This window comes from Choristoneura fumiferana, chromosome 9, assembly GCF_025370935.1.
Source record: "Choristoneura fumiferana chromosome 9, NRCan_CFum_1, whole genome shotgun sequence".
Lineage (NCBI taxonomy): Eukaryota > Metazoa > Arthropoda > Insecta > Lepidoptera > Tortricidae > Choristoneura > Choristoneura fumiferana.
In genome coordinates this window covers 4,945,190-5,017,278 of record NC_133480.1, presented here as the reverse complement: position 1 = coordinate 5,017,278, position 72,089 = coordinate 4,945,190, and the positions used below count along the sequence as shown (strand labels likewise).

At 37.2% G+C, this 72,089-nt stretch overlaps 1 protein-coding gene and 2 pseudogenes across 1 annotated transcript; 2 read left to right on the top strand and 1 right to left on the bottom strand.

Annotated features, from left to right (window-relative positions):
- Window positions 1-1,663: 1,663 nt before the first annotated feature.
- LOC141431477 (myosin light chain kinase, smooth muscle-like) lies at window positions 1,664-8,874 on the bottom strand. Its single transcript, XM_074092666.1, is given in 7 exon segments — window positions 1,664-4,237; window positions 5,527-5,743; window positions 5,746-5,820; window positions 5,823-5,957; window positions 6,545-6,673; window positions 8,128-8,284; window positions 8,845-8,874. Coding segments are annotated over 6 exon segments (729 nt in total). The 3' UTR covers window positions 1,664-4,237; window positions 5,527-5,540.
- Window positions 8,875-8,890: 16 nt separating this feature from the next.
- On the top strand, window positions 8,891-12,250 carry LOC141430787 (uncharacterized; annotated as a pseudogene).
- Window positions 12,251-15,609: 3,359 nt separating this feature from the next.
- Window positions 15,610-28,478, top strand: LOC141431034 (fructose-bisphosphate aldolase-like; annotated as a pseudogene).
- The last annotated feature ends 43,611 nt before the right edge of the window (window positions 28,479-72,089 follow it).

The window sequence follows — 72,089 nt, the reverse complement described above, 5'->3', positions numbered from 1 at the left end:
AAAAATCTATATACCTGTCTCTTTCTCGAACGCTTATCTCTATGCAGCAAATATGGCGGTACTGGCGTGTGACGTCACATGCCAGTATGTCTTTCTCTGTCTAATCTTGAATTTCAAACCCTCATAACTTTGTTATTTGTAAAGGTAGCATAAAAATTGTTTTTCTATTCGATAACAGGCATTGTGTAGTGTTAATTTATAAAACATATACAAAATAGTCAAATACCGTATTTGATATTTTTTGTCAATATATACACCGTGGGTTTTAATAACCCGAAATATTTTAACAGCGTATCCCTGACGATAATACGAGTAAATAATGTTATATCAACATGGTTTCAATAATGTGTTTTAATTAAACTACTATTTCAGTACAAAATAAATCAAATTAATTGACCGCTTCTTTGTGAACAAACCTTTACATATATTGTGTACATGTATTGTGTAAATAAATACTTATCTTTAGGCTACGACGAAGTTATAACTCGCTACCAATTTTATTTAGGTACTTTAATTTTCGATTACACTTCGAAAATAACTGAATATTATTGACCTTTACATGTCAAGAAGCTTTAGCAGTGAACAGGTTAACAGCAGATGCCGAAGCGTTGAAGTGTTAACCGAATAAACAATGATGTTACGAGCATAAATTAATTGTTAACTCAATTGAAAATTATATTTTGACATATTTATCCACTTACTAGCCGTTGCCCGCGACTTCGTCTGTGTAGAATTCGTTTATCGCTATCCTGCGGGAACTGTAGTTATACGAGATAAAAAAAACCGGCTAAGAGCGTGTTGGACACGTCCAAAATAGGATGTATGTCCAACTTTTTGATCTCCGTTTAGATTAGAGCCATATTTAAAAAGTTTGAATTAATTTTAAATGCTTTGAACACTGAATAGCACTTTATATTGGTTATGATGATTGAGTCGGAAAATGTAAAACGGCCATTTACATTCGCATGAAAAATCCCTGCCACATTAACGAAATCACATAAAAAATAAAACCACAATTAACTCTTATCATATTTATTTTACAATACCCCTGGGCTCGGAACTTCTAACGTAGGCAACACTTTATATATCTATATCGATAAAATTGATATACATAACATAATTAATCTAGACAAAGCTGGCTCCTTTTAAATACCTACTACTGATAAAAAAACGAATAAATTCGAAAAACTTTTTTGTCACAAAAATATTAAACGTGCTTATTAACATTTATTAATCAGTAACAACTTGCTTGGTTAACGACAAGAAAATACTATAATAGAGACCCTATTTAGGATACAATTTCATTGCTGTCGGTTTTGAGACCCTAGATCCATGGGGACCAGAGGCGTGCACAAGATACTCAATTAAAGAAGTGCTCCTGGTCAACTAAAGACCAAAGGGCTAGCAGCTGTCGCAGCCAACGAATGAGGGTTACTTGACAAGCGTGACAAGTTAGTATCATAGATATAGATTACACTAGTTTGCGCAAATGCAACTACTATATAGCCAATATATAGCCAAGGGATAGCCCTCATTGCAAGCAACACCATAACGTCCAACGGACTTCACGACACTAACGCCATCTCACCATATTTCATCAGAGTCTTTGTATGGGGATACAAAGACTGACCGCTAACTGACTAATCATGACTACTGACTGAGTCGAGCCCCACGGCGCGGCGGGCGGCGCATTTGAATAGATTTTGCGCGGACATCGGGGAATTCACATCGCTAATTCGCTCTTGAGACGTCACAGTAGATATAAAAAAGTGTTGATTTCATACAGATTGAGGTGTTTGAGTTATCTAGTGTTATCTATATCTGTGGTTAGTAAAGTGAGGTCTGTTTGATGTACGGTCTTGCTTGCAACTGGCTTATTTAGTTATTTAAATAAATGAGCGCTCACCAGTTGGCGCCACTGTAGACGAAGGTCCTCTTAAGTATAGTGGTTAATTTGTTATTACGGGCGTGAAAACAAAATTTACATTTAAATCATGTTTAATACCTTAAAATCGTACCATAAAATATCGAGCACAGTGTTGCGTTGCCCCGTTTTGTTCGGAAAAAAGGGAGGACAAAGGTTTCCGAAAGATAGAACTATCTCAAAACACATACATTAATTGCCCCGTAACGCATATTTGCCTTAATAAATTCCAGGTATTGCAAAATATTTACAAAATTATTTTAATTATAAAATAAATAAACCGCGCAGCTCACCCAAGAACAATGAGATTTGACATTTCGGAGAACTCTCGCTACACTAGCGCCTCTAGCGGCGAATTCATACGCGATAGCCAAGGGATAGCCCCGATAGCCCTCATTGCAAGCAACACCATAACGTCCAACGGACTTCACGACACTAACGCCATCTCACCATATTTCACCTGTCATCAACCTGTCAAGTAGATAGAAAAAAACTTTGGTTGGGCATATGCGCTTCCGCAAAGCCACGCTTGAACAAATGAGTTGTTTCTGTTTAGACTATAATAGTGATATTGTCTAAAGCCGATTCTAGACTTGCATGAAAAATCGTGCAAGTTGCATTACATTGCGGCGCTCGATTGACCACAACGAACTCGTTGGCTTTACGGCCTCGCAAAACAAATATAAATCAAAGAAGAAGAAAAGAAGTCTAAATTCGGCATAACAGCCATAAGTAACCAGCTTTGTGTATATCAAACCAATTCATAAAACGCTATAACAAGCAAATATCAGAGTCAAGTCACTTCACGCATAGAGTCGTTGTTGAAAATTAAAAAAGCGTATTAATACTCGCAGGGCTAATAATAAGAATAGAAATGTTGCGAGTAACGCAAGGCGTCTATCTGGCCGAAAAGCCATGGTTCTTGCAGTTATTGCAGTCCAGCAGGGCTACTACGAAATTCGAAAATCGAAGTTCGTGTCGTTCTGTCTCTCTGACACTTATACTATTTAATTCGAGAGCGAGAGGGACGGTACGATGCTAACTTCGATTTTCTAACTTCGGAGGCCCTCTGAGGTCTTATTATCTAAAACTTGGAATCACGATCATTTTCACCACTTGTTTTTGTCACATGGAGTAGGATGGTGGTAGGGGGGCGTTAGCAATACAGCCACTGATCAAATAGTAGATTGTACAACGAGAGCATAAAACGAGCCATTTTACCCGAGACGTTCATATAATCGGTACGGTGAGGGTGGATAGACGCGTCGAGGGGAAAATGGGTTTAATGCTTGAGTTCTAAACTCTTGTTTTTCACTTCGATTGTGAGGAGATGAAATAACAACAGAGGAAACATTGTTTACTTACAAGGTACCTTTTATTTTTCATCATTGCTAATATAATTATAAATTTTTAGTTTTATTAACTTATTTTGATTTATTTGATTGATTTTTAGTTTAATATAAATTAAAAATTATTGAAAAAAATACATAGAAACTTTTTTGTTAATGGCTTTAACATCTGATTGCCTTCGTCTTAGACGAAGGTTTTACTTAATACACTAGTGCATAAAAAGTCAGTTTATGTCGCCTAGATCCAGCATAAACAAGAACTTTACGAGCAAGAGAAGTGAAAAATATATTAACACTTTCGTACCTTGTCATTGTATGCCTTCTGACAGTTTTATATAAAACTTTAAACAATAAGTACTTAACAGCGAAACGACTCTTTTGGTGTAAGTAAATAAGACTCAGAAATATAGCCATCGAATCACTGATATAGATACACACATCCTACTTTTTAAACAAATAACATTAATATTCAGATAACTGATCATCTTAACTAGTAAAGTTCATGAATCGTTTGCATGTCATAAAACAATAATGCCAAATGACGTGTCTGTCAATTTGAAATTTCGACTTTAGCGACATATTCATTTGATAGGAACTTGTTTAACCTTTTCGCCGCCACGTCAAATACAAAAGACATCATCCATACGCCAGACTTCCATATTGCAATGCCTAAAATTGAACCTTAACACAATTGAACGAAGGTTGCTTTTGCATTGAAGTAATAGACGTATTGGGTCGTTGGCGTCGAAAAGGTTAAAAATAGATAGACCACTTATTTGGCTGATGCCTACAGCACGACTGAATGCGTGAAGCGACGTAAATAAAAACCTAACAAGGAACAAAAACTTAACATTGATAACACTAGGTACTGCGACTTGACATCTAGAGACATCACGTCACATTAAAAAAAATGCACAGATATAATGAAATCAAAACTGTTTTCACCCGCTGGTCCGATCACAACCTGGAAATAAGATTCGCATTGAAAAAGCAAAATAAATCATTGCAAACGGGCTTTATACGCAAAGTTCAAAATTCGTATCGTTTCCTCCCGCTCACGCTTATAGCATTGATTAGGCGAGTGAGGGATGGTATGATTCTAACAAGGAATTTCAAAGTAGCCCCTAGGAACGTCACTTGCTATTTTTTATATATTATATATTTTTTTATTTGACTGGATGGCAAACGAGCAAGTGAATCTCCTGATGGTAAGAGATCACCACCGCCCATAAACATCTGCAACACCAGGGGTATTGCAGATGCGTTGCCAACGTAGAGGCCTAAGATGGGATACCTCAAGTGACAGTTATTTCACCGGCTGTCTTACTCTCCACGCCGAAACACAACAGTGCAAGCGCTGCTGCTTCACGGCAGGATTAGCGAGCAAGATGGTGGTAGCAATCCGGGCGGACCTTGCACAAGGTCCTACCACTGTATGCTCACGAGTGAACATATCTATATGCATGGACTAATACGAGTATCTGCATTGCTTGTGGAAAATCTATCTTTGACTTTTATACGTTATTCTTTTTTTTAATTTATTGGGGGAAAAAAACAGATACAGACACAATTAATAGCAATAGTACATTAAAGTAATGCGATAAGTATAGCCTACATCCTAAAACAATTCCCACTAACAATAACAATGTTAAAGAGACGATTTTGCCCTGGCCGGGGAGAATTTCAGCATTTCCCTTCATAGATACATATGTTTTTTAAATTATCATTGCCTGGTGAATCAAAGCATCTTGGTCTGTAACTTTTTTTTCCAGACTATTTTTTAAACATTTACTCTCTGTTAAATTTATGTTATCTTATGTGACAGATATCCATAAATAAATATCTGCCACATAAAATAACAGGAACTTAACCTCAGCGTGTTTTTAAATTTCTAAATCCAACGGAACAGTAGAGACTACGAGGCTTTCTTTACAGGAAAAATATCGTTAGATGGCGTTGTATCGTGAGAACCGTTTGATCACAGTCTGCTTGTGATTGGCTCACTTAGGTGTTTAATCTACACAAAGTGTCACAAATATCAACGCAGTCAAACGGACCTGACGATAGTATCTCCAAAGCCTGTCACAGAAATCCTAATTAAACATCAATCAAAGTGGTTATAAAAGCGCAGCTTTTGACATGTCGAAAACAAACATCAGAAATGAGGAAAGAGAGCATGACACATCAAATTCGCAACAGCAGATCGCAGAAAAAAAAATTGGGTACCCAATATCGCTTCGCAACAAAACTTACACAACTTCGGTCGTTCAGTCTTTGGAGTTCGACGGGCAGCGTCTTCTGTATGGCGCCGACCTTCTAGGAGACGCACTATACGCTCTAACACCAGCATAGAACTTCCCCTTCTGCGTGATAACTTCCAATCTGGCAGAACCTTCCGCTCTTCCGTAGTCGTTCTCCACGCTTATCCTGTACAATCCCACATCTTCGATAGTCACATGTTCTATCTCAGAATCCGTATCTCTTCTTTCTCTTTCAGCGTGATTCTAGACGAAGGTGTGACTATGATGCCGTCTTTGTCCCACGTGGCCACGGTGAGGGTAGACCTTTGACGGCGCATTGGAAGACTACAGTTTCTCCCTCTTCAACGACCTTGTTGAATGGGTAAGTGTAGAAAGATGGCGGCATTTGACGCCCTGGACTACTGAGGCGCTTCAGTTCGGGGCCTGAAGAATATTAAACAAGTTTTTTAACTCGCGCTGCTCAGCAAAACGTAACCCTACAATCAGTGGCGTAGCTATAGATAGGCCTCACGAGGCCTCTTTTAATGCGATGCGACCATAAAAAAGGGGCCTCGCTGATACAACTTCACCCACGTCTACATTAGTCCACGCTACGCCACTGCCTACGATACAGTCTACTCGTGATCACGACCACTGCATTATTGTGGCCGGAACGTCGAGTTCATTTTGATGATGTTGGCAAGCTTCCACTAGATGGACAGACGACATCGTGAGAGCTATGGGCTATTTGTGGATGCAAGTGGCAAGTTGTTCATTGAGGCATTCTAAGGGGGAGGGAAGGGGAAGGCCGTCGTTCAGCAGTGGACATCTCCCGGCTGATGATGATGATGAGTTTCAGCAATAAATAGTTCGTGATTAAGTCCCGATAAATAATAGTTATAAGACTATTGGGAAGTAAATGGCGATCGAAGAAGAGGCGATCGCGGACATTGTTAATTATCAGGTCCTTCGAATAAAGGTAGGTCGCAAAGTTAGCAATATTTTGTACGATGTCATTCGTACGGACATACCTGGCGTTCTTGTTCTAGACACGGAGCGGGCGGGGGTGCTCCGCGGGGTTGAGCGGGGCGTGGACGCCGCGGAGAGGAGCGCCGGCGGCCGGCGCAGACGCTGACACAGCGTGTTAGGCTCACCCGGCGCTGTGGGGACAACAATTGGTGTAAGTAAACAAACAGATCGATAAAGAGACTTAATAATATTATATTACGATCATTGACATCTATGTACCTTACGGCACTAGACTGGCTGTTTGGAACTAAACGCGCGCCGCATCAATCATCTATATTAACTTGAAAGTGGCTTCTAGTGTTGAAAATGATCGAATGAAACAAAATGTTTTTTTTTTGCTTTCAACCGATTTAAGGAAAAAACCATTTTGTTTCATTCGGTTATTTTTAACACTAGAAACCACTTGATAAAAATATTTTGTTAAATAAAAATAAAAAAAGTTGTAAATGTTTTTTTTTCCAATCGGCGTCGTTCATGTCCCTAATGTTTCGCTCCAGCCTTGCTCCAGCACAGCAGCGAGCGGTTAAACGCGGTTACTGTCGAGACTACACGGCCTTAGACTTAAGTCGCAATCACATTTATTTGTCGTGTTGTGTTGTGATGCTCTCTCTCTCTCTCTCTCTCTCTCTCTCTCTCTCTCTCTCTCTCTCTCTCTATTCGCTGGGTGCGAAGTTCTAGGTGGGGGTAATGAAAATGAAATAATATCGCAGCGCTCATAGTGGCCAAAAGTAAAAATAATGTAGGCTATGCAACACGTCATTAACAAAGCAATTTGTTTAGACTTAACTACCTAATTTTAGTAATAGATGTGTGTTATGATGCGACCTTGAATTATTGAACACTGTCCCTGATTTGTTCTTAATTCCTCGACATCCCGGACATGTCCAGCAGATACCAACAATTTTCCTTTTGAAACCGTTTGTGCTTGAAATTTTATATTGGAGTGATACTCACAAACCCGGTCTTCAAAATGGTACCCATTTCGATTTGAAAACCATATTTAATTTATTACTAGCGATACAAGAACAATTATATATGTTTAGTATTAATTAAAGAAACCGTTAAAGTAGCTTTATCTTTTTGTTTTACAGTAAAAGTACAACTAAACATGAAGTAAACAAACCTTGACATAACCAAAATAAAACACACTTTTTGAATATTTTTTACTTACCTCATTTAAATTTAATGACAAAAAATTAAATCACAACCCTTTGTCCACCCAAATCACTGTATCACAGTAATTTTGTATTATAAATTAAACGTGATATTTTTGATTTATGTCACAAAGTTGCGATGAAATTTCAATGCGTCACAGCCTTGCTTGCGGAAGCTAGGTGGCGCTAATGTCGTGCTCAATGAATGTGAACGCAACCATATAAAATGTATGAAACCGATACCGTTTGATGCGTTATAACCTTGTCTTGTCACGACACAACACGACAGATAATAATGTGAATACGACCTTAGGTACTTGGTTCTTTCCGAGATACCAACACGAAATTAAGCTAAAAAACAATTCACCCAGTCACTCGTCTACAAGGACATGCTCTTCATCATCACCTATTTGATCAAAACAAGTACTCACGGTAGACCACCAGGCAGGCGCTGCTGGAAGCCTTGCCCAGGCTGTTCGAGGCCTCACAGGTGTAGGTCCCCTCGTCATCAGCGGTCACTTGCTTGATCTTCAGACGGGCAGCGCCGTCTTCGAAGGTGCACTCCAGGTATGGGCAGTCACGGATCAGCTGGATAAATAGAGTGACAAGTAGTTAATAGTATTTTCCAAAAGTTTTCCCGTCATGAAATTATCAAGATATCAGTCTGTCAATAAATTATAACACTAAGGACGAATCATAGAACATAAACTGCATAAAACATCTAAAATTTCTTGACATCAGGAAACTGTCACGAAATCGTTATTTTGATAACTACATCGAAACTATCTATTGGATGCAACAACATAGATTATCTGACTTTTTATCAACTTTACCACAAGGTTTTGTATATATTTATTTAAACACACTATTACTTGCTTTACTGACGCATATAGACCTAACTACTAACTTTTGCCCGCGGCTTCGCCGCGTTGAATTCGGTGTCGCGCGCTGTTCCCCGGGAACTGTGCATTTTTCGGGATAAAAAGTAGCCTATGTCACTCCATGCCAAAAATCACGTTGATCCGTCGCTCCGTTCCGACGTGAAAGACGGACAAACATACACACAAACACACACTTTCGCATTTATAATATTAAGTAGTATGGATTTACTTATATTTCGTCGCTTAATTCTTCAGATATAAATTAACCAGGTAGTCCTTTAAACTACAAGACAGCATTGCACGTTTCTTTATAGAAAAAATAAAAAGTAAAACACCGATTCATATCCTTGCCTTGCTCTATTGCTTAGTCTGTGGTTCATTCTTTTTCCGTGCAAGACAGCGAAGCGGGCGCATAATAGGCGCTCCGTACGTTTTTTACAATGCCGAAGAGACTTTCAGATAGAGAATCTCAAAAAATCCTGAAATATCAACAGAAGATAAGGAAAATTCAGAAATCTTCTTCAGAGGATTCATCCGGTAAGTATTGCAAAGTGCTCGACGACCTAAACTATAACCTCGTATGACGCCATTGATCACCTTGTTCAAAACCGAACATAAACACGCCGGGGGTTGACCGTGAGTCAACACGAAGGCAAAATAGCATGTAAGGCATACAGTTCGAAATGAATGTATGCTAAAATGCACCATAGCATAAGTACATAACCATCGGCCAAACATACCGATCGTATTGCGTGTAACAAAATGGCTTCCATTTTTAAGTTCAATTTTTTTCTTTGCATGTAAGAAATACTATTCGAAAGGAATGTATTCCAAAATGCACTCTATTTAACTCACTTTCCATACTTTCTTTGTAGATAGTGATGGCAATGACCTGGTAGAAGTCTTTGTTGAAGAACCGTATGAGGAACCGGAAATAGTACATGAGGCCGACCCAGGGGCGCCGACAATTTCAGTTTTAAAAGAGCCGGATCCGGAACCGCAATTAGACCCGGACCTGCTCACGGCACTCGGAGAAACGGTGGATGATAGCCCTCAATACGGGCCACATATCCATACGAATTTGGCGCAACGATGGCAGCCCATATTAAAAAAGGGTCTCCCAAAGGAAACCAAAGAAAAATTATTGAAAACTTATCTCATACCAGAGAACTGTACATTGCTGCAAGCCCCGAAGATAAATGCTGAAATTTCAGCGGCGGTGCTGGATGTGGTACGAAACCGAGATAAAAAGATAGAAGCTGCTCAGCAGCAACTGGGTGCTGGAATCACAGCTATCAACAAGGGACTTACTATCCTACTCACGAGCGAAGACAAAGTAACAGCTACAAAACATCTTAGCGATGCCTGTCGCATTTTATCAGACCTCCACTATATGGAAACGCAAACTAGGGCAAAATTGGTCACACCAGCTCTATCAAAGCAATTCCTAAATGTCATTCAAGACTGCGAAAGAGATGAGACCCTGTTTGGGGCCAAGCTACCAGAGAAGATTAAAGCCTCTAAGGCTATTGAGAAACAGGGATTACAAATTAAAAAGATTGTCAAAAGTACAACTGGAACAAGCAGCGCCCCGACAGCTCCACGCGCTGGCTATCAGGGAAACTGGACAGCCCCTCGCGCTACCCGTCGAGCAGGGGGGGGCGAGGAGGCCCGAGGCGAGCAGCACCGGCGCCGCCGCGCAGGCCGGCCGCCCTGCCGCAGTCGAGGCCGGCGGGCCAGAGCAAACCACGTGCAATGCAGCACTAAACAAGGTACATGCAGGTCGCATTCAATATTTTTACAATTGTTGGTACAACATGACATCTAACTCTTTAGTATTAAGCTGGGTCCTTAATGGATTTAGTATACCATTTATAAGCAAACCTTACCAAGGAAATACACCTATAAATTGTTTTAGTCAAGCAGAGAAAGCTGACATGCAATTAGCTATTCAAAACTTAAAAGACTTGGGAGCCATTACTATTTGCTCACCTTCAAGAGATCAATATTTATCAAAAATATTCTTGACTCCCAAACCCAACGGAGCCAAAAGATTTATTTTAAATTTAAAAAACCTGAATAAATTTGTTGAAAAAGCTCATTTCAAAATGGAAGACTACAGGACCGCGGCCAGGATCATACCAAAAGGTGGTTTTATGGCCACTATTGACTTAAAAGAAGCATATCTTCTTATACCAATAGCCAAACCTGACCGCAGGTACCTCCGCTTCCAATTTGAACATGAAAATTTACAACTTGTAACTTATGAATTCAATGCAATGCCTTATGGGTTGTCAGTAGCACCACGAACTTTTACTAAACTAATGAAAGAAGTAGTAACTCATTTGAGGTCACAAGGATTTAAATCAGTTTGTTATTTAGATGATTTATTATGTATAGGCAAAGACTATACAGAATGTGTGACAAATGTTCAACATACTGTAAGATTGCTGGAATGTTTGGGGTTCATCATAAATTACGATAAGAGCTCTCTCAAACCTCAACAGTGTAGTAAATTTTTAGGTTTTATATATAACTCGCAAGATATGACCATCTCTCTCCCATGTGACAAACAACGAAAAATTCTTCAGTTAGTTCAAAAGTTCATGCTGCTCCCAGATTGTACCATTTGTGATTTCGCACAATTAATTGGTGTCTTAGTAGCGGCCTGCCCGGCAGCAAAGTATGGGTGGCTTTATACAAAGATATTAGAACGACAGAAATTTCTAGCATTACAAAAACACCATGATTATAAAGCGAAAATAAAACTCTCCAATTTAATATTAGAAGATCTGGTATGGTGGCAAAATCATATAAGTTCCATTTCTTGGTCAATGGTACCTCCGGATTATTCACTTGAGATATTCAGTGATGCTTCCCGCACTGGCTGGGGTGGTTTTTGTGCTGGAAATAGGGTAAATGGGGCATGGAAAACACAGGAAATGGAATATCACATTAATTTCCTAGAATTATTAGCCGTTTTCCTATGCTTAAAATGCTTTGCGGTTTACCATCTTAATTGTGCTATCCTATTACGTATTGATAATACAACAGCTATAAGCTACATTAACCGCATGGGCGGGGTACAGTTCCCTCACCTCAACAACCTAGCTAGGCAAATCTGGCAATGGTGTGAGATGAGAAACATTTGGCTCTTTGCGTCATACATAAACACTAGAGATAACACAGAAGCAGATGAAGAGTCCCGCAAACTAAACCCTGATACCGAATGGGAGCTAAGCGATCTTGCATTTCAGAAAATAATAGATCACTTTGGCCAACCTGAAGTGGACTTGTTTGCATCTCGGGCTAATGCCAAATGTCAAACATATGTGTCATGGAAAAGGGACCCCGAGGCCTTCTGCATAGATGCATTCACCATTAACTGGTCCAAAAATTCTTTTACGCATTTCCTCCATTCTCGGTTATAATTAAATGTGTTCAGAAGATTCTTTATGATAAAGCCACAGGTATCATAGTGTTTCCAATATGGCCCTCACAGCCGTGGTATCCATTATTAAAATCCCTAGCAACCTCGGACATTTTATATATGCACCCAGATGAACACTGTGTTCAATCACATTACAGGAGCCGGCACCCGCTGCACGCGCGGCTTACCCTGGGTGCTGCAGTGCTCTCCGGCTCGCGTTCTCGCGGCTCGGCGTGCCGGCCGTCTCTCAGGAATTGATGATGGCCTCGCTTTCCAAAAACACTCTCCAACAGTACAACGTCACGCTTAAAGCCTGGTGGCATTATTGTTTAGAAAATAATCTTGATTTTTTTAATAGTAGCATTTCGCGGGTCATATCTTTCTTATCAGAGCAATTTAACAGAGGAGCTTCTTATGGTACTTTAAATAGCCACCGATCAGCAATTTCCTTATTTTTAGGAAATAATATTGGTTCAAATGCATATGTAAAACGCCTCTTAAAAGGAGCTTATAAATTGCGACCCAGTTTGCCTAAATATAGTCACACATGGGATCCACAAAGATTATTAGATTATATTGCTGATTGGTACCCTAACACCAGCTTAACTGTAGAAAAAATCACCAAAAAATTGGTCATTTTACTCGCCCTCTGTACAGCCCATAGGGTTCAAACCCTGTCTCTGATAAAAATTAACAAAGTCAGCATCGGTCCAACGGGCGTGAAAATTATAATTACAGATATCATTAAGACATCGGCAGCTGGCAGAAGTCAACCCATCTTGTTTTTACCTTACTTTCGAGAAAAACCTAACATCTGCCCTGCAACCGTTCTTCGAGATTACATCGCGCTCACGCGCGACATAAGACCGGAGAACGCGCTCAATCTCCTATTGACTGTGAAGCGGCCCTTCAAGTGCGCCACAGCACAGACTATAGGCAGATGGATCAAGCAGGTGATGGCAGAGAGTGGTGTAGACGTGGCGGCGTTCGGTGCGCACAGCACGCGGCACGCCGCCACGTCAGCCGCGGCCGCCGCGGGGGTGTCCGTTGACACCATCAGGAAGACTGCCAGCTGGACAAACAATTCCCAAGCGTTTGCTAAATTTTATCACAGGCAGATTATAGATGAAGGCAGTTTCGCTAGGGCGGTCTGCCATATCTCAAATGACATAAACTTGTCATTGGAATAATTTTGTAAACTTTGATTAATAAGTGTTAATGCCAGGTCAGACAATTCTGACCTTTGTGAACATATGAGACTGATTAGTGATTAACCTTTGTTATGATGAGACTGATTACTGATTAAACTTTGTTATGTAAACTGATTACATTAGAAATAAAACAAGTTTAGATATTACTTATATTTTATTTCCTAAACTAAAGCAGTGCAGAACTTCACTCTGAACATCTACCTGGTTAATTTATATCTGAAGAATTAAGCGACGAAATATAATATATGATCAAACGAACTTCACAAGTGAAATTCGATCAATATTATATGAGTCGCTTAATTCGAAGATATAAAGACCCACCCTCCCAGAAGCCCTGTTTGAAGTTCTGCAGAATACATAAACCAATAGTGAAATGAATTATCTATATATCTCTAAAAGAATGAGCCACAGACTAAGCAATAGAGCAAGGCAAGGATGTGAATCGGTGTTTTACTTTTTATTTTTTTTTTCTATAAAGAAACGTGCAATGCTGTCTTGTAGGTTTAAAGGACTACCTGGTTAATTTATATCTTCGAATTAAGCGACTCATATAATATTGATCGAATTTCACTTGTGAAGTTCGTTTGATCATATATTATATTTAGTGATGGGACACGCTCACTAAAAATCATGATTTGATATAATTGAGTCGATTAGACGCCGTATTTTGTTATGACAAATATTTGGAAAAATTGTAATACCATTACGCAGGTTTGTACATCGTATTGATAAAAAAATGAAAAATTTAGTCGTGACCGTGACTTACGATAATACAAAAAGTTTTCGATTTGCGGAGTGTAAAAGTATATAGGTTATGTGCATTGTGAGCCATTTTTGAAGTTAGAAGTTTGATGACGGTGCTTTAGGTAGGTATGGTTTAGGTATTTCGTAATATTTCGTGTAACGTGATGTAAGTATTTATAATAATCATAGTTTGAAATTACAAAAAAATTCGTACACCATTTTTAGTTTTCAGCGCCATCTGTATTAAAAGCGCGAAATTACTATTATACGATGGTTCGTATTGAAACATCTCCATCTCTAACGTATTTGTACGTTGACGACTATGCCTACCTTCACAACGCAGTTCATGTTAACGAGGGCAGATGTCGCTTTAGTCGACGTGTAAACTCGCTGCGAACTGTCACGTTATCATTGGACCTTCAAATGACCTTTCTTCGTGTCCTCTTCATACATTTTGACAGTAGTAGCCGCGTAGCTGATCGGGAGTGTCCGTGTTTTTCTATCTAAAACCAAATCAAAACTGTAAGTCAATTACAATTATAGATCCTAATACTATATTCTTCGGCCTATAGGTTTACGTTTATTATTTTAAATCATACTTATTTTTTAGAAAATTTAATTGACCTTATAGCAACCTCTGAATTTATTATGACTGGCTAACGATAACGTTCTCAAATTTTCTTTATTTTGGTATAATAGTCAATATGAAGGTTATTAAAGTGATCTTATTAAGATTTTGTAATAAGTCTTAATTACACAACATCATAGCGAATTACTTAGTTACATTACATAACGTTTTAACAGTAGTTTTAATTAATTTTGTTGTATTAAATTTCAACCGTTAATAATCCGCCAGTTTCTATTTCTTTCAATCTATTTAAGTAAGTTCACTTTTTTTCATAGCGTAAAGTAAACTTGCAATGCATTGCCTGCAGGTTATTGCCTCTGGTGTAGGTGGAAATGTATTTAATTTTCATAATCAAATGCATCGTATTTTCATAGTGCCTATATTGAATGCAGGATTGTTTTAGCTACAGCTACAAATACAGACTATTATATAGTTGGTATAGAAAACTGGAAACACGCCTGTGACGTCGCGCTTTCAGTGACCTTTGAAGGTCACCTTTTAATAAATTTAGATCTTGCGTTAAAATAGAAATTCAGTAGTTTCAAGCATGCTTCTTACTTTAAAAAGCTTTGTAAAAACAGGAAATAATTTGCTAATTATTTTACACTACGTTTAGGTAGGTACTGTTTAAGTAACACACAATTTAGCCAACTCGCTTACCCACATTGCCAAATAAAGATAATAAAATTAATAATTGAGAAATTGATTAATTTGACATTCTAGATTTTTTTTATCAAAAATGGTAAATATTGTAAATTTAATTTACGACTTTCAAAAATTGAGGAAAAATCGATTAGGCTTATTCAGAATCGAGACAATAATTACAACCCTAAACAAAAACAAATAGAAAAAATCAAAATGTCAACATCACGTCATTTTGACCCTCTCATCACTGTCAGTTTCAGTTTGATTGATTGACAATAACTGACAACTTCAGCTTGTTGATTGATTTAATAATTTCGAAACTCGAAAAATAAACAAAAGAGTGCAGGAAGCGTCAGCTTGAAGTGTATTATCGGTGAGGTATGTTTTTTTGAAAAGTTTACAAACAATGTCGAGTGTAGGATTTCCCTTTTATTAATTTAGATAGGTATTTTTTCGTGAATAATGGCTCCTAAAGGAAAGGGAAAGAAGGGCCCTCCTGAGTCAGGATGGAAGCCTGGCTTTGGAACCAAAGGTATACTTCTATATAGACCCTCTTGACATAAAAATCTTGATAAACAAAGTACCTATTGGTAACGTACCAGTGCCAATTCTAAACCATTCAAGCGTAAAGTATGGTAAAAGGACAAAGCGTAGCTTTAGAATTTTGGCTTCTCCAGGTCTCCCTGGACTTTACTACCACATTCTCCCTATTATTTCCTACCTTGATATATTGCAAGCAACTGTAGAATTAAGGTTCATTATCACTCTCGCTGACCAACCAGACCTTCCTAATTGGCAAAACTGTAAATTGCTTGCTGACTGGGCATTCTTGCACACCCACAAATAGTAGGTTTGTATGTGGAGGATACATTTTATAATGCATTCTTGCCTTCCGGTTTCAATTCTTTTCTATTCTGTTCTAGGTAGAACTGAACAATCTGTAGGTCTGTGACTGGCCATTGATTTTAAATTAAAATAAAATAACTTAAATTAAGTAAATATTTATTTCAGATATCATTATGGTCTATAGATTTTGTTAGTGACACCAAGATTTTTAGATTAAGTAGTAGCAAGCTGTTTTTAGAGACTACAACTCTGAGCCTATTTTGAGTGATGAATGATTCTACTGCAGCCTTCTTGTGTAATATACTCGCACCAACTCAAAAAAAGTTAATCATAAATTGTTGTTACAGCCACCATGAGCACATACTTCCAATACCCGACCCCTGAGCTTCAGGAGGAGCTCCGTAAAATTGCCCAGGCCATCGTGGCCCCTGGCAAGGGCATCCTCGCTGCTGATGAGTCCACTGGTAATTTATTTAATTATTAAGCTTAAAATTTAAGTAATACATGCTAGTAGAATATAACAGCTGTAACAGAATTAAGTGTCCGTTTCTGTGTGCCAAATGGCAAAGGCCTATGTGATCTGAAAATTATGCATGAATGAATTTTGAATGAAATTATTGTATGACTGTTCCCAATACTATATGGCACAAATAGGTGGTACAAATAATATACTTGATCACTAAAAGCAGTACAGTGACATTACAAAATATAAAATTCAGGTAGACAATAGGCAGTCTTATCACTAAAAAGCGATCTCTTCCAGACAATCAATGACTCCGATATTAACATTTTAACTGCCACGGTCGGCCACGGCAGAGAAAAAAAATATTCTGAAAATCGTTCCATATGCGCCACAAAATGCCGACATGGCCACTATGGCCCTTTTTTCACCTGTCGTGTTTTACCGACCTTGGCGGTCAAAGGGTAATTAATATGAACAGACTAATATATTTGTATTATGTGAATGTGATATAATGTATTAGAATTCAGTCAAAAATGCATTAAGCTTTCAAAATATCTGCCAATGCGAATAAAAAACAAAATAATACTTTAACTAAGTAGTAACCAATATAGATATTCTGGTTTGAATAGTAAATTCAAAATACCTTTCTTTTCACCAGGTACCATGGGCAAGCGTCTCCAGGACATTGGAGTCGAGAACACTGAGGAGAACCGCCGCAAATACCGTCAGCTGCTCTTCAGCACTGACCCGGTAAGTCCACAAGTTCTAGATTGTTCTTCCACAACCCATCGTAATGTGAGCTGGGCAAAACTGTTACAAAAATATAAAACATTGTATTTCTTCATGGCCAAAATGGTCATGTACTTCAGTGGGGAAGTTTTTCCTACTAGTGTTGTGATCATGAGTGCTTGTACATGTTAGTAATTGTACCCTGCCAATGAAAACTATTATTCTAAATCGGTTCATAAATGACTCTAGTTCTGAGGTAAGTACTTGTAACATAAAAAAACAACTAAATTGAGATCTCCTTTTTTTTTAAGTTGGTTCAAATTTAAGGATTATCTATACTTTTAATTTTTATCAAGCATCTTGTTTTACGAGTGTCAATTCAAGTGAAGTAATTTACTATTAATTGTGTAGTTTTAATTTTAAAATTCTTTGATTATTATTTATACTGTTTTATTGTATTATTATATTTATATTTATTGTAGAAAATAATTTTATCAATCAAATGTCCAAATTTCTAATACCCGCCCATTCCCATGAATTCTTATTTGCTAAGGTAATGCCAAGGTCGAATTAATTTAGACTTTCAATGAGCTCTGATTGCTTGTCACTAAGTAATCTTGACTTGAGGCTCATGATGCGAGACTTTACCATGTTAGGTTATTATTTTTGAATGGGGGAAAATACTAGTATAAAGAATCTCAATTTTTTTTAATTAAAAATAAAATTATTTCATTGCCACTGGCTTCGCACAAGTGAAAGAAATGAGACGAAATTTTCACATTACAGTTAGACCACTTAACGAAACAGAATAACAATCAAATAAATTCGACCAAAAATTGTTTTTTCTGGTGTATGTGTATTATGTACAACTCTTTATTGTGGATGAAATGAATAAATTTAACAGGTTATGTTGGGAAACGGTGTACAAAGACCATCTTATTTCATAATGGTATCTCTTCCAGTTAATCTTTCAGTAACACCTATTTACATACCTATATGAAATGAAATGAAATGAAAAATGAAATGAAAAACATTTATTTGAGACTCAAAAATAAAATAAAATAATGTAATAGGTAGATAAAACAAATATATTGAACAACAACAAATCTGACAATATTTTTAACTCTCTCTCTCTCTTTTATGCCTCACTCACTCACTCAATCAATCCAATACAAATATTATTTATTGAACTCTACACCACCATACAGTAGGTACAGTCAGTGAGTCAATATTTTTTATTATAGAGATTTAAAATTTTATGTACAAATTTTCGTACATCTTTCATACAAAACATTGTCCTAATAATTACAAACAAAACAAAAAATAATTATCCAAACAGGCGCAGCTGCTCTGTTGTGATAGAAGAGCTTGTATACATTCGCCACTTGATTTTTATTTATTGGATTATCTTTAATATAGTCTTTTTATCCAACTGTGAAGGAGGGTTATATTTTATCTTTAGTCTCACTTATGTAAAGTTACAAAACACTTGGTTCTTTCTCCCCAGGCCATCTCCGAGAACATCTCTGGAGTAATCCTCTTCCATGAGACTCTATACCAAAAGGCTGACGACGGCACTCCCCTGGTTGGACTTTTGGAGAAGCGAGGCATCATTCCCGGCATCAAGGTCGACAAAGGTGTCGTCCCGCTCTTCGGCTCTGAGGATGAGTGCACCACCCAGGGTAAGCTTCTAGAATGTTATGGTAGCCTGGTACATTGTATAAAGCTTTAGTGAGCATCTTGGAGAAAGGAAGCATCATTCCCTCCATCAAGGTTGTTGTCTGTGAGTGCTCCCATTCTAAAATGTTATGGTATAGGTAGTGTATGTCATTTCCTCCATTGTTGTGTTATTCTATTGATTGTGGGTGTAGCTCTCTTTAGTCTGTGTGTGTGCAGCAGTTCTCAAATTATTTTGGCGACGAAACCCTATTAGAAAACACAGAGCCACAAGTACACCACAAGTATTTATTTTAGTTACGTTAGTACTTATTCCTAATATAATTTCGTAACAATTTCACTGTTTCTCAACACATTTTATTTAACCCCAGACATTTTCACCTAATATTTTGTCTGTTCATGTTTCAAGGACATTACAAGGTCATAAAAGGTCATTCCCGTGTGAAATCGTCGCGACCTTTAGATTATCTTCGTCCTGACATTGTTATACTAGAACGTTGAAATTGACTATTATTGTGAAAGTCACCTTGACTGATCACCGATTTATTTTAAGGTTGCATTCTTTCTTTATTCTGGCAGATGCTAAATTTGGACATCTTATTACTTATGTAATGGTGGTAGATTTAGGGGCTGTTTCACCATCCATTGATTAGCGTTAACCGACGGTTCAATGTGATGCCGTCTCCGTCTATTCGAAAAAAACAAATAGAGAGACGGCATCACACCTAACCGCCAGTTAACACTAATCAATGGATGGTGAAACAGCCCCTTAATGTGATAAACAACTTAGGCACGTGGTTAGGAATGGGAATGTCTCCCGTCGTTTCATAAACAACACAAATTCTTTAAATTGAAGTGATAATCAATCTATACTAATACTACTTCAAAGTCAAAGTCACGGTCTTCTGGTACGGATCGCATTGTACCTACTACAAAGTAGCCAAATACTTTGCACACTACTTTTTTCAGCAAAAACTAGCGCAATCTTGTTATGATTATTATAATTGACTTGGTTTAGCAAAAGTGCCGTGAGATTAAAATTTGATGATTTTACATTAATTTCGTTAAGTTACAAAAACATATTGAAAGCTGACGCAACTTTGAGAAAACATGTTTACGATCTTTATGTATACCTATACACCTATACATAAAAATGGTAAACATGTTTTTTTGTTGGTTTTCATGAATTAAATCAAAGTAATTTTACACGGATTTTAGTCACCATGTCGAAATGTTACGTCACTGAGTAGGTGTTTTTTAGTTTAGATTTTTGAGGGGCTCGACTGAACTATCTACAAAAGATTACAATGTCAAAGTCCAATATGATAATATCTGTGATTTATATTTGTAATTTGTTATAATGAACTTGGTAAAATAAATCTTATTACAAGCTCACAAAGTTTACCTTTAAGAATACTATTTGTTGTTTACAAAAACATTCTTTTAGTGGGTCTGATAACAATTGTTTGTTTTTTTGTTTTCAAGTCTTGTGCAATAGAATCTTATCTGCTCCTGTTCTCCTATTACTGCTTTGTCCGGTATTACATAATTTATATGGTACCAATCAATAATAATTATGTATTTCGCAATGACTGTTCAGGTGTTGTTTAAATCTCATAATCCGAGATCTGTCTGTCTAACGCCCTCTGAAGCACAATCGCATTTACCGCGTCTTTCTGTCACACGGTATAGGCTGCCCTGGGTCTAGGGTAGTAAAAGATGGTGATTACGATTGCGAACGTCAGCGCTTTAGGCAATACGACCCAATATCAACAGTTTAAATTCAAGATATTGTATAACACCTGTGTAACGGGAAATACCAAAGTACATTATTGTTCAGTCCTTTAATGAAAATAATTTCATGTCGTCCTCAAGAAACATGGCAGCGGTTCATAAACCAGTTATTACAGAAATTAACTTATTTTGATCGAAGCATACATAATATAATGCAGTGCTCACAATCATAAGCGTTACTATTGCAATGATATAATAAAAATACTTTTCAAAGGTTTTAAGAATATAATTATGTTGGCTTTATTTTATCGTGGGTTTTATCGACCGGTTAACATTTATTGATAAACTCAAAGGATAAACTATTTCGTTTATCGTAATCTGTACAGTATTGTCATTAAGCCGATAATAGGACAGGCAAATTACCATTATCTAACGATCGCGTTTTGTTCTCAAAACAACCGTTCTAGGTTGCCTACTTTATTATTTTTCACTAGCATCCTATGTAGAATGTGTTAGTGGGGTCCATGTACAAAAAAAATCCTACAATAGGTCAGAAGCCCCCGACGCAAAAAGGGGGGGTGTTATAAGTTTGATGCCAGTGTCTATCTGTCTGTGACAGTGGCTTTGCGCAGCTCTTTAACTTTTCTAAGTTTCTTATGTTGAAAAGTTAACGCAATGTTCACTAAATTTCACCTCAATCCGTTAATTTTTTTTGTGGCAACTTCTGCGTCTTCTGCTTACCTTGTACCTATATCTAGGGGTAGCAGAACAACTTTTTTGCAATATCGTTTGTGCACCCTCCAATTTCTATAACAGCTACATTTTGGCAGGCAAGGGCTACAATAGTGGCAAATTGAAATAAAGGCGGGCCGCACTTAGTCATTATATTTTGATAATTGGTATTTGTGAAATTAAAAATTCGAATACATTTTATTTTCATTTACTGTTCTCAATGAGCTCTCATATTTGTTTATGTAGGTAGCTATAGAAGACTTTAATTTATGAAATGTCAAATCTCATAGTTGGTGAGCTACGCGGGTTTATCTATAACTGAATAATCTATAACATCAAATACGAACCAAAAATATATTCGGGGAATACTCTTTCAGGTCTCGACGACTTGTCCTCCCTTTGCGAACAACACGGGGACTATGGAACACTTCGCCAAGTGGCGTTGCGTGTTGAAGATTGGCCGCAACACGCCCTCTTACCAGGCTATCCAGGAGAATGCCATACTTTGGCTCGCTACGCTTCCATCTGCCAGAGCCAGCGCATCATGCCCATTGTTTAGTAGGTAGCTATGCCTGACGGTGAGTTGAACTGCGAGTCAGTTATGTTACCCTGTTATAGTGATGTAGAAAAAAAGTGATGAAAATCTTTCAGGTCGGACGACCAGCGTCGGCGCAAGGTTGACATCATGCTGAGATTGGGCACCATTTCGTGGCTATCCAAGATTGCCATTTCTTTTTTTATTTGTAAAAAATGTCACGAATAAATGTTTTTCTTTCTTTCTTCTTTCTAAAATGGTTTTCTATCGTTTGCCTCAATGAGGGTTTTCACAGAGGCGAAATATCGCTAGATGGCGTTAGTATCGTGAGGTGCGTTTGACGTTTGTTTGCGATTGGCTCATTTAGTTATTTAACCAATCACGAGCAAACGTCAAATGGACAATACAATACAATAACTCTTTATTGCACACCAATACAGTAAACAGTACAGAAAACACAAGTGTATACATAGAGATTTTCTAAGGTAAGCAATAGGCGGCCTTATCGCTCACGGGAGCGAGGTTGGGAGCGGTGAGGCGGGCTTATTGGTCGCTTATGGTCCTCGCGACACTAACGCCATCTAGCGATATTTCGCCTCAGTGAAAACCCTTATTTCAATGCGAAACGGCCAGGTTACGTTGTTCTGTTTTGGAGTTCCCGTACCTAGCTGCAGGCTTCATCGTCAGATCAGCTCGATATTACCATATTGTATTGTCATCAGAACTACGCGTCATTAGTTTCATATCAATATCGCAATGAGAAGTGAGTGAGAATTAGATCATTTAAGTCCATCACAAACGTTAATTCAATTATTCCTGGTGATGCAGGTCGCTTCCAACCGAAACAACTGGAGGTCTATGGGTGAGGCGTGGGTCCAAATATGGACGTCTTACGGCTGATATGATGATGATGATAATTCCTGGTAAATGTTAGTTCCGAAACTTAAAGCACGCATATCTCGAAGTATAGAAAGTTTCCTAATATACTCAGACTTCTTACTTCTTCTTAACTTCTTTATGCAGTCGTATTAACACGTTTATCACTAACCTCCAGGCGAGCACGACTTGGACCGCGCCCAGAAAGTCACAGAGGTGGTGCTGGCTGCCGTCTACAAGGCTCTGAGTGACCACCACGTCTACCTCGAGGGAACCCTCCTCAAGCCCAATATGGTAAGTTCAGTTCTATGCTACCTTGGTCATCTTTTTCAAGCCCAGTATGTCTATTGCTGAACATAAGTCTCCTCCTAAAAAGTTCCCATTTCATGACGGTCAGCCGGATTTCTGCTCGAAGAACTGATAGGGCTTTCTAGGCGAGTACCTACCGGAAAAGGCAGCGTATCAGCGTCTATATCAGCGTCGTACCGTGATATGGTGTGCAGGAGTCTGATGGATGCGGGCGGCTCACGGCCGATCATTGAGGTGTTCTTGGGGGGACTCCTATGTATGGCAGTGGATGTCTTTCGGCGAATGGTTATGATGATGACGTACGTCTCCATCTCCAACATAAACCGATATTCGGCATCGCGTATGTTATTGAGCTGGAGCTTCAGTCTAAACGTTATAATATTTATGCATGGGCCACAGTCCTTTGCCTAGTTGAAATACGTAAAAAATAATATAATAATAGACAAGCAAGAATAATGGTGACGTGGCTCAGTGTCTAAAAAAATACTCCTGTTGGGATCTAGGTCCCTTTATTTCAGTTGGTTGAGAGAAGGTGAGATAATTGATGCAGCGATCTTGTTTCGTGCTCGTTTTTTTTTCGTAGAGAACAAATGAGTGCGCCATCTTGCAATCTCGGGTGTCACACGTGGCGCCATCTGACCGAATCTACTTGGTTAAAGCCTCCGCTATTGGGACGGGAGGTTTGGAAATAGTACTACAGATGGCGTCACCTGTGACAACTCCTACAACTACAAAAATTCTGACTTGCTTTTCTCTGTCGCTTTTGAAGAGAGGTCTCTCTTTTAAAGCCTACCCCTCACAACAATTAGCTCTACAATTTCCACAGATATTTTGAATGAGCCTTTGTTTAACATACGGGTTGTGAATGATAATAAACTGACAGTACCTTTTCGTACCAGGTAACCGCTGGTCAGGCGTGCAAGAAGACTTACACCCCGATGGACATCGGCCGCGCCACCGTCACCGCTCTGTTGAGGACCGTGCCTGCTGCCGTTCCCGGTAATAATCCAAACAGTTACATTCAAGACTACTTCATGACTACGGTCCCCCTCCCCCCCCCCCCCCCCCCCTATTGAAAGAATAAAATATGGGCTAGTTTTCCTTTCTAGCTAGAATGGGAATTTCAAGTCTATCTTATTTTAGCTAATAATTATTCATTTTGAGGATCCACCAAACTGGTGACTTCGTTTACTGTTATTGCAGTGTAATTTTTGTTTTTATTGTGACATTTTTTTTCATTCTGATGTTAGAAGTGTTCAAAGTACTTAAAAGACTGAATGTACTTCAGAGGGAGTATTAAAACTATTTTCAAAATAAACTCTTTTCACTCCCCAAATAGCTTTTTTTCTTTAATTAACATCTAAATATGAAATACAACATCGTGTGGGCAGCCTGTGCATTCAGTACATGGAAAATACAATACTTATCCCCCTTTTCTACCTTCCAGGCGTCACATTCCTTTCCGGCGGCCAGTCCGAGGAAGAGGCTTCCGTCAACCTGAACGCCATCAACACCGTCGATCTGAAGCGGCCCTGGGCCCTCACCTTCAGCTACGGACGTGCCCTCCAGGCCTCCGTGCTGAGAGCCTGGGCTGGCAAGACTGAGAACGTGCTTCCTGGACAGCAGGAGCTGCTGAAACGCGCTAAGGTGGGTTACCAGGAGTCTTGAGTGTGGGGATGTGTAGCAGAAATAGTTTTGGGATGTGGGATCCTTTCTCCTTTTGGTTACTAAGACAATTGGTACAAATCTAGGGTGTCATACATATTCACGATGACGCGTGCCGTGGTTCTTAATACAATGTCATTAATGTCTAATTTTGACAAAATCACGCGTCTGATGGCACTAGGTATAATTAACGTACGAAGATCGCTGGCCACATCGATTGGCCATGGAATACTAAGAGCCTGGGTTGGAAAACGCGAAAATTTGCTCCCTAGACTGCAGAAGCTACTAAGAGGAGCTAACGTGGCTTACCTTACTAGGAGGTAATAATAGTAAGTGTGGGGAGGTAAAGCGGTTGTGGGATATAAGATCGTTTTCTCCTCCTTTTAAAACAAGGGATTAAAACATGCTTTAGGGAATTGGGATGACACCCGAGATTGTGCTTCCTGGACCACAGGAGCTGTTGAAGTATGTATACTAACATGGGTTGCTACGAGGCTAAAGAAGGGGGGGTTTTACCCTTTAGAGTATACGGTTGTGAAGTAAGGGATCTCTTCCCCCTTTTTTAATACAGTTGATGCAAGCGTGTTTATACTACTAGAGTGACAGAGATTAGGACATTTACGGGCAGAGGTCGTTTGTGAGCTAAAAGGCGTGCTCCCTGTGAACAAAATCCTCCAGCGTTCTCCTAAAGAAGATGCTATTCAAGCGAAACTTTAGTATGGGGAAAGTACTTTGGAATCTTTTTGATCTTCTTCAATCTTCCTTGCACATAGGAAAAGTGCTGAGTTCTAGGTTAATATGGATGCTGGACTGTCTACTTTGGAAAGTCACTAGCTAACGGCTCCTAAATCCAAATGGACGAGCATTAGGGGTAAACTTAATTTGCTATCCTGAAAACAGAAACTACTTAAGCGCGATAAAATGAGTTACTAAAATAAGAGAGTGAGAATTCAGAAACGAAGTAGATTCTGCTGGGAATCTTTACCACTAATATTTTGATAACAGGGGTTGCTTAAGGGCGCCGTGTTCGGTCACTAGGGTTAGAGGAGAAGGAAAAAATTCTCAAACAGAATAGTTTTTACATCCATTTTTGTACATCCAACTTCTTTCGTGGCATTTCCTTTCTAAATCTTTGAGAATCCTAAAACTCTGCCAACTACGAGTCGGGTTCGTACACGAAGGAATCCGTGCCATCTGACCGATAAAAATACGTTTTTGTACAGTCCCCCTTAAACTTTATTTTTGTTATTGTAACGGCCACAGTAATAAGTTGCGTAATATGACGCACGAACAGACAGACAGTGGAGATTTAACAATAGGGTCTGGTTGATCGTCTTTATACAGAATCCTAAGAAACTTGCTCGATATCACATATTTTCTAATCCTTCTCCCTTCCCCATTATGTTTATTGTGGACATTGCCTTCAATAAATTGTGGTGGTGGTCTGTTTTCTTATACTTAAAACGTAATAAAAAAGAAATAAGAGATTTTTTAGTTATTTATTGGGACTAATGTAAATATTAAGTACCTTGAAGATTTAGGTATAATACCTATATTTATGGTTAATCCTCTAAACTACAAGTTATTTTGAATTAAATTAAATTTAACAGGGTGAGTATGATGATTAAATTAATTTAATTGTAGTTTACTAACTATGTACAGTCAGCAACAAAAATATACATACATTTTAAGTGCCAAAAATATGTATACAGGACTTTATTGTCTGAACATTAAGGTCGTGTATACATATTTTTTGCACTTTGGCTGTATCTTTGTTGCTGACTGTATCTACCCATTTTGTTTATGTCTTTTGTGTGTCATTATAGCTTCTAGTGTAGTCTATAATATAAGTAGCTATGCTTTATGTACTTACGTGAAAGAAACTTTCATAGTTTTGTTATAAAGAGGTCAAAATTAGTTGCGTTCTTATATGCGTAGAGTAATTTGTGGAACAACACAACTGAAAAAGTTGAAACTTGTCTTAGATTAGTCATTTTCTATGCTTGTTGAAATTGAGAGTTTCTTTTGTAGGCACTTTTTGTTCGTTTTGTGTCGTTTCCGCTAACTGTTGTCGTAACTATACTCAGCGGGACAAAATTTGGCCCACGCCTCATAAAAAAATACCTGTTCCTGCATACATTTCAGGGCCAAATTTTTTGCCGCTCAGTATATTGTCTAATAATAATAAAACTATTCGCTGAACTTGTTTCCATGCACTGAGTATAACAAACTTCGTGTGTTGGTGTGTGTGTTTTTTCGCGATTTCACAAAAACTTGTTTTTATTTTTATTATTTGTTTAAATTGTATTACTGATGTATTTTTGTGAAAAAACAAATAAACATTTCTATTCTATTCTATAATAAACGACAGCCCTCTTTTGTCTTTCTTTACAGTCGTAGCGCATGGAATCACGTTTGATATTTTGTTGAATAATATTCACGCGTGAAGGATATGAATGGATTAAGACTGATGCATTACATTTAAAAAAAAAACTGACAACCTACGAAATCGTGAAATAAATACAATAATGCACTTAGTTAGTGCTGTTTCGACAAGGTCCATTCATGTCATTCATTTATTGTGTCAGCAATTCATACTAATTTAGATTTTTGTTTTTTTTTTTCATTCCTATCGCACGTTGCCCACATTGCACTGACGCTGCCACTCCGATGCTGCCATCAAATCTTCAAAACCGCTTAATTTAACTAATTATAACGTAAAAAATCTAACGGAACACAATTTGAAATTACGAACAAACGATTCTATTTTGAACTGGGAATGTCACTTGTCTGCCAATTTTTTTTTTAGGCGAACGGTCGAGCCGCTTCGGCCAAATACGTTGCCGGTTCTATACCGTCTTTTGCCGCTAGCAAATCTAACTTCATCAAAGCACATGCCTATTGAAGTGTTAAAGTCTACTTATATTCGGAATTTTATATTCCTTCGTTGTTTGTAAATTTTTAAGGCGAAAATGTATCGAATCATGAATTTGTTTTCTAGTCGGAAGATCATAAAAATATTTTACTTTATTTTGAATTCGTGACGTTCTCCCGCCACTGGATTTGGCATTTAAGTGTTATGACTGTCACAATGCTTTGTAACAATTTTTTTTTATTAGTAAGAAATGAAGTTTTTTATTGGATGTACCTAAAATACAAAACGTTGATTTCAATTGATGTTTTTAGACTGCTTTTGTTTTGATACTTTCATTTGATCTGAAGCCTGTCGGTTTAATCCAGTAATCTAGTTTTAGTTTGTATAAAATTTTGAAGCTGGAACCAAGTTTTCTAGCTGGTTAAATATTTGAAAATATAGCTCCAAAGAGGCTACCCATGATAGCATCAACGTCGACATTGAAGAAGACACTGCCGATTTCAATTAGTCGTTTTTCGGTTTAATCCGAAATACCTAACTAAATTTGATTTTATTTTCATTTGAAGCAAATTTCAAAATAACAGATAAAGGCAAAACTCGTTTATGAATTTATGGGGATTTATGTTTGCAAGTAACTGTAAGATTTGAAGATAAATAATAAGCAATAGATACCATCGAATGATTATTAACGGAACTACAGATCAACTCGGAAGTATCCCCTAATCCTGCTTGCATCCTGTGAATGTTCTAATAACTAATGTTATTATGCTTATGAAAGAGACAAATAAAATTATTTACAAGCTGTTTTCTTTTTTTACCTGCTCGTTTTATGTTAACTCTTACTGTATACAATAAGAGCGCTGTACATCATTTTCATTTGTAGTTTTGGTAATATAATATACCCGTAACAACCAAAAAAACTGTAAGTACTTCAAAGGGCCTCCTTATAGGGTGTTTTATTTTTCAAGCAGGGACATAAATAACGGAGTTCTGACGTAACAAATATAAAAAAGCAGTCAAATTAAGAACCTTGTTCTTTTTGAAGTCACTGGCCAGCCAAAGCTGTCCACGACGAGCAGGGTTCTAAGTGGCGAGACTTGTTTTTTTTTCGCAGTAAAATTATTTCTTATAGCAGAAATATCAAAATTATCTAAGCCGGGCTAGAATTACAATATGTCAATTTTGACAGTCTCAAAAATGATACCAGGTTAAAGTTTCGTAAAAAATGCGTTGACAGCTTTGCCTGGCCAGTGTTTAAGTCTTCTCATATCACTCAGATCTAGAGTATGAGAAAAATTTAAGTAACTGAATTATTTAGATTATATATATTTATAATGGAACATACAAAAGGACAACTAGTGACCAAAAAGCAAACAGAGATTAAATTATTTTTTCTTGCTGCCGTAAATGTAGGTACAGTAAACGTCATAAATAAGTGATCACCATTGTACCTTGTCACTAGGGATTGCAGTACCGGTACTGAAACCGAATTTGTATTTCCCGGTACTGGATCTACTCCAGTACCGGGAAATACCGGGAAATTCGATACTTTCGGTACTAGAAAGATCGTGTCGTGTCAGTGTCGGAAAGATATTTGTCCGATGCTCGAGCGAGTGGTTCGGATACCAACGTTCTCAGAGAGGCTATGATAGGTAATTTGAACCGAACTCTTCAGGCAGTGTCCGATTGGGGCGAAGCCAATTTAGTCGGTTTTAATGCCTCTAAAACCCAGGCGTGTTTATTTTCGGCAAAACGTAGTGCATTTAATCTAACTCCAACCTTTCGAGGTCTGCCTGTACCAATATCTGACCACCTTCAGCTCCTTGGCTTAGAACTCTCAGCTAAACTGAACTTTGGGAGTTACATCGAATAAAAAGCTTGGTATCCTATCCAAGGTTAGGCGATACTTCACTACGGACCAGCTCATTGGTCTTTACCGAGCCCAAGTCCGATCCTGCCTGGAGTATTGCTGCCACCTTCGGGACGGTTCTGCTGAATATCAGCTAGCTGCTTTGGATTCGGTAGAACAGCGAGCGAAGAGGCTCATCGGCGTCGCCTGCGATGCGGATTTTTGTCGTCAGAGCCTTCGTCATCGCAGAAGAGTGGCTTCCCTGTCGGTATTCTACAGGCTACATTTCGGAGAATGTGCTTCGGAATTGCACGACCTTATTCCACCTGCTCCTTTCTTCCACAGGTCGACCAGAAGTAGGCGGGGTCTCCACCCTTACGTTGTCAGTATTCCAAAAATCCGCACAAAGCGTTTTCGCTCTTCCTTCATCAACCGCACAGCAAAAGAGTGGAATTCCCTGCCTGCGACTGTGTTTCCTGAACACTACAATTTGGCCGCGTGCAAGCGTTTGGCAAGCGTGCTCCATCGTAGGCCTCATCCTCGCTTTCCATCAGGCGTGATTGTGGCCAAACGCAAGCCTATACTGTATATAAAAAAAAACTAGAGGAAAAATGTGTTAAATGCTTGTTATGCGTTAAATAAAACGTTAAAAATAGTTTTATAGAAGTTTAATAAATAAAATATGAATCACTGAAATTACCCTCCCTCTGTAACTCAATTATTGAGCATCTTCAACCCTTGCTTGACTCAATTCGCGAAGCTGCCCTTAGACACGGTACTTATGCATCCCAATCCCGATACTGGAATAGCGCTTCGCAATTGCGGTACTTTGCCACTACGTACTGGTCTAATCTCGGTCGCACTATTCAAATTTGTGCAGATAAGGGAAATATTAGCGGTGTTTATGAAGGTATCAAGCAGGCCCTTGGTCCCGTCATTAAAAAGACAGCCCCTCTTTAAGACGCGGATGGCTCTGTTATTACAGACAGTCAAAAACAATGGGACCGCTGGGTAGCTAGTGGGCTAGGTCTCTTCTCTCAGCCTGTGTTCCTGCATCCGGAAGCAGTACAAAGCATGCTCAAACTGGACAAATGGACAGAGTTAGACGACCTGCCGACTATAGAGCTACTGTCAATCAGCTCAAGTGCGGAAAAAGTCCTGGCGGTGACGGCACCCAAGCCGAAGTAATTAAACTCCAGTGCATCAGACCAATCTTGCACAATCTTCTGTGTAATTGCTGGGGGGAAGGAAGTAGGTACCTCAGGACATGTGCGACGCTAACATCGTCACCTTATACAAAGGGAAAGGTGATCGCGGCGACTGCAACTGCTACCGCGGTGTTGCCCTTTTAAGCATAGTTGGTAATCTTTTTGGTAGAGTCGTCTTGTGTAAAATCCAAAAACTTGCAGAGCGCATCTATCCTGAGGCGCAGTGGTGTTCGCTCCCAGCGATCCACAGTAGATATGATCTTCATACTTCTTCAGTTACAGAAGAAGTGTAGGGAGCAGAACACCCCTCTCTACGTCGCTTTCGTTGACCTTAACAAAGCGTTCGATACAGTAAGCAGGGAAGGTCTTTATTCTGCGCTCGAGAGCATTGGGTGTCCGCCAAAACTTCTAAGCCTGGTAAGTCATTTCACGAAGGCATAAAGGGGTTTTAGATTACAACGGCAACACATCGGAGCCGTTTGATGTTCGCAGAGGTGTGCGTCAGGGCTGCGTTCTGGCTCCTACCTTGTTCGGAATATATTTCGCACTAATATTAGGTACGAACAGCTTTCGGTGATACCGAACGGGGTATTCATCTGCACACGAGGGGCGACGGAAAGATGTTAAATATCTCTTGCCTCAAATCCAAAAAACATCGTGAGGATTTACAGCATTTACAGCTTGATAAAAGTTAAAAATATTAAAATTATTATATATTTTTGTAGTACCGGAATTCCCGGGAAATGAGTTTCGTTTCCCGGTACTGAGGGCGATGAAATTTCCCGGGAATTCCCGGGAATTTCAGTACCGGGAATTCCCGGGAGCAATCCCTACTTGTCACTTAACGTCATGTTTGAAAAGCCATACGAAATTGTGTAACGACTGAAAGCGACAAAGTACAGAAATTATCACTTATTTATGACGTTGACTGTGACTGTTCATACGAATATTTGAAAAATTACCTAATATCGAAAATTTGCCTCACGTATGTCAGAAGTTAAAAAAAACTGCATTCAAATCTCTTTTGGTTCAAAGAATACATATTCTCCAGAATACAGTTTAAAAGTAAGTTCGCCTTTGTACTCTTTTGTTTTATATTTATTTATTTACATAGATACATAGGTACATACTCCAGATTAAATAAAAATAGTTAAATTTGGCACATATCTCTGTGTGGACGGACATACGAGAGGTTAGTCTTACAATAACGTTACAATAAAACCCTAGTTCGCATTATTAAATTAAAAAAAATATATCGCGATCCGAGGGTTTCAAACTCAAAAGAAAAGTTTTTCGATTAGGCAAGGAATGTGTAGTTAGTAGGTACAAACGAAGTGCCGCAATGGCAATATATCTTTTCTCTTCTTCCTATCTTTGATGTTGGATTGACGCGTAAAAGCTGTCAGAATATCCAATGAATGAACGATGGGCGATGACAAGGTATATATTTCTATTAGTTCTAAGATGATTCAAATGACACATGATGATTATTTAACTTTGTGAGGCGATAACAATTTTTTTATTTTTTCCAACAGAGATATATAATGTTTGAAAAAATGAAATCACATTAAAATTGCTGATTGTTTTTATATTTAAACTCAAATTTGCTGCGTAGGCACTGTGTTATATTAACTTAATTTCTTTAATGAACGCCCTTACAATGTTGTTTCAATAGGCCGCAATTGCTAGTGGTGAGGGTTATCGGTAAAAATAAAAGCGGTAAAATAAACGAACTTATTATTAATTTGCAAGATTGTTCGTCAGGGTCGGAAAGTGACACTCCAAGTGTTGAATAAGTTATATTTTAAAATTCAAATAAGACTTTCAGTTCGATAGCGTAGCGTTTAAACCAACAAATAATGCTATTGCCACTTTTAGCACTAGGTACATGCAAAAGTATCGATAGTTTGCGTAACAGTAGAAGGGACTCTAGTTCCGTCAGTTTGGCATCTGTCATTTGAATCATGTTAGAACAAATAGAATATAGAATTTGAGTATGTCTGCGTTCTATTACGAACATTGTCCTGAACCCTGAGGGGCTACTACGATGTTCGTATCGTACCGTCCCTCTCAATTTCGTATTAAATAGTATAAACGTCATTGAAACTGGAAGATACGAAGTTCGAATTTCGTAGTAGCCCCTGATTTGTGTTAAAGTCTGACGGAACTGAATAAATTTACCAGGCTTATCAGTTTTCCCACATAACAAACAAAATCAATGCAGTCACTTTGATTTGTTTGAAAAACGTCTAAATTGCGTTATCAACCGTTTCGGGTTGTTATTTATCTCTGTTATTTTTCTTTTGATGTGGCAAACAAAATAACAGTTTTACATTTGACTCGAACGTTTTCGGCAAAGGCGTTTTTACTATCTTGTAAGATCTTTGCGTATTTTTTTAATAAGGTGTTGTAGTTTTATGTATTTATTTGTTTTTTCTTTGTTTTCAGGCTAACGGTCAGGCATCGCAGGCAAGTACGTCGCCGATCAGTGACAGGTGCGAGCGGTGACTCTGGACTCTTCGTAGCCAACCACGCTTACTAAACACACACAAACAAATTAATTATTTTTATTGATACAAAAAACCGGCCTAAATCATACCGGTTTTAGAGCACGTTACACACTGGCTGCTTGAACTATTCCAGTGCCATAAAAACGCGAATGACATCTGCTGTCATTTCACCAAAATGGCGTTCTGGCGCGAACAATCTATTTAAGCGTAAAGTTAGATTAAGATTACTCGAATAATTTTATCCAGCTTCACAATTAATTAGATGTTGAACATTTGAAATATAAATAGAATCACTTGTATTATGAATGAGAATAGTACGTAGTAATATTACAGTATATTTGCTTCATGTATTCGTGTAGTAAATGTTTGACGTTATTAAATGGATGGAAAACCATAGAATAAAATTGTCGTTGAGATTTTAGAGTAAATATAGTATATAATTAATTTATTTACACACAGCGAAATCATAATAACATGTTACATTTGGTATTTATTTCTATGAATTTATACAGAGTTTTTATTTTGATAAAAATCGATTTTAGTTTGTAATGTATTTTGATAATTTAAGAGTAAAATTATAATATTCTTGATCACTTGAGTAGTTTTGTTTCATTAAGTACCTATTTCTTACCTTACTTCATACAAATTAGAGTTTCCAGTTCAGTTACCTACTCGTAATGTACAGCATAACTCATTTTGCTGAACTATTTAAATTGGTCTAATCTTTAGAATGTTCATTCATACCTATTTGAAATTAAATCACAATCTCCTTAAAGTATCGACAGCGGATACAAAATTCTAGCTTAAAAATGAAGCTGATTCGTTTTAACTTTAACCCTTTACCAGGCCCCTTAGAACTAGCGTGTCTTCATACGTACTTATATACTGTTACAACCGTATTAAACGCCTGTAAAAATGTATTTACGAAAGTCGGAGATGTTCCTTTAAACCAGAATATAAAATGTGGGTTACGGTTATCCATCGCTGTCTAAATAATTAACTGTCATACTCGATTTTGTCTTATTATATTCTTGATCAGGCGTAGGGATATATTCTCTCACATCTTATTCTTCAGGAAAGTTTTAAAAGGAGATTTTACAGCTAGGACATGAATTCGCTCTGGTTGAATACAAAAACAGTTTTATTACTTACGCGAGTTTTTATGACACGACAAGACATTTACCGGGCCATGATTCTTCCCGCACAGTTAAACTCTAATAAGCCATGGGATAATGTCAACCCACATCCTAATTTTGGTCATACACAAAATGCATGATATTTAGCAATGTTTAAGATTACATTACCTATCAACACTCAAAATCTATAAATATCAAAAAAATTGTTCGATCTATGTACTTCTGTTTCATAGAATTAAGGAAAGTGTTCCAATTTTCCGTAGTTTACTGAAATTAGAGTTCAAGTGAATCTAAACGGCTGCCAAAGAGATATTACGCGATTTTAGAAGCGTGTTGTATGAAGATAATAAAATACTATTTTCAGGGATCGACAAATATTTTTGTAGGAGTTTTGGAGTTAAAACCTGACTACGGTAACCGATAAGATGTGGAGGAATATATCCCTTCGCCTGGTAAAGGTTCATGCTGTTCATCATAACTAAATCAATGCTGCGACCCGCAGCAGGTACCATTGCTACAATACATTTATGGCCATAAAGAGATAAACATTGAATATGGCTGCTTTAGATTTCTCCAACACATAACAATAATTGTATCCTATAGTTTATTTGGGTAAGTTGTATCGGCTTTTTTCATGGAAGTTAATGCATCGATAAAACTAGGTACTTACAGCCATTTGTGCTGTTACGAGTCAGAAATGAAATACCATTACCAATACAAAAATCGTACGAAAACAATAAACAAAATCGAAACGGGCTATACCGCGATGCCCACTGGTCGCCCTGAGATGGGGCTCCCTAGTCAACACCGTGCAAGGCAGGCTCGCTCCTCACCTTCTACTGGTACCTGTGACTTCGCACGCGTAAACATCAGATAAAAGATTGAATCGAAATTCCCGTGGGAATATCGAGATATAAGGATAGGTAGTGTATATTCCAGGTGTCTAGCTTCCATTCCAAATATCATCGAAATCCGTGCAGCCATTCTAGCGTGAAGAGTAACAAACAAAAATTCCCGTAGGGCTTCCTGAAATTTACATCGTGGTTTTCATTGACTTTTCATTAAAAACAATCATGCCAAATATCATGACAAGCCCAACGGTTGTTATTTCGAGATTTCATCCCTATCCCATGTGAATATCGGGATAAAAGTAGCCTATGTGTTAATGCAGACGTCCAGCTATCTACGTACCAAGTTTCATCTAAATGCGTCTAGCTGTTTTAACTGAAAGAGTAACAAACATTCACACACACGAATTTCGCATTTATAATATATAATTAGGGTTACTCCTCGTAGCTTTCAAATCGGAGCCCTATAAAATGTATGTAAAGAGCTATTCAATGATAATGACATAACTCGCAGCTCTGTTGGTTTTCGTTCTACTTTTCATACAAAGTTGCCCATGGTCCTTTGCGATCGCGAAAAACCGCAATGTAAAAATTCGCTACAAAGAAAAAGATGCTTCTATAAAAATAATATAACAAGCCTAGCGTAACCCTTCTGACTATAAGTATGTAAACAAATCTAACTGCTGAAAAGAGCCACATTCCTGTATCACTAGGTCCCTTTAAGTAATCCTAAAGAAAATATCAACCCACGCAATTCATATCGAATCGTAGTAGTTGCGGTCTTGCGGTCCTTATCAACGCAAACATGCAAAGTGCAAACTGTTTTCATTTCTCGGGAATAATATTTTTTTCAATAACCCTTTACGCAAAGTCCTGAAAGTGACATTCTGCTAAAAACGCCACGCTTAAAGAAATATTTAGGTATACTGGGCAGTTCTGACTGTGTTTTGACAAAGCCAAAGTGCTTTAAAGATGAACTTATTCTGCTGTGGTTTTTTCCAAGAAACTAACCAATAGAGCAGTATGATATGACGAGTGATGGGCTTCTCTCTTACTGTTTTTTTTAACCCCCGACGCAAAAAGAGGTGTTACACGTTTGACCGCTATGTGTGTCTATCTGTCTGTCTGTCTGTGGCACCGTACTCCATAAACGGGGGTAGACCGATTTGAATGCGGTTTTTTTATTTGAAAGAAAGTTTTCTAGCGATGGTTCTTAGACATGTTTGATCAAAACCGGTTAAGCGGTTTTTGAGATATTGAACTTTGAAGTAACAAAGTCGGGGTTTTCCAACTTTTTGTTTGGAAAGGTCAGTTTTAGTTTTGCGTTACTGATTAGTCAATTAAACAGCACTAGCTAGGGTTCCTAGCTGAAATGACAAAGACGGAACTTTAAAGTTTTGTTATGCTAAGTCTTTCCAGCTACCTACGGCATACGTCATAGGTTGCAGGTATACGAGAAGGCTGTGACATGGGCATAAACCTACACTGTGCGTGTCTTGACACTGCATACTATAATATTATAAAGGAATGCGAGTGTGTGTGTTTGTATGTATGTTTGTCCGTCTTTCACGTCGAAACGGAGGGACGGATCAACGTAATTTTTGGCATAGAGATAGTTTATGGGCCCGAGAGTGACATAGGCTACTTTTTATCCCGGGAAAATGCACAGTTCCCGAGGGAACAGCGCGATAACCGAATTCCACGCGGGTGAAGCCGCGGGCAAAAGCTAGTTATGAATATTATTAAGATGACATTTTCTCTCTAGTGGTAATTCCTCTATGTTTCTCTCTAAGCATAGTTAAAGCGTGAATATAACTTTTAAATTTTAAGTACTTTCGCCATCAGATTCCGGAGCAGCCAAGGTGATCAAACATATTATTATCGAAACATGACCCCTAAGGGGATCCATGCCCCAATGACCTTCGATCTGAATTCCTTAGTTTTTTTTTTTTAATTAATTTTTAACAATTACTCAGTGTATACATGAACACAATTTTCGCCAAACTGCATGACAGTTTGTTGGCGAAATGAAACACTCAAAACACTTCCTTATATAAATACTGTGCAAAACTTATTTATACAACTAACCTATCCTAATTTACGTTTATATGTATATTACGAGTTATATAAAAGAAAAAAAATAATAATAATAATATGAGAAATAGGTGGGACTTATTCAACTTGATTGATACTATGCGATAGTGGGTACATTTGTGGGTTAAGTATATCTAAAATTACTTATTACATAGACATATTATCAGATAGATATTCTTATAGTGGTTAAAGAACTTGACTACGCAGCTTGAGGACCTAGGTTCGGTTTCCGGCCGGTTCAGACATTTGTATGAATAATACGAATGTTGGTTCTCGGGTCAGGGTTTTTGTAGCTTATTATATTAACAACAACGTCTTTAAGCAATATAGTATCCCATATTTACTTCAAAGTTTATTGTCTTCGAGATATTTGGCATCCAAGTTGAACAATTTTAGGCCAAAAAACTGGTTTTCTGGCCATAACTTTTGTGTTAATTAGTTTCAAATAAAAACCCTAGAGACACGTTTTTAGAAACGTCAAAGACGAACTCAAATATGTAAATTTCGTGTATGTTAGATCTTTCACGTCAATAGAGACGGAATAAGTGTTTTTTTGACAATGTTTAAAAAAATCACACAAAATAAAAGTATTCATTTTTTTTCAAAATCCGGTAGGTAAAAATGGAGATAAAAGATTGAAGAACCGATAGCCGTTTAACTTATAAAACTATCTGTAGTACAAAAGTAGGAGATACGATTCAAAACTTGTCAAAAATCGATGAAAACCTCGGGTAGCCCCTTAAATGAACCTTAAATAATAGTGCATGTGCCGATATTTTTGCCCAGTTTGCCCGCTCGAAATATATCTGGTGGCGACTGTACCTTACCCAGATGTCACCCGACATATTAAGCAATTCTGGGGGAATCCATTTCCGTCTCAATAGGAAGTAAACACTTAAGTACCTACCGTATAGGTTTTGATTCACGGGATTGCAGACCTTACTTACTCTTCATTTTGATATTAATTTCAACTTGATACCTACCTTTACGCATATCTGAGAAGACGGGTCATAGACTAACAGACAATTAACCCTTTTCCAAGCCCTGCGAATTTAGATGGGTAGGTACGGTACCACAAAATGAATCATAGTTTTATATTGTTTACTCATGAGAGACTATTTTAAAAACAAAGGGTCTGGCAGGCTAAGCTAACAAGAGTGGTCCCCGCAAGGGATTTGGTTGTAATTTGAGGTGCAGTAGTGCCAGGACCTAAGAACACTGTATGCGTAATATCAGCCTTCGATCTTCTTTTGTTTCAGACTTATTCACGAAAATGTCATGTAATTTTTAAACTGTTATTTTAGCTAAACCAAGCAAGCGAGAGTAACCAAATAAATTCAGAATTAAGGAGCATAAAATGGGGTTCATAATGCATATTTTTACAAACATTCATATCCTTGAACTTGGATGAAAAAAAAATGTAGTTTTTTTTTCGCTTCATTTTTTTGCCACTTCACGCGGAGACACAACTAAGTATCAAAAAAATTACTTAATAAGCCACAATTGTCAACTACGTATACATTTAAAAACATTTTGAAAAATCATGGTGCGTCATGTCAAAAAAAAAAACATTTACGAACGTATAGCCTGCTAGACCCTTATATATAATTTATTATATATAATTTTTTAACGACTTCAATAATTTTGTATCATGTAAAATAAAGCAAGGTCGAATATTTGTGTACATTTTATGTGGCCGCGATATGCACTATGCCTAGAAAAGGGTTAAAGAAATGAGATGATTATGATTAAATAGGTACTTTCAATATCCATATAGGCAGTCGATAGTTTCAGTTTTACGTTACAATCCCCTCTAAATGCCGCTTTAAAAAGCTACCACGATTATATTTTCAAACCTTATTAATGCGATCTCGCAGAATGAAGGGAAATTATAAAGCTAGCTGGGAGCAATGACTTTTGATTTATAATATAATTCCATTTGCAATTTCCAAGGCTTTAACAAGTTCAAAACCCCTTAAGGTGACACGTTGCCCTTCGTGTGTTCTCAAGATTCCAGACTATTCACTCGAATTGTCAAAACAATACTTAATTATAAATATACTTATAGATAGGTACGTACAGTCACCAGCACCAATATCTAACACAACAAGCGTGCATAAATATCTGATACGACTCTATTTCTAGGGCCGGAAGGACATGTCAGATATTTTTTCACGCTCCGCTGCGGCAGATATTAATGCTGGTGACTGTACATATAACTTTACTACCCCACAGTCCGAATTTCATAACACCTAATGACCGGTAGTACGAATATTGAAACGCTGAATGTGTATTTGTATTTATTTTTCAAATACTACTCCGTTTTCATGATTTAAAATCTTTAAAAAAAATTGGGTCCAAGTACGACCAAGGATGACCGGATGGCCAAGTGGTTAGAGAATCTGACTACGAAGCTTGAGGTCCCGGGTTCGATTCCCGGCCGGGGCAGATATTTGTATGAATAATACGAATGTTTGTTCTCGGGTCATGGATGTTTAATATGTAGGTATTTAAGTATATATTTATCTATATGTATGTTTATCCGTTGCCTAGTATCCATAGTACAAGCTTTTGCTTAGTTTATGGGACTAGGTCAAAATTGGTGTCCCATGATATAAAATGATTTTTTTTATGCTCTACCACGTTGCATATGACCCCATCTATCCCCTATACACGTATGTCCATCCATCTGCCAAACACCCTGTATATAAAACTTACTTGATAAATGAACAACCTGATGGTGTAATTTTAAATCCATAGGTTTATTAAAATTAAATTAAATTAAAATATCTAAGTAAATGTACCTACAGAAGGCGGGAAGTGACTGTTTTATTCTAGGCACAGTTCTAGGTAAATATATACTTGCTATACTACAACTACTATTCTATTTATAAATAAATAAATATCATGGGACATCTGACATCAATAAATTGACCTAAGTAGTTCCAAACTAAGCAAAGCTTGTACTATGGATACTAGGCAACGGATAGACATACAAACTTATCTATCTTAGTCCACCTTTGTACAAGTATCCCAAAGTTATTAAATTGTATTTTGTGTCTTTTCTTTTGTACAATAAAAAGTTTACATACATACCTATATCGGGTAGGCCCTGTAACAGGAGCAAAAAATTAAAACACATCAAATTAATTGTTATTTTCAATGTAGGTAGGTACGGCATCCAATTTAATAGTCTAAATGACATCGCCTGTCACGTAACAAAATGACGGATTTCGCAATAAATTGCTTGTCCAATTGAACTTAAAACTATAATAAAAATTACAATAAAAGTTATTTTAAAAAGTTGTAGAACTACATTAGCTCAAGATGAAATGATCAATTGGACGCTGCATGTGGTTTAATTTTTTGCTCCTGTTACAGGGCCCAGTTTGTATAGATAAATACATACTTAAATACATTATGCAGCATCCACGACCCGAAACCAAACATTCGTTTTATTCATACAAATATCTGCCCCAGCCAGGAACCGAACCCGGGACCTCAAGCTTCATAGTCAGGTCGTCAATACTATACTAACATACTACACTATACTTTACCATACTATACTTTATTTATTTATTTTCGGAGAACGCTACTACTATTTTACTATATTGTGGTGTACAATAACGAGTCAATGTCTCGTACCATATTATGGTGGAAGGTTAGCACGTGTTGTTATTCTGTTGTTTTCTTAAATTGTCAGAATATAATTCAAATATTATTCTAACCTCCATTTACCTCTAAGCGCTCTCATCTACTCATTGGGGTTCACTAGACTGTTTATAACCCTATTAAGGGGAGTATAACCATCCCCTTCGTCGTTAAATGCTTAAAAATCTAATTGAGACATCGGTTCACCCTTGTCTTTGCCTTGGTGTTTTTTTTAATAAAACTGTTAAATAAAGAATTAAATTAAATAAAACTGGCCAAGTGCGAGTCGGACTCGCCCGTGAAGGGTTCCGTAGCAGCAAGTATAATATAAAAGTTTCCTTTACTTTACGATTTATGACGTATAAAAAAAAACTACTTACTAGATCTCGTTCAAACTAATTCTCGGTGGAAGCTTGCATGGTACTGTACATCATATTTTTTTTTTTAGTTTTATCATATCATTCTCTTATTTTAGAAGTAACAGGGGGGGGGGCACAATCCCAATAACAACAGGTCATTTACTTAAAACTGTCACCCATAAAGCACTTTGATTAGCCACCCGCGACTTATTAGGGTGTAATTAGGCAGTTAAGTTGAACGCGTGCTGATTACTTGTGATCGCCGGGTGGATGGCATCGTTTTTGAGAACATCTTAATACGGTTGCGCCGTATCCGGTACGTTTGAACTGAGACTTGAATTTCGAATTTGTGCGTATGCTTACTAATCTCCTATTAGTCCTAATAATACCGCTATCATAAAAAAATGGAGGGAATTTCAGTGGCGAAACGAAAATACTAATGAATAATGATTCTTTATAACATTTCTTGTCTAAAATGGTTTTATACAACATAACACAATTCAAATAATTTTCAACAATTAAATGTATTCAGATAAAAACTCAAATGCATTTTGCGGCCTGCATTTTGTTTTGACTAGTATAGATAATTGAAATAACTAAAAAAAAGGTTCAAAAATTTGTGGTTTTTCATGCATAAGTCAACTTTTTGGTTTCAAACAAAATAAGTATCAACCAAAAATGCAGCTTTTAATCACGGTCGGGCTGGCCTAAGTTATAAAATAAACCTAAACCTAACCTAAGCCAATCCTATAGATCACACGATTGAAAAGTTCGTCTCCAGTAGAAACTGGCAAACTTACGAAACCTTCAAAATGTGGAAAATAAGAAAACTTCAATGTAATTAAACATCTTACACCCTTTTTGGGACATGTTCAGAGCTAATCTCGAGGCATTAAAACTCACGAATTGATAATTATTTCTAAGTGCCGTTGAACCTTTAATTTGCTCAATCCCGGATGTTTGGCTGGCCAAGATCTAAAGGGGTTTAATCATTAAAACAGTCTAATTAAATCAATATAAACAACAAGAACAAAAACCTGCATGATTCAAATCAACAGAGAATATCCTCAATTTGGTTTATTAATATATTCGTCAATTTCTTTCCTATCAGTGAAAGTGCCTCTAGTGTGGCGTTTTCACAAAACATTCGTTTATTATTCGAAGACGTAAATCGAGCGTTCGGTCGCCGATACGTAGCCGCCACATGTCCACGGTGCGGCGGCGTCACCCGTTTTCGTTACGACGATACGCGGACGAAATATTTAACGTAGCAAACCTACACTCACAAAAGTTGTTGCGCAAACTTTCCGCTAGAGGCGCTGTCCGTGTTTCCATACAAATTGAGATTTTAACGCGAACGCGGTCGAGACGTATTTTGTGAACGGGGAAATACACTAAGCATACAGATCTCGTTTTCATAATCGATAGTTTATTGATAAAAATCACTTACATAAGTCATTATAATTTTATTCGCGTTTAAAATTCCTAATATAGGTAGACTCAGTTTTAGTCATGTGGGTAATGATAATTTGACATGTGTACGTTGACGATATGGCAGCGTGACGAAAAACATCAAAGAAAGACCTCTCTATAGTTTTCGTCCGTTGAACTGTCTTAAAATTGTGGGTAAGTTCGATAGATGATCATCATCAGCATCAGCAGCATCTTACTCCACTAGGTACTGGAATATGCCTCTCCAATTGCATGCCACTGAGCACGATCCTCGGCCACTCTCATCCTGTTCTTGCCAGCCACCTTGCGAAGATGATCTCTCTACCTAGTCTGAGGGCGTCCCACGCCACGCTTGCCAATTCGCGGTCTCCACTCAAGAACTCGTTTACCCCAGCCCAGCGGTGATCGGTTCTTCGGCTGATATGGCCGGCCCACTGCCACACGTCATGCTCCCTGGAAACCCGACTGTCTGTTTTGTGATTTATTAAGTCATAAAGCAGTCGGCTGCAATGGAGTTGCTCGCGTCCTGGCAACAATTAAGTAATTTAACTACCCATCCATAACCAACTTATTTAACAGTAATAACTGCGGTATTTTTTTTTGCCTATTCATTTTTTTTAATACTGAAAAAGTAAGTATCCATGTGAAATTTCTTAAATTTAATATTGAGGTTGCTGGAGAAATGCTCTACAGTAACCCCAAATTCAGTTTATTGTACTCTCAATTATATTGAGGTACTTTTTTTCAAGTAGGTTGGACTAATTCGGTACATATAGCGTACATCAGCTTTATGTCTTAATGAATCACAAAACAGACAGTGGGGTTTCTAAGGAGCATGGCGTACTGCCACTTCAGTGTTCTTATCCAATGAGCTATGTCGATGACTTTTATAGATAGTTCTCTGTCGGATCTCCTCATTCCGAATTCGATCCTTCAGAGAAACTCCAAGCACAGCCTTTCCCATAGCTCGCCGAGCGACTTTTAATTTAGATAGATTATATTTTTATATTTTTACGTTGACGATATTAACAGTGGACTAGTTAGGATTGTTGACAAAAACATCCACTTGAGTTATCCTTTGTTTTCATCGTTTAAAATAGAACATGGAGTACATCACCCTGCCTAACTTCCCCTCACATCTTGTCAACGAACTGCTCGCTCCATTTATTGTTCACTCGCCCCGAAAGTTGTAATTGATTGAAAGTTTCACTTTGTTTCCAAGTTTATCAATTTACCGATAGGTACCGATTTCTTTTTGTCCTTAGATGCACCCATTAAAGTGACATTCTGTATTATTACTTTGTGAAGAAAAGCGTATACGTAGTCTTTAATTAATTTTAACTTTAGTTTGTGGTTCTTGAATTAACACAGGGTACCTACTCGTATAAGTTCTAAAGTTTACGACTGATTCGATTTTATTATAGATAGGTATAAAAAAAAGTTTTTTGATATTTTTTGTTGAATATTTGTGATTGGCGGTGCGAACATAGGTAAATGAAGCGTTTCTATTGGTTCATGTCATAACAAACGCAATCCTCGCAACACATCCTCGCACATCACTGGTGGTACCACAACCTTACGTTTCGGGGGTGCAGTTTTTTAAAAAGTGCACATTCTGAGTAAGGTCACAGGCATTTATAGTACATTACTGTAGAGGCCGGGAAGTAGGGGGTTGCCGGCCAAGCAGATATGGACTTAGGGATGCGAGGCCGGCAACCCCAGGTTCCGGCCGAGGCTTGTATAGGCTTTTCTCAAACATTACATGAAATAAAATAACAAAAAACAAGAAATGAAGCTGGCGGGACGCTAGTCTGGTCGCCCTGTTGTGTACGCGCGTGTCGCGCTGGCCGCTGGCGGGCGGTGTTGCTGGGCGTGGGCCGCGTGCGTGTCGCAGAGCGCGCGTTGAAACAAAAGACGGTCGCATTGCCGGCCAGCGGCCTGCAAGGTTGTATGAAATCTTTTTGCAGGCCGCTAGAGTGACCGCGCGCAGGCTGCCGAGTCACAGCGCCTGCAGCGCGATACTTCTCAGCCTATTATTTGTAACACAACGTCAATATTTCATGTCATGTTTGAGAAAAAATATTTCTTGATCAATTCAGTAATACGTGGCATAGAAAGATAATTATTTTATTTAATCTTTAACTTTTGCGAAAAGAACTGTGCCTTGCCCGATTCCTGAAAGTCGATGTAGAGTCAAGGAAACTGAATCACGTACCAGGGTGGAACCTTTGAGTTAGGGTACTAATGTCATGTTGACATCCCGTCCCGTATGGCTTCCCTGGTCAAACCCGATAAGTCGAAATAATTGACTGTTTAAAAAATATCACTATAAGTACTTATATCTAGAATTTTAAATTCGAAATTTTTATGAATTATAAGATCGAGTTATTGGGTTTGTTAAAAATTTACCTTTAAAAAAGAAGGGAAAACGACTCTTTCATAGCATGTGGTTATAACCACATTTATGAAAGAGCCATGCACTATATTATCAAATTTCAATAAATTTCTCCAAAAGTTAAACAATATTAATAGAAAATGTCATTTTACAAGCTTTTATTTAACTTGCCATTGTATGTATGTAAATATGTATGTATGTGCGGGTCAAATCTTGCAAATTAAATTTGACCCACTTCCAGTCGTCGGATTGACTTAAAGCCTGGCATACTTATGTAGATTTGGTGACGATACAATAATCAGATAGTGACATCTTAGTGGTCCAGCCAGGATCGTCTCCGCAGGACGAAACTCTTCAACGGTTAATTGCATTAAGTTAATATTTGGTACAGAAATGTGATTTTGGTGACAATTCATGGCCTACTTGCGTATTTTCTGGCATTTAGCGGTTTCTGATGTAATTTTGCTGTCTTTTACAAAATGAAACAAAATAGCAAAAGGGCCAAAACCGGTTGTTATGAAAGAGCCGGCTGTTTCATGTCATTTTTGGTAGGCTCTTTCAAAACAAGTAGCCATAAAATACAATAACCTTTAAAGTATATGATAAAATCGCGAATCATATTCAATAAATATCAAAATAATAAGGTTAAATAAATGCACACCCTAGTTGTAAGGAAATTTCAGAGTCAAATCAAAAAATTGTATTATAAAAACGTTCAGAATAACAGCATAAAAAGTTAATCTTTGCGGGCCACAGGTTATCAATGTTGTCACACGAAAATGAAGTTGAAATGATGGTAATTTCAAAAGGTTGGGTCAAAATCTATGTGGCTCTTTCAAAACATGTCTCTTTCATGGCCACGTTCCCCTACCTACGAAGAACACAGATCGCTGACTGATCTATGACCTCGGGTCAACATTCCACTTGCCTTTTTCAATATTTACCAAAGGAAACAAATGAAACGCGAACAAAGCTATTTACATGATGACGAAAAGCTTTTGATGTCTAAAACGGGGGATACTTCTAAGGATTCGTTTCGGAAATACTGTATCCTTTTGTAAACCGCGTGCCGCGGTATTTGTAGCTAGAGTAGTCCAACTAGAAAGAAAGAAAATATATTTATTTGTTAACATTTAGACATACAAAATACAAATAAAGCAAAAGCGGAAAGAGCAAAACGGACACAAAAAGGGAATCTGGCTCAATACGAGTACACGATGTACGATGTCACGATTTGCTTCGCAACGCTGATATTCTGGCAAAACTTTAACCTCAAGAATTATTTTGTAAATCTAAACTTAACCTAATAAACTTATCAACTATGCGGCTTAATCTAGTAATAAATTAATAATTAATAATAACATTTAACTACTAGGTTTCTGCACGCGAACGAAACCGCTGAGCAAAGGCTAACTAGTTCTTGAATATTTTGTAAACAACTAAGGTTGTTGTTTCCGAACGCTGTAGTACGTTCATGGGCAGAAATTAGGTTCAAAGGAATTGCTCGGTAGAAAGGGTCAAAATATCCGGCTACCTCATTGTATGTAGTTTTATAAAATGAAGTCAGGTGTCATTTATAGACAGAATATTATATTTGCTGTTCCTCTCTCTGAGCTGGGGTAGTCCTAAGGACCTTTTCTTTGACTGCATTCAACGAAAATGAATGTATGTATGTGGTTGTTGCCCTCACGTTGAGCTTTCCCGTGATTTATTATCATCATCATCATATCATCTGCATTAAATCCACTGTGAGACATAAATCGGCCTCCCCATAGAGTTGGCTGGAAGCAGCCTGCATCAACCGTAAAACCCATATCGTTGGGGACGTCCTACCTGATCTTGTTCTCGTGATTAAAATTAAATAATGTACCAGTAGGTAGATATATANCTATATAATATCGATGGTGGAAGTCTCAATTGGCGTAAGGGACAAAATACGAAATCACTTTAAACATAGAAAATTAGAGTTTTTTTTCTCTGTCGATTGGTAGTATCAGTTACGATACGGCCCTACTTTTGCTGTTATCAACATTTATATTTTAAAATAAAATAGCTTAAGGACATGATATAAAATTTTGAGCTGAAAAATGGCGTAAATGTATTATTTTTTTAATATTTGGGTCGTAAGGGGCTGTGGCAGTCTCATATGCCTTTACGACTCGGCTCATGTCGTAAAAAAAAAACCAACAAATATAAAAGGCGTATGGGTCATTATTGTTTCATTGCCACACCCCAATATTTCATAACGAATAAGATAAAAAGCAAGAAGTTGTTGGGCGTAAACTTACCGCTGTACCTATTTCTTGTACTAACATCAAATACTAACGCGCCGAGCGTTTGCGCATTGCAACATTCGGTCAGTCGTGCCAACACGTCAAACACGGAGGAACGTATTTGATTGCCTACGTTTGTTCTTTGTCAACGCGCGTATTTTTTTAGAAGATGCCAAAAGCAAACAAAAAAAAAGATAAGTTGATGAATCCCTAAGGCTTGACGTCGAGCTACATTTCCGTAATGGAATTTCAGTCAAGGATTTGAGGTAAATTTCTCTTAAGCTACTTTGTTTATTTTAAGCTATCCTGACAGCTGTCCTGACAGATCCTAATAAAGGAAGCCTGTGCCCAGCAGTGGGAAGTAATATAGGCCGAGATGATGATGCATATAAATAATAATTGGCCTGTATAATTAATTATGTATGTTTAGAGTTAAAAATGGTATAATCGGAACGTCGTAAGGGACATAAAAAACAGCAATTTATAAAATAAGAAATACTTTATGGGCGTAAGGGGTATAAAAAGCAAGAGCTAGAGTAAATTGTCGCTCGTAAGGACAGTAGCAAACAGACATTTAAAAAAAAGGTGTAATTGGTACGTCGTAAGGGGCATTAAACAACAGCAACTTATAAAATAAGGAACTCTTATGGGCGTAAGGGACATCAAAAGCTAAAACTAGAGTAAATTGTTGGTCGTAAGGGACAGTAACAAACAGACATTTAAAAAATGAGGTTACTTTATGGGTGTAAGGGGCACTTAAAGTAAAATACCTTGCTTGCTTCTTTTAGTTCATTGAAATACCTTGTTAATGTTAGGTCGTAGGAGGCATCAAAACAGATGGTTTTTAGAACTTGTAGTGATTGAAACAACAACTCAAGCAAGCATACCCCAATGTGCAAGAAACAGTGCAAGCAAGCATGCAAGAAAGCATGCAAGCAAGCATGCAAGCAAGCAAGCATGTAAGCAACCACCTAAGCAAGCTTGCAAGTGAGCATGTAATTTTTGTCAATCAACTCAACAAACATGCAATTTTATCAGCCTGGTTAGATGAACATCGCGGGCTACACCGATCCCGCGATGACCGGTCTATGGTATCTCCTCCAGCGCTCATGAAGCGGGCTGGCGTCCCACTCCCTCACAGCTGCAAGCAGTGTGTTGGAGGAAGCATAAATAGTGCAAGCATGCATGCAAGCAATCGTGAAGCCAAAGCAAGCACGCATGCAAACAACAAATCAAGCAAAGAATACTCCCAAATGTGCAAGAAATAGTGCAAGCAAGCATGCAATCAAACATGCAAGCAAGCATGCAAGCAAGCATGTAAGCAATAATGTTAGTACGCCAGTGGTGGTAGTGAAAATCAGTTCATCATCATCGTCATCAACAACATCATCAGTTCGTTTATCGCTATCCTGCGGAACTATGCTATTTTCCGGGATAAAAACTTATTTACTTGGCGATTTTTAACAGCTGCAATATCTTCCTTGACCCTCTCAGCTATAAACAAACAAGTCAGCCATAGCCGAGCATTTGTTGGAGTCAGGACCAAACCACTGGATTGAGCTTCACAATCCCAAAATTCTGTCCACGGAACAGCATTTCTACTCAAGAATGGTACGTGAAGCAGTTGAAATAAAAAAGCATAAAAATGTCAACCGGGACAATGGATATAAGCCTTCATCTTCGTGGAATCCTGTTATTAATAAGTGTCGACGTCGGATGAGTGTTGTGAGTCGGTGTGATGGGGTGACAAATAAAAATCACCAAGTGCGGGTAGTTAGTGATACGAGTGCTGGTACTATTAGTGATCAAGTGCGGGTAGTTCGAAGGACTCGTGCTCATAGTCAAAATACCACAAACGGGACTTATCACGCTTTATTACACAAGTAATACTTACCTCGACGTTTCGGCAACGTTACAGTTGCCGTGGTCACGAGTAGACTGAAGTGTGGGGTGTCAAGTCTGCCTAGCAGCGCGAGTTCTTCGAACTACCCGCACTTGGTCACTTTTATTAGTCACCCTATCACACCGACACACAACACTAACAACGTCCGATCGTCCCTCCGAACATTCATCCCGACGCCGACACTTATTAATAACAGGATTCCACGAAGATGAAAGCTTATACCCATCGTCCCGGTTGAAATTCTTATGCTTTTTTATTTCAACCGCTACACGTACCATTCTTGAGTAAAAATGACGTTCCGTGGACAGAATTTTGGGATTGTGAAGCTCAATCCAGTGGTTTGGCCCTGACTCCAACAAATGCTCGGCTATGGCTGACTTGTTTACCTGGCGATTTTAAACAGCTGCAATGTTCCTTGACCCTCTCAGCTATTGTTCTTTTCGTCTGTCCGATATAGGAACTACCACAACTACAATCAACCCTATAAACACCCGGTGTTTGGAAGGGAACGACATCCTTGGGTGTCCTAATATGCCTCGCAAAAACTAAAACTAAAACTTAAGAAAATGTTACAAATTACATATTATTTAAGGGACGTGCAAAAAATATGGCTTTTGCGCGTTATTTTAAATAATTAAAGTGGTTCTTTGAGTTAATTTTTTTTATTTTTTTTAATTTTACTACTGGAACTTACGTCCAAATATGTAGCAAATAAAATATATGATGTCCTATAAGACCAAAAATCGGTTACTACATTATTTATTTATTTACGGTTTATGAGTGTAAGGGGCTATGACACCCGTACGTCACGGGCGTAAGGGACAGCTATTTTCTTATTAAGCTTTTTACGAAAATGTCTATAGTTTCACGTTGAAAAGCAAGAAAATTCAAGATTTTACGTAATTATAACGTCCTGCTAAGTTAAACATTAACAATGCTGTGAGGGTTTGAAAATTACCAAAAAACTTCTTTTCGCTCTCCTGAAAAGTAGCATTTTGTCCCTTACGTCAATTGAGACTTCCACCATCGATATGTAAAAGAACCAAATAAACTTTTTGAATTTGAATTTGAATTTTGAATTCATCATCATCATATCATCTGCATTAAATCCACTGCTAGACATAAATCGGCCTCCCCCATAGAGTTGGCTGGAAGCAGCCTGCATCAACCGTAAAACCCATATCGTTGGGGACGTCCTACCTGATCTTGTTCTCGTGATTAAAATTAAATAATGTACCAGTAGGTAGATATATAATGTATGAGTACATACGATTTTTTAACCCGAATGTAGAAACTAAAACGTTTTAAAGATTTCAAAGGTAAAAAATGTCGTCTCCTTTTCTAGTCGCTTTCAGGCGATCACCTTTTCATTCACTGAATCATAATGCACCTTTTAAAAGAGTTGTCGGAGACGAGACTTGAACGAGACGTAATTGAGAAGTTTCGCCACGTACAATATCGTTAAAAATGTAGTCGCCTCAATGTTGAGTGGCCAGCCAGTTCACTTTTTTACTGAACCCAAAAGGATTCGTCTCTACCTACTCTACAAATGCTTTTACTCGAAGTAAAACGCAAATTATTCAAATACCTTACTTTGTTTGTTACATATTATGTTAAAATACGTTCAGCCGTTTAGGTTGCAGCGAGGACCAAAGAAATGGACATACGATCGAAAAACATAACCCTCTTCGGGCAGTCGGGTAAAAATAGTCATGTTAATTGTCAAGCTTTTTAATACCATTCTTTGTTGCAGGTTAACCCGAGATGGAGTATCGTTAGTAAGTTTAACCATGTTTGTATTTATATGTTTCAATTTGTTTATGTTTATGGGAAAATATATACTCGACATTATTTATTGGTTTTATTTTAGACATTAATATTAGCTTGTATGGTCCCGTTCGCGATCCATAACATTGTAAGCCATAAGGCCATAATGTAATGAACGAATAAACAGAGCCTGTGTACTCTGCCCGTACAGACACAGGACAGCTGCATTTCGGGGAAGCTTGGGTATTTGGCCGCGCAGTGCTGGAATAACATCACTCCTATTCGAGGAGTTTGTTCAAGGCAGATGTTTAAGCATAATTTTAAAGCATATTTATTGAATTGCCAGAAGCTTCAGGTAAACGCTTAATTGCTTAAGACGGTGTCGTCCGGAATTTTAATTCAACTGCTGTGTCTAATGATTTACACTGCGAAGTCGCGGGTAAAAACTATTTGTTTGTTCATTTTTACTCATAGTGTCCATTGGAAACAGAATATTGTTAGACTGTTTCATGTCTGTCGATGTGTTGCTACAATCCTAGTTTACACTCACGTCGTCCGTGTTAAGCGGGCAGCAGCAAACAAGGGACTGAAAAATCAGCTGTCGACCAGTTTAATTGGGCGTGGGTTAGCTTATTCGTGCTCCATTGAGTCATGCATTCCTGGTAGTTTCGTGCAATACGTCACTGTTTTTTAATTTAAACAATAATTTTCTTTGTATTTAGTTGAATTTCTGAAACGAAATTGAAGCTGCGAGATACAAATTCTTATAACTGACATTTATGTAAATTATAATGTAATGATGTATTGATTGAATAAATAAACTAAACTAAACTAAACTAGAGGTGTAAAAACATGCTAAGTTGTGAAATATCATAAACAGCCATACAAAGTACATAAATTGTGCTAGTATAAGTACCTATTGTGGGATTCTGTATGACTTGTACCATTGAAAATATTTTAGTACTTATAGTCCTTAATATAACCTGAGTATTTATTTGTTACTTAGAAATGGGACAGAATAAAATTCATGCTGTCTCTTTTCACTTATTTTTTTAGTTTTAATTTCAATTACGTAACAATAAGTAAATGTATGTTATATTTGCGCGCATTTGTGTATCCCCTATTACGTTTTTGTGACAGATATTTTTCTCTGTCAAATAATGTTTTCCAATATATTTTTATAAAGTTGCAGATCTTAGATGAATGATTGGTCTCGCGCGCTCGCTCGAGCGCGCGAGACCAATCATTCATCCAAGGTTGCAGATATTTTATGCCGCCACGATTCACTGGGCGTACTCTATTTCAAATTCAGAATTATGTTTTACAACTTCCGAAAGGTAATTTAATTTCTATTGATGTGATATCAAAAATCGGTCCTCTCCCCTATTTCACCAGGACAGGTGTGACTATATAGCATAGAGAGCCGTTCTGAAAATACGCGTATGTTAACCACTAAATACTAACAGCCTTATTCAGGTTAACACCTTAATTGAGGTTTGATCGGTCTGTTACTTAGCAGACTGATTAAGCTTGTTAGACGGTTGTCAAGAAGTATGATTCATAAACGCTTGCTAGCAGTCTGCTAGTTGTTGAGCTGCTGATAGACGGATTAGACGCGTTATGTTGGCCATCTTGACAAATCAAAGACAAAAAATGGCCTCATCGATAATTAAAAAAAAATTGACAGCAATGACAGCAAATTAGCAGAAAAAAAAGCGAGATGTTTGTTTTCCCGCCATCTCCGATCCGTATGTTTATGTTTAAGTGCAAAAAGCCGTAATTATGTTAATCATCCTACTTAATTTTATTTTTTTCATATTTATTGTTAGTAAAGTAGTAAAGTAGCAGTAATTTTAGAGGATTTTTAAATACAAATTCCTGAAAATAATTTTTCCTGTTTTTTTTTTTTAAATCTTTGCGTAACTTCACCCTTCACTAAAAATATCTTCGGTATGGTTTTTTGCTCTTGTCAAAGTCAGCTGTTCAAACTTGTGGCGGCCATTTTGTGACTTAGCAGGGAGATAAAGGAGGGTCTACGGTCCTCTAACTTTAGCAGAGCCTAGATCGACTGATTAGCGCTAACAGACGTTTATGTGGTGTTTATCGGGCCTTCAAGGAGCCTTCAAGGAGGCTCTAACTTTTTATGAATAAGGCTGTTAGTCTCTAAAAAAAACAATTCACCACTCCCCACAATCAAAGAACTGTGCCAATTCTATTACAGTAACATTAATTGATTCTGATTGCCATAATACCCATATTTATGGGTCCACATCATTTCGTTTCTGGGGCAGGTCCATGGGGGCAGCGATCAAGTTAAGTAACAAGGGCAATTAGTAATCTGATTTCGTAACCTGGATATCGAGGCGTTCAGGATTTAGGTGACCAGGGGTGCAGAATTGGAAAGGTATAAATTAATTATGGTAATTGACAAGACTTGAAAACAGTAAAGATCGGATGAAAACTGGACCGCTAAGATGATTGACTAAGTTATTTTGAGTCGATTAAATAAACAAGTAATACACAGAAGAAGTCAATATACATTATACTATTATAAACCTTCCTCTCAAAATTCTCAAATCACTCAATATTTACCGCATTAAAATTCGTTGCACACCTAGTTTAAAAGATCTAAATACAGAGATACAGACGGCGGAAAGTGACTTTGTCTAAAATTCATTCAACTAGTTAATTTAACTTGTAACTACACAAAACATCATATTTCACAGGCATCTTTCAAAACTTATCTAAATCTGAAACGGAATTAGTAGTTTTTGAACTTAACCTTGTCGTAATGTGTCTATTCATTTCCGCGTCTTTCCCGAGCTACTGGGATCAAATGACCGTCCTGAAATAACATTGCTGGATGTTTCCTGCTGTCTAGAGCGTGCTTTTGTTTTATTTCATATTATTATGGTACTTTCTTGGCAGCAGGTTACTAGCAATGTTTAGTGATTTAGTTACTTCCTAATATCTTGATCATATGACTGTTATGGAACAGATACTGGCATAGCAAATTGTATTCGTCAGTTATTAAGGTTTCGTAGGTGTAACGGCAAAAAGTTAGACTTAGTATTTTGTAACTCTTATAATTGTATATACGCTTAATGGCTTAACGGATTCGGGCGACATTTGATTTGACTAACATTATCCCGATATTTCTGCGGGATTAGGATCCATGTAAAATCAAAAAAATGTTATTGGCTAAGTCGACACGTTATTTTGAAATGAAGACTAATGCCGCGTATTTTTTAGGTATTTCCGCGGGAACTTAGCAAAGCCCTGGAATTTCAATCCAACTGTTGGATCTAATGCTTTGTGAGAGCAAAACCGGGGGTAAAGTATAGGTTAGTACAGTCACCAGCAGCTATATTTGACATAACAAGCGTGCATTAATATCTGATACGCCTTCTTTCTAAGGCGGATAGGACGTGTCAGATATTTTTGCACGCTCAGCTATGGCAGATATTAATGCAGGTGACTGTAAGTACATAGTCTAGCAGAAATTGCTTCACGAAACTACTGAAACGTCATTGTACAGATTGCATTCGGGGCGTGTATCAATACCTTTGTAATATGTAGTGAAAGTTCCAAAGGGGAATGACAAGTACGACGTAACATACGACGTACACGAAAATATAACTTAGCTTTTTACATGGGTACGCTTCCGTAAAAACGGAACGAAGCTTGCAGAATCGACAAATCGCATAATAAGGGGCTGTTTCACCATCCATTGATTAGTGTTAACTGACGGTTAAATGTGATGCGGTCCCCGTCTATTCGAACAAAACAAATAGAAGTGTAACCTTTAAAATCAAATTTCTGACCTTACAATCACCAGGATCGCATGGTTTCTTTCTACATCCAAACCACAAGTCAACCAACAGTCACTTTAACCATAAATATTAATAGCGAATATAGCGGCACTAAAACAACTTCCTATTGCGTCCAAAAATATGTGCTCCCGTTAAGAAAAGAGAACAAGCTATAAATGAATTATTAATATGGTTTATTGACCGTTAGTGGACATTATTTTGGCCAAAACATCGCACTATTGCCGAATTCTGTGATATAACTCACATGTGTGCGTGCAGCAGTGTAAGGACGGACACCTGTCGAATGTGCGCGTGCCTATCGATAGCTATGGGTAACGTATAGGGGATATCGGCGTATTGATCGGTTCGACGAAGCTCTTGCAGTGTCCTGTTATCCTGGTGTTTTCCGAACGGTTGTCCATTATCGGCGATTGGCAATATCGTTCCAATAATGTTCGATTATGCCCTCGTTTGAAATAGAGACCTTTACAAACAGGGTTTAGTTGAACAATGCGAAACTATACATATTCTTAGTAACATTTTAATACAGAATAATTTTAAATTTTCGGAAAGTTTAGTTTAATTGACATTGATTTAACTACTGCTAAAATGGTAATAAGCTCATTAATGATAAATAGCTGGTGCAACAACAAAAACCTATAATCACTAACTGTAATACCTACATTACATACACCTATAAATTTCCGAACAGAAACTAAGAAAAATAATTAGTTAAGTTGAACAACACTTGGCACACTATAATTATTATTATTTAAGTATCCATAACTCAAGTCTCGCTATTCCTCAGTTCTGGAAGATGTGGATCGTGGGAACCAAGTATCCTACTTTACTATGGTCGCCTGGTACAATCGAAGAAGTTTCTTCCCGAAATTCTCACGCTCCTTATCCCATTTTTACAAAAACAGTTTACAATTCCACTTTGACTTCTATCACTCTCGTTATAGAGTTTTGAATTCAGTAGAACCTTTATTCAAGAAGATGTTGTTCGTTGATAGGCAAGGAATTTAAGGGGTTCTTTTGGGGTTCTATACGCAAGGGCGTGCATAAACGGAACCCTATTAGTGTCGCTACGCCGTCAGTCTGTCTGTCTCAGAACTGTACCTGAGAACCGTGTAATAGACAGATATCGTTTAAAAAATCAAACCCCTAATTCAGAATTATAATAGAGTAGAAATAAGAAAATATACTGTGTATTAACAAAATTATAAAATCAGGTCAAGCGTGAGTCATTCTTAAGAAAAAAAATATAAGTTTATAATTTTTCAGCGGCTTTTTTATAAACTTCAACAGGTCAGTTTGATTTTATTTCAGATTTTTAGGTGTATTTTTGTCCTACCTAGTCTATACGGAACCGTTGGTGCGAAAGTTAAACTGTTAACACACACTTAGCCGGTATTTTACAAGCTTTTTTTTAGTTTCATCTGTCCCGTTGTCTGTCTGTAGTCAAATATCTTGTAAGTTAAATTCGACCAACTTCCAGTAGGTAGTCGGATTGACTTGAAATTTGTCATACTTGTAAATTGCGTGACAATACAATAATCTGGTAGTGACATCCTGGTAGTCCGGCCAGGATCGTCTCCGCGCAGGACGGAAATCTCCAACAGTTAATGGCGTCGGCTTGAAATTTGGTATGCACATGTAGTTTAGGTGACAACGCAAGTAGGTAATGTCGACAAAAAATACAGTCAGCAAAAAAAAAACTTGTATTAGAAATTAAATGAAGTTATTTTTTTAAACCAAAAACTTATTTTTGATGCGTATGATTTTGTTCAATTTTAATACTTGCGTCTTATCCATTTATTTATCACACAAACATGGAAACTAAGGTCAATCTTAATAACCATAAAGTTTATTGTCACAAAATATCCGTCTGACTTCTTTAATATGTAAGTAATTAATTAACTTATTTACTTGCCAACATAATCAGTATTAGTATCAATTCGATTCCCTGTCAAAGAGAATCCTAAATCCCGTTGCAATAATAGACCGGAACTTAATAAGTTGATTTACAACTTATTATAATGTTACGCATTTTGATTTGTTGTTAATTGTTATCGGGTTGCGGGTGAGCAAAGAAATTTCATAATTATTTATTATCAAAAAATTTAACGTAAATGGCACTTCATTTAAGCCTAAAAAATCTTCGATATAAGAGAGTCGCACACATTTTTTTAAATCTCTTGCATCCTGCACCGTTTTCAATCGATTGCCAACTCTATTACCCATTGATAAAGTGAAATGTTACTACGTCAGTCTACTACGTTAGATAAGCGTGAGTGGGAAAGCGATACGATTCCCTCGTCCGTCTCTGTCTTCGCCGCCGTTCATTGACCGGCTAGTCGCTGGGAAGGATGGGAACGTTGGAATGCGGCAACCTTCTACAACGCTCTGCGAGCCTAGTACTTGTGGAGGCTTGCCGTAGTGGCGTCTGATCCCGAAAACAAAGTTATCTTGTTTGCAAGTTTATTAACTGTAAATCAATTTCAAACCAACCAATCTCAAATTCGAAATTCCAATTTCAAGGTAGGTTTTTCGGTTGAAGACCAGCGCAATGAGTTGCAACAAGTTACTTACTTCACTAATTAATAAATCCGTTTGATTTGACGGCTGCAAAACAAGGTAATTAAATTAACATCTTTTTATTTGCGGCGGTGTTACAACCTGAATTTTTTACGGTGAAAAGCATAATCAAAAACGTTTCTGTGTCAACCAGAGCTTCTACTTCGACTTGAATAAAACGTAATAAAATGAAAAAACAAAAATAAGAAAAAACAATATTTTCATTTCTCATGCTCTTAAAATGTTACTTTAGTCTCTACATATCGGCACTAAAGCATTACTCTCTAGGGATTAAAGTATTTTTTTAATTTACTCTGGAAACCCATATACAGCCAATCACGGTATTTGTCATCACGCCATTATCGCCATTTTAATGAAATTGCTCTGCTCGGGTGGCTAAACATCCCGTGTCATTATGGCTTGTTTTAGTCCCTTGATGAACAATCTACTATTCCTCCTTACCAAGTCAGTTGTAAAATAAACCAAAGCTGATTAATATTCCTCTTAGACTGATCTGATCTGTATCCACACAAATGAATGAAAATGTTACCACACATTCTTTGTAATTTTTTCTATCGGATTTTTACCAGTCAAGGACAAAGACTATATATTTTTTTAACAAAATATTTGCATTTGCCTGCTGGGTGTTTTTTTGCTTAAAAAACGCCGTGGGCTGGATTCACTTTGACTTTAAGTTTTAGTTAAAACCTATAGGTATGGGAAACAACTTAACGCAACTCGCATTTTTTAACCTTTTTCTCCATTATTAGGCGATTTGTAGGTAGGTAGGTACTTCTTGTTTTTTTACCCGACTGCAAGGAAAGGTATGTCATTTTCGCGCGTATCTTGTATGTGAGTATACTTGGTTTGGATAGGTATTTAACTAACTAAATGTGTTCAACTTCAGCTGTCAGATTTAGTACATTAACGTCCACTTGCAGGCTTTTTAATCTAGGCTTAAGTGGTCTTAAGTCCTGTCAGATCCATACAAGAACTGTCAGTTTAAGCCTTAAATCGAGATTTAAAAAAGCCTACAAGACGACCTCGACGATTTTAAACATTTTACTTATCTATCATTGTAATACAAATTAGACTAGTTCATTTCAATACAGAAATGTAAATGTTTAGATGGTTTAATGGGGGTATTTCAATATTTAAGACACCAATTGACGTTGTTTTGTTTACATTTAGTTACATATCTAAACAAACCAAGTATAGTATAGGTATGGTATTTTTAATATTCATCAATGGTTAACGATTGATAAATACAGACGTGCAAACCTGATTCTCACAATCAGCGTAATCTCTAGAAGTAGAATACTAAACCTTTATCATAACATTGTACGAAATACGAATATCAAACGTAGCTGACAGTACCTACTGTGAATTATGCCACATATAAAGTTAGAAAGTGATCCAACTTAGATTCAACTAAAAATGCAATTTATTTAGTACTAGCCCTTACCCTCAGTTTCCCAAAAAAATGAGTCTTGAATTTCATTTATGAAGCATAAAAAATAACCGCGCCAAATTTCAAGGTTCTAATTCTAGTTATATCTCATTAAATACTAGAATGAAAAAATAGCCTGTTAAATTTCAGGTATATACATATCAAATTTAATCTCAATACATTTAGCAGTTTTAGTGTGAATTTATAATAAATTAGCTGTTGCCCGCGACTCCGTCCGTGAAAAATAGTTTACGTCCTATTCTCAGACCTACCGAATATACACAAAAAATCCGCCAAGCGTCAAGACACGAGAATTTTATATATTCGAAGTAGTATGTAAGTTCACATTTCGCTTATACTCATATCTATGGGGCAATATTTATCTTAACAAACCAATGTCATCTAAATAACTCTCCCCAAAAATCTTAATTATGTTTTCTAAAAACACAATATCGTGGAATTTTTTAACCATCTCAGCTAACGGAAAAGGGTTTCAACCTGACAAACTTTTAACGAGGCTGAATAATTAACGGAAAAAATCCACAGTTCGGCGTAGTTCATAATCTCTGAAAATAAACAATAAAGTTAACCAAGCCAGTCTACGGTAACAATAAATTCCAGCTCAGATAATTCCAACTTTAAAGCGTTCAGACTTTTCGGAAGCACGTCTGCCTGCTCTATCTAAGAATTGACGCTTTAAATTTCTAACTTTTTACTTGATTAACTTCTAACAAAAACGCAGTTTCAATCATGACTAGGGTTACCATGTCGACATGTCAAAATCGGACAAAAACAATCGAAGTGCGGACGATGAGAAACGGGAATCCGAATACGAGAAAGAAAGAAGTTGATCTACCTCCTTCTTCTACTAACATTACAAACTAGCTGGTGCCCGCCGCTTCGCCTTTTGAAATTTTGTTTAGCACAAACCTTGTCCCGATAAATAACGATCATAAAAAAATATCCAATTCGGTTCTGTCGTTCGGAAGTTATGCGCGTTTATACATTACAGCGATTCATTTTTATTTATACAGATAGATAGATAGATGTGAACGTTTCTGAGTATGTGCGCGTGTCTGTTTGTTTGTTACTTTTCCTAAGCTTGACAATTAAAATGCTTGATAGGCTACTTTTTATCCCTACATTCCGACGGGATCTAGATAAAAAAGCCCAAAATGTATGTGTGTGTTCAACAATGGAGGACACACTGTGCTGTAGAGTGAAAATTATACATCGTTTCGGTTCATGTCAGCTGTTCTGCCCTCCTAAGCCAAAAGGCGCTATCTCAAAAAAAAACTTTTTAGTTATTAATATTGTGTAAAACATTCTGCATCACATTAAGTGACTGAAAAGCGTTTTTTTTAGATAGCGCCTTTCGGCTTAGGAGGGCAGTGTTGTAAATCGACCAACTGTTAATGTGAGATTTATTTGCAAAGTAAGGCGTATTCCATAAAAAAAATTAGGTACTATCCTTTTTATGCCGATCGACACAGTTCGTATAAAGACCAGAGACCTTATTGTATAACATACTTGGAATCACAATCGTTTTCACCACTCCTTCCTATGACATGGTATAAAACTTATAAGTAAGAAACTGGCATGAGCTTCTGTGGGTGTGTAGATGAAAAACAGGGTCGGTATTTCCATGTCGGTACTATCCTAGCCGATAAAGAGTGTCACCTGTCAAAAGGATCGAGACACATAAATTCTTTTTTAAATATTATAAATGAAACGGATACAAAATTCAGATCTCTTGTCAAGAAGACATTAATATCAAAGGCGTATTATAAAGTTAATGATTATATCATGGACAGGGATAATTCCGATCCTCATTAGCGATCCCTTCAAAAAGCGAACCCACTGTGTTAAAAATAAAGTTGTGTAAAATACTTGTGATGTACAGATATCATTTAATAATATTGTAAATCTGTTTTAAAAAAAAATGCCTCGTTGAGTTTCTTGCCGGATTCTTCTCAACAGAGGTTTTTCCGAACCGGTGGTAGTTTTTTTTTTTGACATTCATAAGTGCATGTTATAGTCTAAATTGAATAAATATATTTTGACTTTGACTTTAAATGTTTTTTATTCTGGACTATGGAACAACCCGTAACCGACCGGACTGTCGTAATTTGGCGGTAAAAAAACTCTTTCATTTTTTAAAAATAATTGATGCTACTTAAAAATCTGTTATTTTTTTCTGTTAATTAGAAAGGTTATTCCTATCAATAAAAAAGTTCAAGCGTTTCTAAAATTTTCATCCATTCCCCATAGTCCACAGAAAACCTAAAGGATGGTGGCACTACAGGTCAACACCCCAGCAGTCACATCTCGTCATTTTACCCATGACAAGGGTTGCACTCTAGGGAAGCCGTCTGCTTTAAATATGAGACGTTGAACCTGAATTAGCATATATTGGAGCTTCCTTGTTAGTTTGAAGACAAATATCAAACTCAAACTCAAACTCACAACATTTATTGACAACAAAAACACACTACATCACAACAAAAACACAGTAAAAACATAAATAGGAGAAGAGAGAAAAATAAGAGACATTGTGCTGTAGTGTGATGCCAAAAGGACTCAGCTCAGCATGTGCCGTAGCCCTGTAACCAGAGCTGCAGCGCTATATGGCGTGCTAAGAAGAGTTAAGGTTTAAGGGTCATCATCATCATCATCCCAGCCTATATACGTCCCACTGCTGGGCACAGGCCTCCTCTCAGAACAAGAGGGCTTGGGTTATAGTTCCCACGCCGGGGTTTGAACCCACGTCCCTCTGGTTTAAGGGTAGTTGACACCAATCATAATTATTCCACGCTACAATTCTAATAAATAGACGAGCAATCTGAATAAACTGTAAAGATGTTTAAGTTGCTTTTATTACATAACTGAACACTAACATAGAAGTAAGACTGTTGTAATACGAAAATAAGAATTTAATTAATCTAGGCTTCACAACACATCTTACATCTGGTAGTATGGTTGACGGTTGTGTTGCTCTAAAGATGAGCTCGGGTTAAGTTCGAAACGCGTCGGAGTAGTTTGGTGGTGGTGGTTGGGTTTGCGTGACTTGTGGGTGTTTTTACAGTGTGGAGATGGAGGTGCTGCATGAACACACAATTGTTGCATAGACGTTGTTATCAAAGTATAGCAAGGCGAGTGAGCAAAGTATATTGTTAATAGTTCATTGTTCACTGTTACAATATGAAAATAAGACCTCAATTTTACTACGAGACTATTTATCCATCAGATTATGGAGCGGCTAAGGTAATCAGAAATATCGGAACGTGAACTCTAATGTCTTGAGAATAGAATGCATGGTCCTATATTTTTGACCGAAATATTTGACGGCGCCTGTAACTACAACGTTTGCCCCGTTTCTACTAAACTAATTTAAAAAGTTGGTCACTATCATGAATAACACGACCCTTATTAGGTAACAAGTTACATGGGGTAGCGTGTGACACAGGGTGCTCTAATCAAGAATGTAGGGCAAGAAACTTTACACATCGTGTTATTTTATTCCTAATTTAACCACCGACGCAAAAAGAGGGGTGTTATAAGTTTGACAGCTATGTGTGTCTGTGTGCCTGTGTGTGTCTGTCTGTCTGTTTGCACCGTAGCTCTTATTGCGGTTTTTTTATTTGATACCAGGTTTTCTAGCGATGGTTCTTAGATCGATTCAGCCGTTTTTGAGATATTGATCTTTGAAGTGACCAAGTCGGGGGTTTTCCAACTTTTTTTTGGTTAGGTTATTCTATTAAGTATTAATTATGTGGAATTGTTATATTACATATTATGATTATTTGTATCACATTAAATTTACAGCGCATTTGTATAAAACACAGATTACTAATACATACTAAAAATATTAAAAGTGTGTGTTTATATGTTTGTCCGTCTTTCACGTCGAAACGGAGCGACGGGTCGACGTGTTTTTTGGCATAGAGATAGTTTATGGGCCAGAAAGTGACATAGGCTACTTTTTATCCTGAAAAAATGCACAGTTCCCGAGGGAACAGCGCGCGATAACCGAATTCCACGCGGGCGAAGCCGCGGGCAAAAGCAAGTATGGTATAAACTGTGATGCTGTAAATTTTCATTGGCTAATAAATAAATAAATAAATTTTTGATCACATACTCGTCAGGTCAATGAATTTAATTTCTCTAAACTAGTGTTTAAGAGATAATCAAAAATTAAGATAATTAATTAAGCGCAATTACGAGTAAACAGTGTTAAGGTTCTCAATTTATGACGTTATTTTAATGTTCGTAACTAAACGACATAGGTGTAGGCGACATGCTAAAATTCCTACTGGTCAAATCAGTTTGACTACCAAAGTTTGACCACGAAAAAAACCAGTTTCATTTTAAGAATATGAAAATTTACTTGCAGACTTTTGGCAGACTTGACTTGACACCCTATACTTCAGTATGCTTGGTGTATTTTCCCGTTCACAAAATACGTCTCGATCGCGTTCGCGTTAAAATCTCAATTTGTATGGAAACACGGACAGCGCCTCTAGCGGAAAGTTTGCGCAACAACTTTTGTTAGTGTAGGTTTGCTACGTAAACTATTTCGTCCGCGTATCGTAACTTGATCGTAATGAAAACGGGTCGACGACGCCGCACCGTGGACATATGGCCGCTGCGTATCGACGATCGAACGCTCGATTTACGTCTTCGAATAGTAAACGAATGTTTTGTGAAAACGCCACACAAGAAGCACAGTCTACTCGTTACCACGGCCATTGTAATGTGGTTGAAACTTCGAGGTAAATATTACTCGTGTGTTTTAGCGTGATAAGTCCCGTTTGTGGTATTTTGACTCTGAGTAAAAATCACGAAAGTTTATAACATTATATAATATGAAAATTGTCGTTTGATGTTTGTCGGGCCTGTATGTAAAAATGTAAAGCGAAACGCACGTAAATCTTGCCGGTGAAATTCTTTCAGGCGTATTACCAGGGTCACATGATGCAGAAGAATAGCTCGGCTAAGGGTTCAGACAGAATTGGAACGAACATATATATATACTGTACCTATGAAGTAAATGCTTTTACACCTCACGGAAAGGATACTTTTAACTAAAGCGATGGAGCATGAGTTCTTCAGACGTAACATTTTTTCTGAATTTTTGTTTAAATATTTATAAAACTTTGGCAAGAAAAAATTGTATTAAGGTTCTTACAGTCAACAAGTTTTATTTCTCAATCACTCAAGAAACTTTTAATCGTGACAATCGGGTACTTTAATGGGAGATTAAAATATGGGGGGGGGGTTAGTCTGAAAATATTTGACACGGAGTGTTTCTTTTCTCAATCAAACAAAAAATTATAAAGCTGAAGCGCGTCAAAGTTCAGGAGTGTGAAAACCCTTATTGACAAAAGAAAACATAAGTGCCAGATATTTTTACAAAAACTAACTGATGGACTAAATTCGACACCTGCAAGAAATATCATCGTAACTCATTTTCGCTAAGTTTACAGGGCGGCATATCAAAGTGTATATTAAATTCGATTTTATGATTTTTTTGTCACAAATACATTTCTTTTACCCTTTTTTAATGAATTACGATGATATTCTAACATTTGAACATTACGTTTGGAAAATTGTGTTGTAACTCAGACATACTAATTCTCTTTGTAAGTATTCAATGTTTGTATAATAAGAAGTTATTTATGTCGAGGAATAAAAATCTAAATACCTAGTAATACATTTTTTTTTCATTCCATTGCGACAAAAGTAGTTTGAAAGGACTATGGCGTAACTAAAGTTGGTATTTTATTCACCCCAGTGCACCCTTACTTAGGTAAATGTTTTGCCATGCCCTAACTTTTAAACGCAAAGGAGTTGAGTTACAGGGATAAGAGCTACAAAAAGATAATTTTATTTCTTGCAAAATCATGAATATTTGTAACTCAAAATTGTCAAAAAGTGAGCTACGATGATATTCTTTGCAGGTGCAGGTGTCGTAATATTTATTTTTAGGTATTTAACTTATGCTCGTGATAGTCATTTTCTAGCGATTGTCAAGCACGTGATATCTTTGGTGTGCCAAGAATGCATGACGAATTACATAAAATTATATATGCGTTTCACATAAATATTTAGATTGGCATCGGGAAGACAAAGCTATTTAGATGATTATTTACTTTAGAAGACGGAAATGTTCTTAGAAGGATACACAGACCTACGCTGTTTCGTGGTTGTTTTAGTGTTAGTTTGTTTTTTTTTATTTAGTACAGACAGCACCAGAAGTAGATGAGTACTTGTGGTGCTAGAAATGATCTAATCACTCTCTTATTATCTTGGAAGTAGAGTCGTGTGTAGATTTTGATTTTTGAGCACTGTAACCTTTCATCCACTTCTCCTGCTGACTGTACACCTAAAGACTGAACTTACTCTAGTCTATAAACGGGTAGGCCACATCGCTCAGGGAACAGATGGCCGTTGGAAGAGAAAAGCTGTTGAAAAATAAAAAATAACAATACATATATTTGTGTCACTGGGCGGCATATTAGTAATATTCATGAGTGAGGAGGATTTTTGAGTACTTATATATATGACACTTTCAGCGTGTTTTTTTTAAAACATGGGATGTTATATTTGGCGTAAAATACCTAATGTAAATAAATAAATAAAAAATATGGTTGTCCCTATCTCATAAGTATAAAAAAATGAAAGTAAATTTTGTACCCTTTGAAAACAGAGGCCGTACTAACGTTTCACGCTTGCGATCGCAATCAAATGACAGATTTCCCACACAAAAGCTGTCATTTGATTGCGATCGCGAGCGTCAGAAACGTTAGACAATACGGCCTTAGATTTCTGTTTTTTTTTGATAACTAAATCCAATTAGGTACATAATATTGTAGGTATCCAAAATCACAGAAATGTAACAGTTTGACTAAACAAATAAAACTTTTTTTTTCTAAATCATAAGGATTCCAGGCTTATAGCAAAATGGTATCATATAATGAGACCAATAAACACACATAAGAAAACTATAATTTCAGCCAGGGACAGTTTTATAACAGTACCGTAAAACGAGGCTACTTTGCTCCCCACTGGGTAACTATGCTCCAGTTCTGTATTTTGCTTAAATGTCTTGCAGGTCGAAGTCCTGGTACCCGATACACTTCCCAATAAATTGATCTACTTTACATAAATGCATATATGAACATACCACAGCATGATAATTTTTAAAATAAAACAAAGATTACGTGGAGCAAAAATTGGTGCAAAGTAGCCTCGTTTTACGGTAAGATAAATCGGAAAACTAAGTAAATTAAAAATCACCAGTGTGAAATCGTAACGTATAAAAGCCGGTTTCTACCACCAAACCTGAATGTCCATAGATCACAGTACTTTTTAACGCGGTTAATGTGATCTATGGGGCAGACGAACCATACAATCTGGCCTAACAGACCCTGGACTGCAGACCCTACCATAGTTCTGCTGTCCTGGTCGTTCGAAGTTGGTCTTGAACGATTTACAGTCATTCTGGACGGCAAAATTACCGTGAAAGCTGGGGTAGTTTAACTTACTTTATAAGTCTGACCTATAGGCAGATTTCGGTTTATTTTTATCCAAGCTACTACTCGTTACGTATAAAAGCCGAAGTCCATTGTAGACATCCATTGTCCCGTAACCATATTTGCCATAATTAATTTCACCTATTGCAAAATAATCACAAAATTATTCTAATTTTTTAAAAAAACCCGCGTAGCTCACCAAAAACAGTGACATTTGACATTTCGGAGACCTTTAGTTACACTAGCGCCTCTAGCGGAGAATTCATACGCGATAGCCCTCATTGACCTAAAACTGACCTCACGATACTAACGCCATCTACATATTTCGCCTGTCAATTAGCCCTCATTCATTGCTCACACTCTTGCTTTATGATAGCAATGTTTCAGTTTATCAACGACTGCTGGGTCTCCTAGTACTTTTACTACAAAGTAATTACGAAAGGTACTTTTTAAGACAATGTAGATGTGTAGAAGGCTCTACGAATGCTACGCCGTTACACCGTAGCAACTTGTAGAGAGTGTTACGTGATTAATTCATAAAATCTTTTTAGTACGAGTACCTACTCAAAAAAGGCGTCCTTCCACATCGTGTTTTGTCTCTACATCTCTGTCACTTAACCGGAGAATGAAAGAGATGCAACATCATTTTTATTTCTAAAGCGTCTAAAGCGTTTTTGTTTCTAAAGCGCCTATTTAGCGTCATGTATGTCTTTATCTGTTCTATGTTTGTTCCCCATAAAACAAACTATGGCGTTAAATAATGTATTTTCTTTCTTTATTTCTTTAAACATTTTAAGATTAAGTAAATGTTTTCCAAATGGAAGTTTTAGTAATGAATGTGTAAGAAGAGTGCTATTTTGTTTGTTCTCTGTGCACTTTAAATAACACTTGAACTCTTATACGTACAAAGTGCGATTCAGGTAAGGGCTCAACTTAAACTGATGATATGCGTCAGAAAAATTAAATTGTTCTGCATATTTTTTTATATTTTTAATGAATTCCATTTCGATTCTGACACACATAAAAATAATACGAGTACTTACGCTCGCATCGCTCGTACGTTAAATTTAAACTTTAAAAAAATACCCAAGGTAGTTTTAAGTAGTCAAGACAAGACTAAGTCGCAGATATAAGCTAGAAAATCAATACTAGGTATCAAGTATGTATCCAATAAATTATCAAGTATTATCAAGTATTATCCAATCTTAAATTTCAATGAACTTTCTATCAATACAGGTAGCTATAGGAAAGGTATTGGCGACGTATCGAATATTTCCAATAATGGACAGCCGATCGGGAAGTACCAGGGGATCATAACTTGCCAGGAAGCGTTCCGAACCGATCAATATCCAATAGCCCGATCTCCCTCTGCCGCACACATATACAATCGACAGGTGTGTTCGATGATAGGGATGCATTTTGCATGTATGTGTGCTTTAAGGGTTCCAACTTGGAATTGCTTCTCGAGTTTTAAGTATTCAATAATTTAGTATAGTCTAAAGTCTACTGTAAATGTTTTGTTTTGACCTGACTGCGTCATAAGAGTGGTTTTGTGTTTTTAAGATCAAATTAATTATATGGTACCTCAAAAGGGTGAAAAGCAAATTAGATGTGTCGTATGACATTGCTACTGAACTGAAGTTGTAACAAAACAGTTTTATCAAAACTGAATCCCAGTAAACATTATGGTTCAGTCTCATTAGTTTTCTCAGTTTGATCACAATTTTTTAGGGTTCCGTACCCAACGGGACCTTCAATTGTTCAAAAAATGATCTTCATCCAAAATATTTGCACAATATGCAACATGTTTCGTACCAATCTATGGTACTTTATCAAGGTAAACTCGAGCGTAGCGGACAGCCAAACGCGATCGCGGCTGACTTAAACATATTATAACCTAATCTACTCTCGATTTGCCAAGCCTAGTGGCATCATAGATTTGTAAATCGTCCGCATACAGGTGGTAAGAAGAGTGCAACGAAGAGGTAATGCCGTTAATAAAAAAATAGAGAAAAGGAGCGGAGAGAGTACACCCCCTTGAGGGACTGTTATTAGTGCGATATCTTATAGAAATTCAAACAAAGCTGTGAGAATGCCAGACTGAGACGATATTGAAGACCAGGGAGCCGTAAATTATTGAGACGTGACTGGAATTTAATTACAAAGTGATAAATATCAACTGCTGATGGAAATAGGTGAGGCACAAATAACCAACAGAAGACAAAAGCAAAGTTCAATGAACTAAGCTGCGTTCTATGCTAGCAATATTTATTAGATACCTACCTGCCTACCTCTTAAACTCAAAGCTTATCAGTCTTTGTCAGTCCCTAACTGATTGCTCCTCGCATCATCCGCTCAAAGGTTGACTGGTAAAGATCCTTTACAGGGCAGGCAGACTGCCTTGTAAAAGTATCTCAAAGTTTGTCAATTGTATTTTGCTTCTTTTCTTTTGTACATTGAAGAGTCAACATACTAGTACATACATACATACTAATAAACTACGCCACAGATTTGAATTTAGTTTTCATCATTAGTTAGAAAATTATAAAACACTGGCGAGCAAAAATAAAGGGTCGGTTACAAAAATGACGATAACTACAAAACCCGATGTAATAGCTTCTTCGGGTAAAATGAGATTAGTAAAGAGGTTTATTCTTAACAAGATAAGTTTAATGCGTGGTTAAATTAGCTTCAATGTACTTTTTATATAATAAAATAGCTTTAATAGTTTAGGACCTATTGTGATTTTAGTAACCAACCCTTTATTTTGCTCGTCGGTGTACAGTAGAGTACAAAAACTTGTGAGCAATTTTTTGATCAAATTATCTGAACACGAATCTATTGTTAACGGCGTAGAAGGGTGTTCAGATATTTTTGATCAAATTTTTGCTCACAAGCTTATGAACTCGACTGTACCTATATTATAACTAGCAAGTAGCAACACGTTTCGGCTAGGAAAATGAATCAGGTCTTTGATCATTGATGTTCTTTATTTTTAGGTATATATTGTACAGTCAAATGCAAAAATAAGTATCTATACGAACCACTCAAAAATATGTTACTACGGCCTGATTGCGTCGGAATAAGAGTCTGTGGTACTTATTTTTGAAACTTTGAATAAGTTCATATTTTAGTCAAAATACCAAAAACGGGACTTATCACGTTATTATTACACGAGTAATATTTACCTCGACGTTACAGTTGCCGTAGTTACGAGTAGACTGAAGTGTGGGGTGTCAAGTCTGCCACGCAGCGCGAGTCCGTTTATGGTATTTTGACTATGAGTGAGAATCACGAAAGTTTAAAACGTTAAGTTCATATTTTTACACTTGACTGTACTCGGTCTCCGTCTTTGTCCCACTGCTGGTCAAAATCCTCCCCTCTTGACTTCCGCATCTTCCTATCCAAAGCTATATTTGGCCACTGCCTCTGTTCCACGTCCGGGTCACTATTCAAATAAATATTAAAATACCTCTAATGAAAGTGTTAAATAATTTAATTATGTACATTTAAAAAAAAAAATAAAAAATGTTTATTGCCAAAATACAAGTTGATTACACTTAAAATGACATTTAAAAAAAAGTAGTTTGCTAAGTAGTTTAGCAATGGGTGCCAGTCTCAGCTTGTGCTGGGCTCGTTAGCTCAGCGCTGATTTTCAGAAAGGCCCCTGTGGCCCTGTGGTCGTGGTGGTGTGTGGTTGTGTCGTTTATATGCCACTGAATTTTTAGCTTATTCCGTGGTTTAACTAGCGTCTGGTTCGATAGCCTTTGTAACGAAATAACCATTTGTGTCATACATTCAACCAAACACATACATCATTCAGATATTCATAAACGAAGTGAAATACACTTTATATAGTTACAGTCTCGTAGATTCGCGATGAATAGAAAATAGCTTTTTAGTGTCTAGCAAGTTTTTTTTAGAATTATAAAAATTGTTCTTAAAACTATATTATTATGATAGACTTAAACAGAACGATAATAAATACAAAATAGGAATGCTAACTTTGTGAGAAGGCAGCATTTGTGAGCATTGTATGTAACTATTTGGAAAACAGAGTATTTATGCCTATCTCTATCTCTTTTAAAAATATTGTGATTTCTATGATTGTAATATTTTGAAAATCCTATGAAAATTTGTATAAAGATCATCATTAACATCATTTTGTTGTTGTAGGTACCACAAAAAGCTCAAGGTTTTCAATGAACTCACATAATAAAATTTGTCATGTTGTTGGACAGTCATGTTCAACTACGTCTATAATAGATGATATTGTAACGGATAACTCGCGTCTTAAACCGAGTTTAGCTCGACATGTTTCGGGCTATTTCGTAGCCCTTCTTCTCAGGAGCACGTGACTCGGCGGCTGCCGCAACACGCACACTACGCGTCACCGCTCTGCTCGCGCTCAGGTATTTTTACATCAGGTTTGATAAGGTGTCTGTACTTGCGAGAGAAAAGTTTTTCATTCCGAGGAAAGTGCGTGAAGCCGAATTTTAACCGGGATTGGGGTTAGTCGGTACCCCCGAATTGGAAAACAGTTTTAAATACTCGTGCTGCGTCATCGGTTGGTGTGAACGTGCCTTTACGGAGCGATGTTGTTAGTGTTGTGTGCTACCCTACATTAGACATTGACAATAAAAATGACGATAAAAATGCGGGTATGTCGAGCTAAATTCGGTTTAAGACGTGAGTTATCCGTTACATATCATTTAATATGAGTGAGTCTCACGGTAGTTTCATGTTCAGAAATACCGTATATAATGTTATTATAATGTAAAAGAATTCTTCTCTCAAGATAATGTTTTAATAATACCCAAATATTTGCATGCTAGTATTATTTAGTACAAATAGCAGAATAAGTTACCTTATTGTCACATAGCACCTAAGAACACCGATGTACCTACTTATTCTATGCAAATAAACATTATACTCTATTCTATTCTAATTTTGTTGGTCCCAATGATGAACCACATAAAATTATGATTTTTCTAGCACATTTCCAAAACCGAAACCGTTATACCGTTTATATAGTTCACTCCAGATTTTCCCCAAATATATTCACAAAATCAGGAAAAAAACACAAATTCGTCGTATCCTCAATAAATATCGAAACTAGAGCACACTTGGCAAATGGGAACTACCGTTCGATTCGAGTTGACCCCATCTACCGTTTTACACGACATGATGACAAACTAAATACATGAAATCGAATATGTATTTGTATTTGTGGAAACAAGATCCGTTCTCAAACTTTGGGTCGCTTTACAGGGTTCCGTGATGCGTTATTCTACAAGATGTATAAAAGCTCCCAAAAATCCCTTCCCATTTTTAAAACCTCCTCTCCTTTCAAAAGGCTCACTATCTGTCACTTACTTAATCCCCAGTTTTTGATCCTTCTCTATTCTTTTTGTTTTTTGTTTATATTGTTTCTTTAACTTCCTTTTTAAATTCCTTTTCTCACATGCGGCCTTTTGATATTTTTGTATAAAGTAGGTATATATGTAGTTTATAGGTATTATATTTGATGTATTTGTTTATTTATATAATTTATATTATATGTTTGTATTGTTTTTATTATTTGTTGTCTA